A 68,157-nucleotide genomic window follows, 5' to 3' on the forward strand; every position below is an offset into this window, starting at 1 on the left:
TTTTCACTTTTAATTTTATTTTAATTATTTTTAAATTTAAAAAACATTCCAAGAAATATAAACAAAGCTAAGCATGCTTTTATACATGCTTTTATACATGTCTAAGAATAACATTGAGATTATAACCTTTTAAGTATATAATATGGTATTATTAATATTTTTTTTATCATCAAGAAACAACTAAATTAAATGAGTCAACTTAAGGGTGGTCCAACCCTCAAATAGAGTAAGAATGAACAAAATACCTTTCCACATACACATTTAAAATCATAAATATTTTCCTATTACCTTCCCCTGCACTATCATCTAAAGAAAGAACATTAAATCGAATACATACATATCAAGGGTTCTAGACACCAGTCAGAGAACGAAAAATTCATTGACGGTATCTTTGAAACAATCCAGGACCAACCTTAGTTAGGGAAAAAACTTTAGAATGATCAATCACACCACCTTTAAATAAATAGTTATTCCTGTGTTTCCAAATTTCACTAACCAATGCAATTCAAACATTGTCCATAACTTGAATTGCTCATAACAAGATTAACTAAAGTAAAGTAGATGCATCTAAGATTTTGAAATGTTAGTGTTTCGCAATGAAAATCTAAAAGCAATAACATAATTGTTTAAGCTCATAATTGGATAATTGGTGAATGCAGTGTGACAGAGTGGTCGAGTACCCTGAAGGTGGTCCTCTACGTACCTAGACAAGCTGTCATCAATACGATGAGGTAATTTTATGGCACAATGTTATTGTTGTCTTTTCTTCTCTAATTATTAACGTTATTTCTTGTATGAAAATCTTATACATTTTTTAATAACATTTAAACTTAGGGTTTATGGTGGACCCATTGATTACATTTTCTTTGAAGCAACTCAATTCGCCGATCTTGATCTCTACAGTTATCTCATGAGTGAAAAAATGGTTAGTCATATATATACATATGAGAAAATTTTATAAAACCTGGAAATCTTTTACATTTTAACGTCACTTCTTTGTGCATGCAGTATGCAAAAATTTCTCTCCCTTCGCATACTTTAATATTATTTACAACTGAAAACAAGCACTGCTTCTTAGGATCGGTTTTCAAAGGGGTGAGTGTGATGTCAATACCACTTCTTCTTCATCATCATCATCATAATATTATTCATTAGTTTCAAGTTGTCTTTGATAAAAAGTTTGGGTATTTGTCTGTAACAGGATACGGTAATTGTTGAACATCTTTAAGTATGCATTTGAGTCTGAAGAAGAGATAGATGTAGCAGCTTTGCAGAAGTAATTTCTATTGGGAGGCTTGTGGCTCTAAGAAACTATGTAATTTATCAATATTTGTTTCGACATTTTAGAAAATAGGTACTATGGATTATTACAATTTTTATCTAAACTTGGTTATTTTTCATTTGAGTTCTCTTCATTGGTTGTCACATACGGTCAATTTAAGAGAATGGACTTGGTGTGTTTTTTAAGTGGAGTTTCCGTTTCCGTTGTCATCGTTGAATTCTTGATTAAAGTACTTTTACCTTCTTTTGATTTTTGTATAGTTTTCAATTTAAATGTGTTTTTAATCATTATAATTGGTTTGCATTAGTTCAACAAAATATGAATCATGCTAGTTAATCATAATTCGTTTATATTTCATAGAAGTCATTGCAAAATTTTCTAAGAAACAACTACATCAATTACTTAGAACTTGGAGATCCCTCTAACTTTTAACTCTCATACTTTTAACTCTCATCCAGAACTTTAAATACTTGTAAATGAGGTATTTATATTTCTAATGAAATGAGAAAATTCCTCTTGTTTTCTCTCAATATTAGTGTTTCATGTGTGTTGTAATCATTCTAAATGAGTAAGTAGTGTGTTGTTTTTCAACAAAGTGTTACCTAGAGTTGTGGTTACGAGAATGTGGGTAAGTACTCTCTTGAAGCATTGTTGCGGGTGTGCTTCATGGTTTTTTTTTTATCGGCAAATAAATTAATAAATGTAAGTCACTTCAGGGGTGGTTCAACCCTTATACAAAAAAAAACAAGAGATACCAAACCAACTACTAGCTAAAATCTCCAAACTAACAAACACAAGCACTAACCGGACATAGACTTAAACTACATCAAGCAACCATTCTCATACACTCCAAAGGTACCATACACCAACTAGAAAATGGAAACGAAGCGGATCGAGATCTAACATTAATCCAAGAGCAAACATTTGCTTGCACCCGTGCACACACTTCAAACGCATCAGCCACTCCCCTGTTGAAGATAATAAAATTCCTGTGGATCCAAATTTCACCCACCACCCCAACCCAGATTGTGCGTCACACTTCATTAACCGATTCTGAAGACTGGCACATCCTAAACTGTGCAAAGTTTAACACCGAATCAATATGGGACACAAACGCCACCCCAACCACTCTAGGCAAAGGCACCAAACCCGCCAAGCAAATCTGCAATCGAAAAAAAAATGGTGGTAAGACTCTTCCTCCTTCCCACACAAACAACACAAAGGGCTACCAACCAACACACCTCGCCTTTCCAAATTGGCCCTAGTAGCGATCTTATTCTCCAACATCCTCTAGGCAGTGACTAAAGCATAAGGTACGACTTTACAACTCCATAACTTACTGCAAGTCGGAGAGGAAACCACCTCACCATCCCTCCTAAGAAGAGAATAAGCAGAACTAACTAAAAACGTCTGAAGACCCCCTGCCTTCCAAACCCATCTATCCGCTTCTCCCAGGACCAACCTAACCTCAAGTAAAGCCTGATATAACTGATCCACCAAAGGTTTCTCCCATTCAAACAAAGATCTACGCCATGCTAAATGCCAAACCCACACACCATCAGACCAGGAACCAATCTCAACCACCTTTGCATCTTTTATCGGACATAGGGAGACCAGTCTCGGAAATACTTTCTTCAGCGCATCTTGATCTAGCCAGCAGTCCTCCCAGAAAAGAACATCCTTTCCATCACCAACTTTCCAACTAATCTTGTCTTCAAAACTCCAACTAATCTTGTCTTCAAAACTACTACCCCACCCCTTCGAAACCGACACCTTTTTTAAGTCTTTCCACCAAAGAGAGCACCTACTACTTTTCTCTTCCTCTCTCAAACTTCTTCAACCACCATATTTGGAGACAAGAATCTCCTTCCAAAGACCATCCTTATCTGAACCTAACCTCCATATCCACTTGCCTAACAAAGCCACATTAAAAGTCTTTAGACCAATGATACCAAGGCCCCCAAGTTCGCGAGGTTTACAAACCTTTTCCCAGGAGGCCCAAGCGATCTTCCTTCCTTCAGATCCCCAACCCCAAAGAAAATCCCTTTGAATCTTGACCAACTTGTCTGCCACCCCGGAAGGCAATTTAAACAGTGACATAAAGAATAACAGGATGAAAGAAAGAACAGACTTGATCAAACACACTCTCCCTGTCAACGACAAACACTTACCTTTCCACCTGCTAAGCCTAGTCTTAACCTTCTCAATCACCCCATTCCAAAAGTCACCGTGCTTATGACTCCCACCAACAGGCAAACCCAAGTAAACAAAAGGAGAATCCATTACATCACACTTAAGGATATCTGCAAAACTCCGAAGCAAACCATGACTCAACCCCGTTCCGCCAATCCTACTTTTCACAAAATTAACCCTAAGCCCAGAGGCAAGTTCAAAGCATTGCAAAATTGCCTTAATATTGAAAATGCTTTTGGTGTTAGCTTCACAGAAAAACAAAGTATCATCAGAGTACTGTAACATATTAACCTTCACTCTATCCCTGCCAACCTCCAAACTGTCAATCAAATTCTTTTCTTCAGCCATCTTTGATACCCGGCCAACCTTTCTGCCACAATAAGAAAGAGAAACGGAGCTAGTGGATCACCTTGACGGAGACCCTTCATTGGAAAAAACTCCTTAGTTGGGCACCCATTCACAAGGACTGAAACAGACGCAGATTCTAAACAACCCTTAATCCAACGAACCCACAGATCACAAAAGCCCAACCTCCAAAGCATATAAAGAAACTCCCAACTGACCGAGTCATACGCCTTCTCATAGTCAACCTTAAAGAAAACACAACTCTTTCTCTTTCTTTTATACTCCTCCAAAACCTCATTAGCTACAAGCATAGTGTCCAGCAGACCCCTTCTTTCAAGGAAAGCCGATTGTCTAACATCTATAACCTTACCAATCACCTTTTTCAAGCGTAGGGAAAGCGCTTTAGAAATGATTTTGTACATGCAACCCACTAAAGAAATAGGTCTAAGATGGTTGTTACATGCTTCAAGAATTTTGTACATGCTTCATGGTTGTTACATGTATACCGAGAAATTTGTCCATATTTGATGAGAAGGATTATGAAGATTGATGTGTTAAGATGGATGCAATTCTTGGCTTTCAAGAAGTTCAAGAATTTGATGAAATTGTCAAGATTGGATTTCAAGAACATTCCAAGAATGTTGAAGAAGACACTACAAGAAAATCATTAAATAGAAACTAATTTTATGGACAAAAAGTAATTAGTTGCTATAGGGACTAAATTAGATACCATTTTAGAGACTAAAAAAAAATTTGGTTTCTAAATTAGTTTCTATTATTGTTATATGGTTTCTAAATTGGTATCTAATTAGCTACCAAGGTTTTTGCTATCAAATTTAGAATCTAAATAATTGGTAGTTAAAATCTTGGTAGCTAATTAGATACTAATTTAGAAACTATTTAACAATAATAAAAACTAATTTAGAAACCAAAATTTGTTTAGTCTCTAAAATGGTTTCTAATCTAGTCACTATAACAACTAATTATTTTTTGTTTCTAAAATTAGTTTCTATTTCTTGATTTTCTTGTAGTGAGAGCTATTTTTAAGGAAAATAAGAGGTTGGATAGTAAGGTTGGGATGTTGCTGCTTCAATGTATTTGTACAACCATTTTTCGCAAAATTTCAAAGGCTATAACATCCAAGCATACTTTGAAGAAAATTTATGCAATTTGGAAAAATAAAGAAGGTGAAATTGCAATCACTTAGAAAGCAATATGAACTTCTTTCTTTCAATGATCAAGAAACCATTTCAGATGATTTTAGGCTTCAATTTTGGTTGAATTCAATGCGGGCATGGGAGTATAAATGATTTTAAGGTTGTGGAAAAGTACTTCAAACTCTAACTCCTCAATTTGATCATATTGCAATACAAGAACATTGATTATTGATTAGTTGCCATAAATTATGGTGGACTAAAAATATGACTCTATTTATGTCGACTAAGAAGATGCTAATTAAATAAGAAAATATTAACATGGGCTAAACACACAATAATTGGACACAAATAATTAAAAAAATAATAATAAAACAAAAATGTGGACACTATATTTATATTATCAATTAAAAAATATCATCTTAACATTTATTTAACAAACACCATATTTATTATAAACTTTTTTTTATAATTTAAATAAAAGACATTACTTATGCGTCAGCTTAACAGACGCAAAGAAATACTTTTTAATGCGAGTAATATCGATTTGTGGGACGCAGTAGTGAATAAGATTATTGTGTTGACTTGGTCAACACACAATGGTTTAATGAAAAAAATAGCAAATGTGAAATAAGGTTCAAAAACCTTATTTTTCTCTACCCTAATTCTCGCGTACCCTTGTGCTCCCCAAACCCCTCGTCGTCCCCAAATGCCCTTCCCAAATTCGTTCTCCCCAATACCCCAAAACCACTTGTCAAAAACTTTTAGGAGAACTTTTTTGAGTTGTGAGACTATGCTTGTTAGTTAAGTCTGGTATGATAGATTGTTTTAAGGCTTTTCGCTATGTAATGAGGTATAATGATGAATTTCTTAAGAAGGTCTTTTGTATACGGATTGAGATATCTCTGAAATACCTCGTATTTATTCATTCATTTTTTACTGATAAAAAAACAATATTTATGTATTCACAATAGAAAGAATGTCCATAGTTTTTGAGAGTTTATCCATTAAAAGAGAAAAAGTGTTACAACTCTAAATTCTACGTGACTTACAATAAAATCATTAAATAATAACTAATTTAAAAATAAAAAATAATTAATTTCTATTTAACTAAATTAAATAATATTTTATAAACTAAAAAATTATTCATATGTAAAATAATTTCTATTGTTAATAAAAATTTATAAAATAATTTTTAAATTATATCTAAATTAATTATTAAGATTTTAGTTTTTTTTTATCGACAAAGTTTTAGTTATTAACTATTTTAAACTATAAATTAGTAACTAATATAATTAAATATTAATTTATAATATAAAGTTGTTAATAGTTAAAATTTAGGTAAAATATTATATATTAATTTAAAAATTATTTTATTTATTTTTATCAATAGGAATTATTTTAGATATCAATAAATTTTAAATTATAAAATAATTTTAACTTAATTAATATAATGACTAACTATTTTTTATTTTAAAACTAATTTATTATTTAATAATTATTTTTAGTGCTTGAAATATAAGTAATTTATAAATTTCAATATAAAAGTGAACATTGTAATATATAATTCGAGAGAAAACAATCTCTTAAATAGAAGTACATTTCAGTATTTTTCAACTTTAATTAAATCATATACTTAACAAAGTAGGGATTCATTCAAACTTTTGAAATACAAGATACGATTTAAGAAAAATATGAAATAAAAATTAGAGAAAATTAAACTGACTTTAATGGCCGATAAAAAAACAAGTGACTTTAATGCTTTTACGTTTGCAACGTCACACATTTGATTATTCTTTGGGTTTCAACTTTCTACCTCTTATCTTTGGTTATAGATAGAACATCAAGAAATTGCGTGTGAGTGTGTACTCCTGGATTCTTTTTTTAATTACAATGTTAGTTTTTAATTTTTTTTATTAGAAATAAACAAATAAATAAATGAGAATAACGTGTCACAGAAATCAACTTCTAACTAGAACGGTCTACTGAAAGTACTAACCAAACAAACAACTTAAAAACTTCAAAAAAACCATCATCATGCATGTCCAAGGTTCCAAACACCAATCAGAAATTATGTTGTGTTTTTAATAACAAGAAATCATAAATAAATATAAATTAAGTGATTCAATCTTATTATAATTGAAAATAATCAAGACTATTCCACTCAACCAAATTAAAGTTACTAAACATAGAAACATAATAACACTACACAAGCGTCCTATTCAAACTAAAAATTTATAAAATCAAGAATTTTTAATCATAAAGAAACACATCAATGGGTCTAGACACCAATTTGATTAAGAAAAAATAGTTTTAGATGTAATCCAAGACCACACATTTAATTAAATAAAAAAAAATTCATAATGTTCTATCACTTCACCTTTAAAAATAAATTTATTCTTATATCTTCAAATCTCAACAACAACTACAGTCCAAATCCTTTCTAAAAAAACATTAATATAAATTGAAACACTATTCAGTTTAAAATGATCGAAAATGCATAAATATTATTGAAGTAAACCACCAACATTACCAATAGTACTGTTTGGAAGTTGTCTTCAGTGTATACTTCTCTATATTGAATCTATTCTTAATTAATTTCATTTTTAATCTATACTCTTGCCTTTTTTCTGCTCTTTATTTTCTAACTATTTCTCTTGTATCCAATAGAGAGAGAGAAAATGAAATAATGGAGAAATGAAAAAATGTGAAGAAAGTTCCGGTTGCAGAGCATCTGAATCCGTAAAAGTAACTTTTAAAAGGAACAATTAAGTGTATGATGTCACTATTGAAAAATATCCCGAAGAATAGGGGAAAGCCAAACGCACCCTTCTCATGCATGTCCATAGTTTATATTGTGAAGAAATTCTGAAGAGGCACACAATTTCTTTCACAAAAAGGAACCAAGGATTCACCCTAAAAAAGAAGTGCAATTCCCATAGTTTTCACTGCAGTTCCTGAAGCTTCTCCCTTTCAATGTATGTTCCTCATCAACATTCTTTTCTTTTGAATATAACTCCCATTGCCTTTTTCTTTAGTTTCTATCTTTTGTGGCAAAAACATTCTTCTGTCAAAACTCATCAAAATTTTACATTTCATTTTATTTATTTATTTACGATTTATCAATATTGATGCTTATGGAATTCGTTTTACATTTCTGTTTCCCCTTATATCACATTAGTGATTACTCTCTTTTTTTCCCTTTTAATATTTTTTTTATTTGTAGAAACTCAGACAAATCATATAAACAAATCTATGACACAAAAAAAATTCTATCCTAAAAAAATGAAAATAACCTACTACAACAATCAAAAAGACTTATTTATTTTACCGATAAAAAAAATTAAAAAAGAAAAATTTATTTGCATTAAGAAAAAGTTATTAAATAACAATTAGTTTAGATAAAAATAATAATTAATTAATATATTAACTAAGTTAGATTTGTAAACTAAAAAATTATTGATATATAAATTAGTTTCTATTATTAAAAATAATTTTTAAATTGTTATCTAACATTAACTATCACTAAAAAAATCATTAAATAGAGACTAATTTCCGAGATAAAAAGTAATTAGTCACTATATTAACTAAATTAGATATTATTTTAGAGACTAAAAAAATTATTGGTATATAAAATAGTTTTTATTATTAATATATAGTTTCTAAATTGATATTTAGTTAGTTACCAAAGTTTTTATCAATTTATAAATTTTATATTAATAATAAAAATTAATTTATATACCAATAATTTTTTAGTCTCTAAAATAATATTTAATTTAGTTAATATAGTGACTAATTATTTTTTGTCTCTAAAATTAATCTTTATTTAATGATTTTATTCTTATAAAAAATTTAGCTACTAACTACTTGTTCTAAATTAGTCACCGTAAAGACTAATTTAGAATTTAAAATACTTAGTAATTAAAATATTGATAATTAATGTTAGATACAAATTTAGAAACTAGTTTATAATAGAATTAACTTTTAATATCAATAATTTTTTAGTTTATAAAATAATATCTAACTTACTTATTATAATAATAAATAATTATTTTTATTTCTAGAATTATTATTTGATATTTGATTTTTTATATTGTATCTTAATTTCTCCCCTAATTCATCCTATTATCTTCAGAAACTGTGAATCAAAAAGTTTAGTTTAGGTTTGAACTCCACTTTTTTTTCCAACAAATTATAAATAAATATATATAAAACAGGACATTCGAATGTCCAACTCTTTTATAAAAAGATCTAAGTTAAACGTTAGTTATTAGAATAGAAAACATGTTTGAACATCATATTAAACTTATACATAATCTAAGTATTTCAAAAAAAAAAAAAATCAGCTAGAATCTTTTGGCTATACAGAAAGTCTTTAGCTTTAGCTTAAAAGATGAGACAAGAAACCAAGTTCTATACTTAGAAAATAACACATTTAGTTAGTAGTGAGTCATTATAAAGTCACTTGTCAAAGAGATTGGCTTTCGTACTTAACAAAATTTGATTTCCTTAAGTCTCATTCCTATCTGTTTTTGATTATCTTTTTTGGTTTTATTTTTTCATTGTATTTTGTTGTCCTCTGTTGTCCTTGGTTAGTATTTTTTTATCGGCAATAACAATTAAATATAAAATACGAATAATTTCAAGAATAGTTCAACTCTTATATAAAAAAAACAATAACCAACGATTGGCTAAAAACACCAACCTAACACACCTTATCCCTAACCATACTAGAAAAACCTAACAGCACATCAAACAATCAAACTCATACATTACAAAGGTTCCAAACACCAACTGGAAAAGGAAAACGAAGTAGAACGTGATTTTACAAAAATTCAAGACCAAACCTTAACTTGCATCAAAACGCACACTTTAGACGCGTCAGCCACCCCTGTTGAAAGTTATAGAATTCCTGTGATTCTAAATTTCCTCCAACATCCCAATTGAGATAGAGCTCCACACATTTTTAATCGACTCTGAAGACATGATGCTTCCTTTGTTTAAACCCTTCCTTGCTTAGTGTCCTTCTATGCGTTCTAGAATTGAGCTGATGACAAGTTACATTGTTGTTCATATTTTCTTTTGTTTAATATTTTCAGAAGACCAATTCTCTGCTGCATGGCCATCGGAGAGCAAGACACGGAAGGTGTTCCAAATGATAGACATGTACGTATCATCCTTTCTAAATATTTAGAGTTTATTTGGTAAAATAATTGGAGTAATTCTTATCTATAAGGTTCGGTATCTTAAATGACGTGTCCGTGTTGAACATACATATCGATATTGACACTCGTACAACATTTATAGAACAATTATAAAGTGTTTAATTCAAAAAATATTTATTAGATTTATGATAATTTTAACACGGTTTTAAAATAATTTAGAAAATGATAAATACATAAATACAATAATTTTCTAAAAACTCAAATTTATTGTATAAATTTTTATTATGATTATAAAAATAGGAACAAATTCTTTTGAACCAGTCATGAAAAACATTGTTCTGCTCCCAAAAAAATCTGAAACATACTTATGCACATAAATATGTATTGTCAATTTATATAATTCATAATTATATAATATATAGATTTGTGTCCTCGTCCTACATTTTAAAGATTATACATATCTCTGTGTTCGTGTCGTGTCAATGTGCGTATCCATGTCTGTGCTACATAGATTCTTATCCTATTATCTTTATTTTTAAAAAAAATATTAAATAATAACTAAATTTAAAAAAAAAAAAAATTTATATTAAATAAATTAGATATTAATTTAGAGATTAAAAAATATTAGTATTTAAAGTGATTTTTATTATTAATAAAAATTTATAAAATAATTTTTAAATTGAAATTTAAATTAGTTATCTAACTTTAGTTACTAGTATTTTAGATTTTCAATTGATATCTAAGGATTAAATACCAATTTAAAAATTATTTTATACATTTTTATTAATAATAAAAATTATTTTAGATACTAATAATATTTTTAATTTATAAAATAGTTTCTAATTTAATTAAATAATTTTTAAAAATAATTTTATTCAATTATGTTTTAGTAATGTTTAAAGGAGTTTGATTTCTTTTACAGTGTATATATTCACATATTCACGTACCTTCTGTGTTTCAGGAGTCTGTAGGAACCCTATTCCCAGTTATCCAACAGCAAGCAACAACGGATGAGATGTATGATGATTTTATGGCAGAGCTATGCAATGACAATGATATTTTACCACTCACAGATGACACTTTCAAAAGCCTTTTTCAACTAGATGAGCCGATTTTAGAGTATTTTTCTTCGGAGGTCTTTAAAGAAGTGGAAGAACAAGTACCTACAGATATTCCAGCAGATAATGTGACAAAAGACACAACTTCAGTTATTCAGTTGACCCCAAATTCATCTGAGAGAGTGAACATTTCAATTTCACCAGGGTTAGTACTATCTAATGCATCCACTCCCACTGGAGAAGGGCCTTCAAATGTGGTAGCTCAGGAACTAGGAGCCAACATGGGTGTAGTGAACCCTATTCTCACCTCCAGAAACTGTTCCAGTTCGAGTTTTTCATTGCCTCAAATGAATCAAAACTTGTGGATTGCGGGACCAAATGCATGGAATCATGCAAACGGTGTGAATAGCACAACAGTAAGAGTAGGAACTATGGATCCTCCAGGAGTTGATGCTTTCTTTGGTAATCCCATGTACCCTAATATACCAGGAAACTCGATCACTCAATTTCAATCACCAAGTTTCCCGGTGCTTCTTTATGGTAGTAGCAGCAGCAGCAATATTCACCAACAATTTCCAAGGTCCCTTCCATTACAAATGATTGGAAGCAATGCACGAGGTACTTCTGTAATGGTGCATCGATTCAGTCATGGACCTTTCTGGCCTCGCCCACCATCTCTCAGGGATTTTGATAGCATGGTGTGTGCATGGAAGGTGAACTATCTTGACTATTTCTTTTTATAAATGGTCAATACATATATGCTATGGTAATTTCAAAACTTAATTGGATGATATATATATACTTGTCCTTCATATATGCACTAATATAACTACATATATATGTCAATTTGTTTGTTACCAATACAAAATGGCTTCCCACATTTCTTTAATCGAAGCCCTGTTTGAAATTATACTAAAGAAAACAAAAATTTGAGGTGTCCCAATTTTTTTTAAAAATCTAACCAACCTACTTACAAAAACAGAAACCTCACAAACTTGAACAAAAACTATGTTGTCTAGATAACAATATACAGATAATGTAAACATTAGTACATCCTTTTAATATATTCACTGGTGCAAAAATATTTACAATAGTGACTATTTTATATTTACAACGGCAATTAGTTAGCCACATCTGTTATCTGTTGTACACGTAATCTTGAATCGAAGAGATAAGAATGCGACTATTTAGTCGCATTTGTAAATGGAATTTATAAATGCGGTTATGGTAAATAGCCGCATTCTTATTTAAATTTGTTAAAACAAATTAAAACCCTAAACCCTAAGGCAGCAACGACAGCGACAATAATGACGGAGCAAATACAGCATAGCAAAAACCCAAACAGCAGGCAATGAAGCAATGATGACCTTCGCCAATACAAGAAAACCAACAGATAAGAGAAACGAAAAAATATTTATAAACCAATGGTGAAGAAGAAAGAGAACTCGAAACGAACTTACAATGACACAAAAAAAGATAATGAAAGCTCGCAGAAGACAAAAGGAAGTACGAGAACAGAAACAAAAGAGAAAATGAAACGCCAGAGAACCCTTTGTCAATGCAAGAAAACAAAGAAATAAATGAAACGAAAAAAAATTATAAACCATTGGTGAAGAAGAAGGAGAGCGGATCGAAACGAACTTACAATGACACGATAACACAATGAAACTCGCAAAAGAAGAGAGGAACACTAGAACATAAACATTTTGAAAACATAAAAGCTTAAGTGGCGCATTTCAGAATTAGGGTAAAAAATGATTTAAAAATGCGGCTATTACTAAGTTAATTTCAAAAATGCCACCGCGTTTTAAATGACAGCGACCGACCCAAAAACCTATTAAATAAATAGTCGTTGTTTATACATTTTGTTCTAAAGATTAGTGTTTATATATATATATATATATATATATATATATATATATATATATATATCTTCAAAATATATATTGGATTTTCACTCAACTAGTCTCTCTCCTAAGTTGCCTTATATTTTTCAACCCATATTAAGATATATCTAAGATGTATTTCGTAATAAATATTTGATCGATAATGTAGTAGTTGATGTTTTCATACTTTTATATTATCACCAACGGTTACGTAAATTTTACATATTAAATATTTTTTGATAGTTTAGCAGTGAAGAAACATGTTTACGATGTGCTTTAAGTTCCAGATAAATTAATTTTGGATTTTGTTGTGTTGGTCCTATATAGTATGTGCACTATTTATTAATAGCAAATATCTGATACATATATTCGAAATATGCAATAATCTAATCTTAAATTTGTTACGTAATACTATAGCTTATACTTTATATAGATGTTCTTACATTAAATATATTTTGTTGTGCATCTAGGGATGTTTGGTTGGAAAAGTTCACGCGTGTCGCGAATCCCTTAATGCTGCAAAGGTATGAACTACTTAATTAGTTGTAAAAGAAATCATTTTATAGACATATAATTAATGTCTAATTTTTTAATGAAATATATCAAAAGTGGACTAACATTGTAAAATTTATCTGAATTTTACTCTGTTTTTTCCATGTGAAACAGGCAGTGAGGAAACCTACATCACCTGTCACGTAAGTGGATTTATGTTCCATTCCTATAGTTTCTTAATTGTCTTGTCATCGCTTTCAAAAATAAAAATTTCTCAAATGCTAGGGAAACCCCTTCTAGATAACTTTGCTTGAATCGTAATTTAGAATAAAAATCAAACACATATAATTGTTTAAATCCACAATTTATTCGAAGAATACATCAATTTCTTAAACAAATATGGTATTGAAAATTCAAGAGAGGCATGAAATGTATCTTACTTAAATAACTCAAAGTGTATAATGAAAGAGTGAATGCATAAATGAGACAATTAATGTTTAATAGGTCCCATTTACCTATAGAGTCGTGAACATTTTATACTTAACTTGTATCATTGAAATATATCTGGTATTTGTAGAAGAGTTCAAACATTCTTAAAATATTTTTTTTTATTCTTTAATAAAAAAAATATCTAAGATCTTGTGTAAAATAAAGGAATAATAAAATAAAAATAGTGAGTAAGTGGTTACTTGTTGTGAGAGTTCCATCAATGAAAATATAATATCATTTTTTTCTTTTTTTATTAGAAAAAAAATTAATGGAGGTATTTCAAGGATACATCAACTCTTGTACAAGAAACTAAAAAGTATTGCCACGCCTAAAACACTATGAAAACTAAGTTTCAATTGCGGACTACCAAGCATAGAGCTGCAAAACCATTACATCTACCTTCGCACCGTAGTTACAAAACACTCGACTACACCACCTTCTCTAAAGAGACCGTGCTCTTCCAACCCTACCTCTGTTTTGCCACTCGCACATCTAACCTTTATTAATTTTGATAGACCTCATATAGACAAGAGATTCGAGACACCAATCGTAGTAAGAAAAACATGTTAAACGTACATTTGCAGTTACCCATGACCAAACCTTCAATTGTGTCATCATGAAGATTTCAAGATGGTATATATTTCCATTTCTAAAAATCTTCTTATTCCTATATTTCCACAATTCTCCTACAACTGTTATCCACATGCAGAACCAAATTTGATTGACAGGTTCACTTTCCTTAATCATCCTAAACTGTGAGAAGTGCATTTTTGGCTCATAATGAACCGTAGATGCCAAATCCACCTACTCATAACATTTTGACTAAACCAACCAAGCTACCCTGTAGGTACAAAAAGTTGTGACGTTGTTTTCGCTTCCTCTCCACACATACTACAGACACAACTCTCCAAAGTTATTCCCCTGTTCACCAGATTTACTTTAGATGCTATTTTATCCTCCAGCACCCGCCATGCGTTCAAATGGGTTGATGGCAGGCCTTAATCCTCCAAAATCCCTCATAAATATCAGATCTTTCCCCATACTTTTCACCTTTTAAAATACTATACATAGATTTGACTGAAAACTGTGTTGTATTACTTTCTTTCCACACCCACAGATTCTCCTTTTCCATTTTGATATTCTTGCTTCCCATCAGCGTTACCAGCTCTTGCTTCTGATGCTTTTCCCAATCAAACAGACTCCTTCTCCATCCTATCTTCCATATCCACTCGATATTGTTGTTTCACTCCCCTCTTTGTCACAGCTTGTCATCCTCGCCAAAACAAATTGAAAAAAGCCTCAGAAAACTTATCTTTTAAAAACTCATTACCCAACCATTTGTCCTCACAAAGACTGATCTCTCTCCCATTGCCAACCTCCTAGAAAAATTTATCCTCACAATTTCCTTTCCAGTTCTCTAACCTCCAGATCTCCTTCAAGTCCCTCCACCACAAGGAGTCTGACCTGCTAATCCTTTGAGTCCTCAGGCTTCTCCAACCTCCGTACTTCGATTCCAACACCTCTTTCCACAAACCTTTTTTGTCGGTACCTAACCACCATATCCACTTTCCTAAAAGAGCAACATTGAACTTACTTATCTCTAACATTCCTAGCCCTCCCATCTCCTTTGATTCGCAAACTTTTTTCCACAAAGCCCACACTACCTTCCTTCCTTTTAAGCCTCATTCCCATAGGAAGTTCCTTTGTAATCTCTATACCTCCTTGGCCACAATATATGACTGGCATTTTATATAATGACAAATAGAATAAAGATACAAAAGATAACACTTATTTTATCAGGCACAAGCGACCCACCATAAAGATAAACTTGTCTTTCCATCTTCCTAGTCTTCTCCTCACACTCTTCACCACCCCTTTCCATTTCTTCTTTGATGACACCCCCGACGAGCAACCCCAGATACTTAAAAGGATTTTTCATTACCTCACAATTCAAGATAGTTGCACAACTTTGTAACAAGTACTAACTGCATCCCACCCCTCCCGTGCGACTCTTCATATAATTAACCTTTAGACCTTATGCCAATTCAAAACAGCTAAGCATGACTTTGATCGCAAACACTTTGAGGATTCGCTTTACAAAAAAATAGAGTGTCATCCACATACTGAAGCATATTCACCTTTACAAACTTATAGCCAACAGTCAAACTCTGTAGCAATTATTTCTCCACCGCTTTCCTTACCACACCAACTAATCCTTCTGCCACTATTAAGAAAAGAAACGATGATAATGCATCACCTTGTCTTAACCCCTTCCTCGGTTTGAACTCCTAAGTAGGGCTACCATTAACCATCACAGAGATTGACGAGGATTCGAGGCAAGTTCTTATCCAATCGATCCACTTCCCACAAAAACCAAGCCTCTGTAACATATAATAGATGAAATCCAAATCAATTGAGTTGTTCGCCTTGTTGTACTCAACCTTGAAGAAAATACAACTACTTTTTCTCCTCAATCTTCTTCTAAAACTTCATTGACCACTAAAACATTGTCCATTTCCAAGAACGCAGACTGTCTGACATCTATAACTTTGTGCAAAACCTTCTTCAACCTCAAGGGCATGATTTTAGCAACAATTTTGTACAAGCAACCAACCAAAGAAATAGGTCTAAAATCATTTAAAAGTTGGGGATTATCCACTTTAGGTATAAGGAATATGAAATAGGCATTCGTCCCCCTTGGCCATCTACCACTCTCCCCAAATTTGTTCAAAGTTCTTATAACATCCATCTTAATCTCTTCCCAACAAAACTTTATGAATCCAAAACTAAAATTGTCAGGTCCCAAACTTTTTGAACTTTCACAACTCCACATCGCATTCTTTATTTCCTCTTTTGTAATTCTATCTACCAGCATACCATTGCCTTCGTTTGAGATACTAGTGAAAACTGCATTATCAAGCTTGGCTTGAGACCTAGCACCTCCACTAAACTTGTCCTTAAAGAAATCCCTAACCTTCCTTTTTACCACCATTTGATCTTCATACCATTGACCGTTTTCTCTCAGCTCGTTGATTTCGTTTCTTGACCTTCTCCACTTAATAACTGAATGCAAATACCTAGTATTCAAATCTCCTTGCTTCAACCATCTCTAACAAGCCTTCTGTTGTAGTAGTAGTTCTTGATTGTGCTTGGTTCTTCTTTGTTCTACCAAAAGCATCCTCCTTTCTTCCATCCCTTTCTTATCTAACTCGCTTTCATCGTCCCTTACGTCTAGATCTTGAATTCTCCTTTAAACTTCTTCCCCCGCCAGATTTATATTCCCAAAGCTTTCTATGTTCCACACCTTTAGATCTTCTTTCAACTTCTTCAGCTTTTCTTTGAAGACAAAAATCCCACAGCCTTGCACCTCATAACTCTCCCACTTGGTTCTGACAAAGTCCTTAAACCTTCCATCTTTTTTCCAAACATCTAAACTCCTGAAAGGTTTGGGGCCTCAGTCTGTGGAGTCACCAAAGCACAATGATCAGACATCGATCTACTAAGAACAACTTGCTTGCTATCTGGCCATTTATCCAACCATTCCCTTGAGACTAAAATCTGATTTATTCTGCTTTTCACCATCCCATTCGGTTTATACCACGTGAACTTTCTCCCCATCATTAAGATATCGAATAATTTTTTTTTTCAATGAAATCATTTAACCTTCTCATCTCCCTACTATAATCCATGCTGGTGTTCACACTTCTCCTATCACCTAATCTCCTAATATAATTGAAGTCACCAACCACACACCAGGTCGTAGAGATTTGCATCCTTCTTCTCTCCCATACCTCCTCCCATATAGCACTCTTCTCTATAAGAGATCCGAAATTGTAAATATTCACAATAGTAATCCGACTAGCCTCCCCTAAACTCCACTCCCCTTGAATAATACAGTAATTCTCACCAGTGATGACATTAGCCAGATGAAAGCAGCTTCTCATCCATATTGTTATCATCCCACTAGCATTATTTTTTACACCCCTCTCAATCCAGTCAATTTCATTAGTTCCCCACATCTTAATTAAAGATGCATTCCTTCCCCATCTGCTTGAATTTGGTCTCTTGTAAGCAAACCACGTCCGCCTTTTCTGTCTTGATCAATTCTTCTAGATATTTCTTTTTAAGATTACCCCCTGCTCCCCTGATATTCATCCTAATTATCTTCATCATCAGAAACTATGGTCTCCCTGTTTGTACTCGCCTTCCTATTTGTGTCATTGTCCCTAGCTTGAAGATGGCCTATAACCACATCATCCTCTCCTGTATACGAAACCCTATTTCCTTTCCCATCTTCCAAATTCTTATTGCTTCCACATGTTCATTTTTCAATCAAAAAAATCCTATTGCAATTCCTAACAGCATTATCAAACATACAATTGTTAAAACTATGGTTGTCTAACCTTAACTCCTGGTATATAGTGTTGTTCCTTGAGACACATCTCCCACCGTGCCTCCCATTCCCACCTTGCTTCCCGAACCTTTATCTCTTCCAAATTCTCTTTCACCTGTCTTGCACATGTTACCGCTACCATCAATAAATGCCCACATCATACGAGGATGCAGAGTTCTTTCTTCCGGAGCACCTTTCACTTCTGCGATTTCTTTATCACTGCACCTGGTTGGAGGTGTTTGCGCTTCCACTGACTAACAACACCTTTCAGTTAATTCATACGGGTTCTCTACACTAGATCCTAAGGCAAAGAACTTAGAGTCGCACCCATTGACAGGCAAAGTACTGCTGCATTTCCTCTTCCTCAATATAGACCCTGCCAACATCTCTTTTCCCTGTACAACCATTGTGTCCCTCCATTTCGGTGTAACCTTCCACTTTTTTCAAATTCCTAACACCAAAATCGAGGCAATACACGCGCCACCCACGTAAGGAAACTCCTTCTTTGGACATTGCACCGACGACTCTTCTATGGCTTTCACACCAACCTCCTTCTCTTCACCATAATCCGAACATTCAGATTCATAGAACTCTGCTCCTTCCTTCTACTCTGTTCTAACCTCCGAGTACTCCTCCCCCCCATCTAAGATGAAAACTTAGAGAATCCGAAGAGAAGGACTCCTCCTCCATGTAAATCCAACACTGAACACCATTTACACTAAGATGCTTGACCATCTTTGCCTCACAACCTACTGACATCCTTACACATAACCTTGCAAACTTTAGCACTTCTTTTTTGGAGGTTGCTTCATCTACTTCTACCAGAGAACCAACCAGGGTTGTTATCTTCTCAAAGCACTACCTACTCCACACATGGAACCACTGATTCAAAAACCGAACCAAACCATTCCTTGTTCTCTTCATAAGTCTTCTTTACTATTCCTTCTGATTCCCTAGACAACAACACATACTTCTCCCCTAGGTACCTTACTATGATAAAGTTTAGCCCTTCCATGATAAAGCTCTCCTTCACAGCCTGCACCTTTCTCGCCTCAAACATTCTTCCTACAAAGCAACCTTCCAGCCATTTAGAGCACTCCTCTCTAGCTGTAATGTGAATAACATTTACGTATATGCCTCTCTGCTCCCTTTGACTTGTGCACAAGTTTGACGTTGGTCCTTCATTCTCCATTCCTTCCTCTGATTTATGACTGTTGTTCAACTCCTTCCTGGTTTCCCCATACCTCCTATACCTTGGTCTATTAACCCTCAGTTTCCACGTTCCTATACATATTAGATTTAACCTTCTTTTCAGCACTTCTTCATTAACGACTCCTTAAAATTTAACGAACCCAAACCTTTGTTTTTTAACCTTTAATCTCTTTGAAATGAAAACATATTTGATTCTTTACCTAAAATATTTTCCACATATCTCTTTCATCGTGATAGTAAGAAAAATTGGAGAAGAAGAAACTGACCTCCATGACCTCTAATTCGAGATGGTTAAAAAAAGCTTACCTACATCTAACTACAATTATAAGTAACATGTAACACTTACAAGTGAGTACTTAGGTTTGTCGAATGATACACAATTTAGAATGAGATTGGTGAAATACTTTTGAAGAGATTTTGTGGAGATAATCAAAGTGTTAAACTATACGTTAATAATTGTTTGCTCCATCAAAATCTTTTGGACGTGTGAGTGATTTTTGTTTTCATTTTCAGGCTGGCTGCTGATTGGTCGAGCAGGCTGCAGATCGTCCACTTCTTACCCACAAGGATTGTCAACTATACAATGAAGTAATTTTATGGCATATAATGTTATATATTATCGCTGTCTTTTAATTAACATTGCTCTTTCTGAGAAATCTTATTACGTTTAAACTTAGGATATGTGGTGGACCTATTGATTATGTGCTCTTTCACATAACTAAATTCAACAATCTGGACTTGTATAGCCATATGAAGAGTGAAAAGTTGGTACGTCATATCTAAATAGGAATCAATTCTTTCATGTTGAATTCTATTAAGAAAATTTGTCTCCTGTCAGACCTACATGAACTTTTTAGCATAGAAGAATCATGACATTTGAACATTACATCTTTATGCAGTGTGCAAAAATTGAACTCTATTCACAGACTATAATCTTGTCTACAACCGAAAGCAAATATCACTTCTTAGGAGCAGTTTTTCCAAGGGTAAGTGTGATTTAGTTCTCCTTAATTTCAAGTTGTGTTTTGGTTGAGCATTTAACTAGACATGGGGGAACTAATTTCCTGTCCTTTTTCCAATATTTGCAATTTGGCTAATCAGTGAATGTCACAGGATACAGTCTTTGTTAAACCTCTGTGATATGCATTAATTTTGGCTTTCAAAAGCGAAAGAGACCACAAGCCATGAACAGAAGGTTGAAAGAGCTAAGAGAAAGACACTGATAAGAAGATCATGCTGCAACTACATTGTATCAGAAAACTAATAGACATACCTATCAATTCTTGTTTATTTGAATAATAGTAAATGAATGCAACTGATTAGAATAATAAGGGATACAATGATAATGAACAAAAAAACTATTTACAAATATCATTTCTAATTTCTATGGAGTTAATTACTCTAAACACTCTGCTTCTTTCGTTCATTGTCCTCAGCATTAGTTGCAATGAAATGAAACACATTCACCAAAGGGGCATCTACTAAAGTGATGTTGAGGAAAATTGAACAAGTGTCTTTTGGTGAGAGCATGCAAAATGACATACGTCTCTCTTTTGGTTGTTTATTTTTAATGTTATTCTCTTACCATTTATTTTATATATATATATATATAAAATAATTAGTTACTATATTAATTAAATTAAATATTATTTTATAGACTAAAAAATTATTGTTATTTAAATTAATTTTTATTATTAATAAAAAATTATAAACTAGTTTTTAAATTAACATATAATTAGTTACCATAGTTTTATCTACTTTAAATAATAGAAACTACTTTAAAAATCAATAGTTTTTTAGTTTATAAAATAATATCTAAATTAATCAATATAGAAACTAATTATTTTTTTTAACTAAAATTGTCAAAGTTCTCTCTATGGTTGTCTTCTTGCTAGACTAGACAAATTTCTAGACTCTTCCTAATAATGTTGGTTCAACCTCACTCTAGAAACTAGTGTGTTGGCCTAACCTCACCTAGAATCAAACTCATAATTTTCATCTCTTCTTCAAATTGTGACTCTACATTTCTTATATGTTTCCACTATCCTTCATCATTCATAAAAGAAATTCAAATTAAAATATTGAAGAAGAAGAGCTACACATGCGCATGGAAGTGTTTTTCCATCATATGGTATTAGAGCTTAGGTTTAACAAGTAGTTTCTTCTTTTAAAAAAGTTTCTATTTTCCGTGTTGTTCATATATTTCTTTATTTTCTTAAATGTTTATCGTTTGAAATTGTGTTTGTCTTTTTATTCGGTTCAAATCATCTAGTTTATCTTGAACTTCCATGTATATGCATATACGATTGAGGATCATCTTGCTAAAGCCACATTTTCTCTCAACTAAGAGCAAAGGATCACTTGAAGATTATAGTAAAAATATCCCCTTCAGTCTTGTATAAATTTTGTAAATAATAGATTAGTACTTTTGGGCTTTCTATTATGGGCCAAGATAGTGTAGGATTTTGGGTCTGGCTTCTTCTTCCTGCACCCCCACGTTTTTCTTCCTGCACCCCCATAATTTTAAATATTCCAACATTAACCTTGAGCAAAAATTTGAAAAGGGCAACGTTCAACACTTCCACAGTCACTGCTCATCTTCATCCTTGGATTTCAACTGTTGTAGAGGTTCTTCTTAATTGTTGGAAGCAAGGCGGAGGAGTAGACAACGTTGTCGAAGTGTTGTCTGGGTTATAGAGGTAAGAGTTAAGGTTTTTTTTAAGAAACACGGTGGTTATGGAAATTTCGGGATTACCGGATATCGGGATCCGGTAATACATTCCAGATTCATGAATCCAGAATAAATTAAATTATGTGTTCTGGATGAGGGGGTGTTCCGGAAGGTAAAATGCCATAATATGTTGTTCTCCAGATTTCTGAATCCGGAAGCTTAAATTTCATTACGGATGGGTTGATCCGGTACTGTATTTTGTGTTATGGATTCATGAATCCGGAATGCGTTACTTGCATTATGGATTTATGAATCCGGAATTGTATTTTGTGTTATGGTGCATTCCGGATTCATGAATCCGGAATGGTTTTTTTGTGTTATGGTGCATTCTGGATTCATGAATCCAGAATTTTTTTTTTTGTGTTATGGATTCCTGAATCCGGAATAGTCTTTTTGAATTATGGATTGTTGGATCCGGAATGATTTTTTTAACTTATGGATTCATGGATCTGGAATGCAATAATTTTGTTTCATTTTTTTTATTTGTAGAAGCATGGACAGTAGTGAAGAATTTCAACAACAATTATATGATGGTGTGAATGTGTGGGATGATGATGATATTGAGAAGTCATTATCTAAATCGAAGGGATATGAATGTGCATATGCGTTTACTACAGATGAGGTAAAGTTAAGTTTGTAAAGTATGTTTAAGTTGTTTGTTAATTAGTAAATAAGTTGTTATGATAACTTTTGTAGCTATTTCGTACTCGGGATGAGCTCCTAAAGTGGGTTAGAAAAGTTGCGTTTGACATTGGTTTTTGTATTGTGATATTGAGATCAGATACTTCAACTGGCAACGAGGAAGGAAAACATTTGTGTTATTAGGTTGTGAGAGAGGAGGTCAATACAGACGATATAAGAAGGATTTACAGGTTATTGAGAGTGGAACTAGGAAATGTGGTTGTCCTTTCAAATTACGAGGGTATCCAGTAAAGAGTGGTGAAGGGTGGATATTGAAATTAATTTGTGGATCTCATAATCATGAGTTGGCAAATACATTGGTTGGTCATCCATATGCTGGTAGGTTCACATGTAGTGAGAAGTCAATGCTTATGGACATGACAGATAGTTCGGTGAAGCCTAGAAATATTTTGCTAACAAAGAAAGAGCATAATGAGAAAAATGTGAGCACAATAAAGCAAGTTTATAATGCACGATATATGTACAAAAAATCAGTACGAGGTGATAGAACTGAAATGCAACAATTGATGATGTTACTTGAGTGTGATATGTATGTCCACTGGTCTAGGTTTGAAGAAGGGACGAATGTTGTGCAAGATTTATTTTGGACACACCCTGATTCAGTGAAGCTATTGAATGCCTTTAACATTGTATTGATGATGGACAGTACCTATAAAACTAATAGGTATAGGATGCCCTTGTTTGAAGTTGTTGGTGTAACCTCAACGGATTGACCTTCAGTGCTGCATTTATGTTACTCGCATCAGAACGTCATCATAACTTTGTATGGGCCCTTGAAAAGCTGAAAGGTTTGTTTTTGAGATTTGATTCATACCCGAAGGTTGTGGTTAGTGATAGAGATATTACTCTAATGAAAGCAATAAATGTTGTGTTTCCCGAAGCTACTAATTTGTTATGTCGTTTTCACATTGATAAAAATGTTAAAGCTAAATGTAAAATGATTGTTCATCCAAAAGAGGCATGGGATCAAGTGATGGAATCTTGGGGAGCAATTGTTGATTGTGAAAATGTAGAGTCCTATGAACATCGTGTTGAGGCATTTAATGTTGTTTGTTCACCATGGTCTATATTTACTGAATATGTGATTAGTACTTGGTTACATCAACATAAAGAAAAGTTTGTTAAGGCTTGGACGGATAAAGTCATGCACTTAGGCAACACGACAAGTAACAGGGTTGAGGCTGCACATTGGAGTTTAAAGAGGATCCTTGAGACGTCAATGGGGGACTTATGCTTTTGTTGGGAATCCATTAATAAGATGATCATCTTGCAACATAATGCAATTAAATCTTCATTTGAAAAGATTTTGCATGTAGTGAGTCATGTCTTCAATGTAACAAGATATAAGAAATTGCTTGGCTTCGTATCGAAATATGCCTTGCAGTATATTGTAGAAGAGAGTGACCGAGTTCAATATGTTGGTTTAGATAAATCTCGTTGTGGGTGCACCATTAGATCTACTCATGGCCTTCCTTGTGCTTGTGAATTGGCTTCCTTTGGTGTGGGTAGCATACCATTGCAGTCAGTGCATCTCATTTGGACACGATTAAGCTTTTTAGATATTTCAAGTGATGATACTTCAACAGAGTTGTCCATCCAACAAGAGTGGGTTGTCATCATGAATGGGTTCAAGGAGGTTGACATGGCTGGTAAGATTAACATCAAAGCCAAATTACGTGAGATTGCCTATCCAGATAACACATCTTTATGTCCACCAAGGGAGAAAGTCAAAACAAAAGGTGCACTAAAAGGGCGTCAGAGTAAATTTTGGTAGATCAATGAAGCGAATTCCTTCTTACTTTGAACATGTTGATGCCATTCTTTCACAACATGATAGTTCATCTAGTTTGAAATGTAGCAAGGGATTTATTTCAGAGACTCCTCCGACCAAATCAATACCAATGCTACAACAATTTCCGGTGGAAATTCATCCTTACATTGTTGATATTGTTGATGTTAAGGCTGACGGTCATTGTGGCTATCGTGCGGTTGGTGCATTATTGGGTATGGGAGAGGAGTCATGGGTTATTGTACGCATGAACTTGCATAAAGAACTTTGTCAATGGCGTCAAGAATATATTGATTTGTTTGGCGGGGATGAACGATTTGAATTTTTGAAAAAATTCACTTCTAGTTGACCACATGGTAATTGTATTCATTCTAAATGATGTTATTAATTGTAAAAAGGTGTATGAGTGGATTAACTTGTTACATTTTCTTCTGTTTGCAGATAAGTACAGATCAGTGGATGACAATACCAGATATGGGATACGTTATTGCAAATCGATATAATGTGATTGTTGTGTGCTTATCTCTTAAACAATCATTGACTATTTTTCCATTAAGATCCCAACCTCCAACAGATTTTAATCATCACCACATCATCTGTATTGGACATGTTCATGGAAATCATTTTGTTCATGTTTGTTAAACTTCATTATCAATGAATTTTAGGAATCATAGAAAAACATAATTAATGACATTGCTTACAATTTTTAACAGGTTCAGTTGCAAGAAGGTTGCCCGATTCCACCAACAGATATTTATGGTCTACTCATTGTTATCCAATTGCCAAAACATGGTGTTCATATTATGCTAGTCGGATGCAAATGTTTACACAAATTATGTCCATTAGACGACATTTATAGTTGTAATTGCATTGATAAATGAATATGTTAACATTCTGACTATTATAAATGCGGAAGAAGAATTGTCTAATTTCATAACCAAAGTGTTCATTCATCAAATTCAGAAATAATTGTAAACTAAGTCTTTCTTCACGAAATTACAAAACATAACAACAACTAAAATGATGATGATCATCATCGTCCGTTTCGTCGTCTGCGGACATACACAAACATGTCCTCAGTGGCTGATCGGGCTAGCATCAAGGTTGTCTGTGTCCCTTCCCATGCAAGTGAATCCTCGGTTAGATGACCATCACCTATAATCAACTGCAAGGTGGATGCTATTCTTCTACAAAGACCCTACAATTATAAACAAATTACATTAATTGTAATTGAGCATGTATTATTTAAATAAGCAAGTAATAAGTTCTTACCACTGCGGGATGCTCAGAGATAGTATCTTTCCCGCCATGACGTCGTCCATAATGGGTAATCACCGGAGGTCGATCATCCTCAGCCATCTGGATGATATATGGGTGTGATATAGACCGGAACCACTCCAAATATGCAGGAACACAGGTTCCAACATCAGTTGCTAATACTACACCCTGTACGAGGTTAGCATTATAATCTAACCATCGATGGTCGATATCAGATGTGGATGGATCGCCATGATGAACGGTGGTTGGGTGACTAGGGATACACTGTATATATCCAAACTGTCTGAGTATACATTCAGGCAAATGCATTTGCCTACAACCGCTCAACCGAATGTACCCTGAAAATAATGAAATCCACTCAAAAGGACGCACCGCTCTATGCTCTTCATAGGGCATCCATTGAACAACACCAACACAAAGGCTATCTAATTGCATCTGAACTGAGGCAAGTGTGGACAACCTACTCCCGACCACATATTTCATACACAGTGGCTGATCCTCAACATAGTCATCCCGAAGCTGTCGGTGTCCAATACTCGGAAAGTGCTCATATATCCATGATGAAAATAACGTGACATACCCAGCTAACTGTTTAGTATTTGCATAGGAACCATCTCCCAACTGCTTAAACATGTGGTCAAAGTAGCTGCTGCCCACGAGTATCCTCCGGTGTGCCTTAAATCTACAAATAATCCCAAGTAGGATACACTAACCGACGTAGCAGTCTTATCTGCAAAGATGGTGCAACCTACTAGGTGTAGCAAATATGTCCAGCAACAGTCCATTGTCTCCTGGTACATGCGTCCTCATACATCTCCCTCAACCAGCTTAGACGCACATGTCCACCTCGACAATGACGAGTCTCAGCAGTTGCTACTCCCCGATCTATACGAAGTGAATCAACAAACAAATTGGTCATCGTAGCTGTATCCAAGCTCAGATACGTGTAGAATTGCCCCATAATTGGGAGGTGCAACAAATTCGACACATCATCCAATGTGATGGTCAACTCACCTACAGGCAGATGAAATGAATTTGTCTCTGGGTGCCACCTTTCTACAAAGGCACACAACAGTCCTTTGTCTATCGTGTCATAGCTTGCCCTAACAAGTGCAGCTAAACCTGACAACTCCACTGCAGGTAGTATCCGAGGATGAGGAGCACCTATCTTACTCATTTTTCGGCCATGAGACACCAATTTTAACTCTCCTCGATCCTAATTTAACCAACCAAAATCATATACAATTTAATGAACGAAAGTCATATCAAATTAACAATGAACAAGTATCATATTACAACATATTTACTTACCACACCATTCCATAATTGCATGGCCACATGGTCTTCATAACCTGTCAATAGTGTCCCATCCCGTGGACCTCCAGGATAACCTTCACCTTCTATTTCAGGTGCGTCTTTATCCTCCACCTCCATTTGGGGTTCAGCTTCTTCAAGCTCAACATCAACATCTTCTGCATCTTCATGTTCAACATGTTCTTCATCTAACATGTCTTCTTCTTCTTCTAACAGAGGCTGTGGGACGTAGACGATCACCTTGTGAACCTCCTCCCCTAGTCTTCACCATTTCTGTTCAATTACACCATTCAAGTTAGATTCAGCTTATATTGATAAACCTGCAGAAATTTGCATGTGGTACCCTGCACTAACAGTGTACATGTCATCTAATTCTAATCTTTTATAAAGTATACATGAACATTTGATGAACCTTTCCTTGGCTGCCGAAAATGCTTAGCTATTTTTAAAGGTAAAGGAGAAGTTCCAAGCAAAAAAAACGAAGCAAAAAAAAATAGAGGAATAGTAGACAAAGGTCTAATGGTTTTCCTACTTCAATACCCATCTACGAATTAAAGCTTTTGCTACATAAAAGTATAAACACTATCGGATTCCTAAATCCGGAATACTACCGGATCAACAAATCCTGACTACTACCGGATCAAAAAATCCGGAAAGGTGACGGATCCTCACATCCAGGAAAGTACCGAATCCACAAATCCAGGAAAGTATCGGATCCCCAAATTCGAAAATCTACCGGATTCTGTGATTTGGAATGTGAAATAACAGTTACGGAAACAACAATCCATGAAAAAAACGGATCTCAAAGTCTGAAACACATGAATGAAACGTTACTTACCTTTATGAATGAGATTTGGAAATCACAAGAGAGATGGATGAGACTTGGAAGGAGATTCAATGTGTGTTGCGTCGCTGCTATCAAAGAAGACGCTGCCTCCACGCACAAATGGCAACCATTTCCAGTTTTTAGGGTTTTATTAGATTAAGGGTAATTTTGGAATTTTAAAAATTAAAAAGGGTAATTTTGTCTTTGCACAAGAGTGTGGGGGTGCAGGAAGAAAAATGTGGGGGTGCAGGAAGAAACTTCCTTTGGGTCTTGAGAGACCAAGAAGAAGGCAACCACATGGTGCCACTTCAAATGCCTCTTTAATCTCCTTGTGTGCCACTTGTCTTGTCACTAAGGGTGTGTTTGGATTAGAGGGTGTGGGGGAGTGGAAAGTTGAGGGTGAGTGGGAGTGGAAGTGTGAAGAAAGTTGAGGTTGTTTGGATTGAGGTATGTTAGAGTGGATGTGTGAGGAAAGTTTATTGGAAATTGTGAGTGATGTGATAGCTGTAAGAATATTATAAATTATTTTGAATAGTAAAGTTTGTGAGATTACAATTTTACCCTTGTATATAAAAAAAGAATAAATAATGATCAATCCTATTTCATATTTTAGTTAATTATAATTTAAAATTAAAGTATAATTATATTATTTAACATTTTATTACTTAAGAATTATTTTTTATTTAAGTTAATTTATTTACATTATTTTAATATTATAAATGATTTTATAAATTATGTTATGTTATATATATACAAATATATATATATAAAATTAATTTTAATAATAATTTCCATTATTATGAATAGCAAAATGAATATATTTTAAAAAGAAAATAGAAATTTAGAATATAACATGAATATTAAGTAGGTGGCAAAATATATAATATAAAGTCATTACATGAAGAACATAATAATGTTAATTAGAATGACAATAACATAATAATAACACACTCAATGGCCTTGATGACGTCGAATGTCAGCCAGAGTAATCTCCATTCTGTCCATTCGGTATTCATTTTTTCTATGCCGGACAAAATTTGATTTAACAATTCCCTTTGAGTGAGGTTTTCCTCTTCAGGTTGACCACCTTCAACATCTTGTGGTGGCAATTCATCCTCATCGTCTTCTTCGTTTGCATGTTGGGGTCTACCAAGTTGCCATATGCCATTGACCTGGAATATATTTAATTTTGTCATACTTTTTTTGCCAAAGTAATGATTCCAGCCTAGCATTATTGCTTGTTCATTGGACAAGTCAAAGTCATACACCTGCAAGATCCTCGTTATCAAATTTGCATATGGGAGAGACATCTTGTTATCCCGGCATTTGATGATCTGTTGCATTATGTAATGAGGCCAATTAATGCGTACATTATTCTTGATTAACCACATCAAGAAAATATCTTCATTCAGCAGTTGTGCATAGTTGCTTCCTCGAGGGCACAAGATATGCACCCATGTGTAATGCAAAAGTCGGTCATTCATTTTCAGACTACCGACATTTTTCAGATTTTGACCTTCAACATCTTCACGAATCATGGACGATAATGCTAGACCTCGATCAAAATTCAGTTCCTCAGGTATCGTCCCAGGGGTTAACTTAAGACCGTCATACTGTAGATGAGCAATGATCATCCAATCTATTTCTTTAATGTGTATCATTTTTCCGCAAATCTCAATGACAAGGTGACCAGCAGGTGTGAATTTTGCATTTGTATAAAAAAACCCTTACCAAATCCTCATAATACGGAAGATTAATTCCAAGGAAAGGTTGTAAACCTTGCCAATTCAGAAGATTTTGGAATTCAAATCCTGGACCAGCAAAAAATGGAGTATGCATCACTTTTGGTGGTAATACTGCTCTTGCGTGAAAGTTCTTTTCAAAAACCACCATTTGACGCCTGGTACTGAAGTATCTTGAATAATCAAGAACTTCTGGAATCCTCGTTGGTGGAGGAGGAACGTCAACATAGATTTATTTATCCTTATGAGTTCTGTTACGTTTGTGGGATGATGATGCCATCTATAATGCAATTACAACAATAAATAACTAAACAGAAGTTAACATAATATCATACCGAACGCAGTTACCGTATCGGTGTAAAAGTACACCAATACAGTTACCCTAAAACGTACTTTTAATTAATTTTAATAAAAAAATTAATCAAAATTACTATATCATTCAATAACATAATTTAATCAAACAACAAATAAATATAAACAAATAAAATAAAAATAAAACCTAAAATTTTTATTTCTACTTCTAAAAATACTCATTTTAAATACATTTATTTTTTATGTTTGTAATAATTTATGTACAATCTAAAATAATATTAACTACAGATTATTAATTTTTATTTGGATTCTGTAAACTTATTTATCTTTGTAATAATTTATTATCAATCCTAAAATAAACTTTTTCTGACTTTTTAAATTACTATAACATTTTTTTTTAACATTGAATTCTAACTCAAAATGATATTTCTACTTTAAACTTTTACTGTTATTTTTAATTAATACAACATTTTTATAATGTTTTTTATTATAACATTAATAAATTATGTTTAATCTACAGAAATGAAAACCCTATCAAAATATTTTTAAAATTTTGAATTCCATTCTGTCAAAATAAATTTTTTTAAATCTGTTTCATAAACAATTCATTTTGAATTTTATTCTGTCTAAAATAAATTTTGTAAATCTTTTTTATAAACAATTCATTTTTAAATAAATAATAACTTTGTACATTTCATACAAAAATTTAAAAATTCACTTCTCTTTAATCACCTAAACTTTAAAAATTTTTGTTTCCATTCTGAAAATCATTCATTTCATACAAATAAATATTTTTTTAAAATCTTACAAAAATTATAACTATCTACAAAAATTAAAACAATAAATCAAATAATAACATTAATTTACTAACTCCTTAACATAATTAACTAAACTAAAGTCTAAACAAATTATATTACAACCAACATTAATTTACTAACTCCTTAACATAATTAACTAAAATAAATTCTAAACAAATTATATTACAAAACCATAATCATCCAATCATAAATATAAAACAAAAATAAAAAAAATAACTTCATAAAAAAAATTAAAAACCTGAAGATAAGCAACAACAGCAGCACAATAGGATGACTTAGGATGAAGAACACTGCCTGAAATCACATAAAAAAAATTAAGAAACATAGAATTCCAAAAAAATATAGAACATAATCGATTATGCTCTCAGTTATACACAGAGGATAATCAATTATCCTGGGATAATCGATTATGTTGGTAGGCAAAAATACAACATAATCGATTATGACACACAATAATCGATTATGGCCCTTTTTCAACACTCCAGATAATCGATTATGCCTGTAAATTTTTACAGATAATCGATTATGTTCTTTGAAAAATCGATTATCTGCCCCATAATCGATTATCTGACTGGTTCTAATTGAGGCATAATCGATTATGCACCATTACAGAGAAAAAGCTCTCACCTCAGACAAACCCAGATGAATCACAAGAACAACCCAGGACGTGAGATGAACAAGGTATCCTAACAGAAACGAAGATGGCTTATAGGAATCTCTCCAACCACACTACAATGCACTCTCTGATGGCTCGGTTTCTTTGGTTTTCTGTGAATGGAGGAAGGAACTTCATGCTGTTATATAGCCAGCTTCACGCCCACCTACCTTACCCACTCACCCACTGCATTCACTCTCCTTTCACATATTCACAGAGTCAAACGATTCCTGAGCCAAGTCAGGAATCTCATGGCTTCATGTGGCATGCATGCAGGGGGCGCAGGGGGCAATGTTTCTCTTGATTCCAGCAAAAGCAAGGGTAACTTTGTAACTTGCTTCAGATGACTTGGCACTCCCACTCTACAGTGCAACTTTCTCTTCATCTTTGCGCAGATAAACAATTCACTCAAATTGATCCTTCCTTCCACACTCACCCGCAAGCATGCATGGATCCAAACGGGGTGCTGTTGTGACTTCCGTCGTCGCCAACAGTGGCACCCCTGGATCCAAACGAAGCCTAATGGAGAGTTTTCTAAGCCATGGATTGACACATGACAACTCATCATTGGAGAGTACTATGTGCCACATGTCATCTTATGAATGAAGAGTTTTGTAGAACTTGGATAGTCATTTCTAAGAGCCTCCTTAGTCTATAAATAAAAAGTTTTTCTCTTTTAATTTCTTAGACTTGAATGATATATGAATTTGTGTTTGTGAATTTCTCAGCACATTTATCCAAGTCTCTCTTCTATGATGCTTTTTTGTATTTTAGAAACTCAAGGAAGTTGGCCTAATCTCTTTCTTAGTCCTTGCACCCAAGAACTCGCATCCAAACCACTTTTCCTCCATGGCCATTTGGTGCTTTCTTCCATTTGATTTCAACAAGTCTTCCATTGCCTTCCATTAAATTTTCCTACACTCAAGGACAATTGATCAAGTGGATCATAGTTAGGCTTCACATCCAGTCTTGTCATGTTCTTCATTTTTTTTGTAATTTTCCAGCGTTTATTTGTGTTTCCACCGTTTATTTTGAGTTTCCATAATTTATTTTCAATTTCCACAGATTATTTTCATTGTTTTTTTATCTTTCTTGATTTGTCATGGGTTGTTCTTCATGTTCTTCTTGTTTGGTAGGATTCTTGTCATTTTAATTGTTGTAGAGTTATATGTTTTCAAGTTTTGATGTAATTTTTTTTATAATGAATGAATTAAAGTAAAAGAAGTATTTAAGGGATGCTCCGACCCGTATACAAAAGATAGGCTAATAGCCTTTGATCCTATAAAAATGAGGGTTGATTTCAGGTCAAATCATCCCTTGCAATCACGATTTGCATACAGTTTTCAGGTGCTTTCATTGAGATTTTGAAGTGAGTTTTAGTTTTTGAAAGTTTTTCTTAAAAACTTCAAGTACTCTTGTGCTGGTGCCTTTGGCTTCAGATTCAAGGTTTTATCAAGAGCTGCAACTGTGAGGGTTCTGGTTTGAACTCTTGTATCTGCTATCCAGGTGTTTTCCTTCCTAAACTTTCTTTTTGTAAAGGTGTATTTGTGTATGCTTCTTGATAGTGTTTCTTGAAGTAGAGAGTCCTGAAATAGGGTTTTTCAACTTGTTTTCTTAGTCTTTGTAGGGTTCAAGAACTGACTTGTTTGTAATCTTTGTAAAGATTGTGTTGTTTTTAGTGGAATCCATCTTAGTGTAAGATGGGACTGGATGTAGCTCAATGATTGAGTGAACCAATATAAATTCTTGTGTATTTTTCTATCTTCATCATTGTTCTTAAAATATGGAAAACTGATATAAATTGAATCTGTTGTTTTGGGAATAAATCTGTTGTTTTTTGTTGCATAACTACTTTTGTTGTATTCTGTTTTTAAGTTTCTAAATACTTAATCAGTTTTTTTTTTTAAACTGCAAACTATGTTGATTTTTGAACCTTTCATATTAAAAATCAAGTAACCAGATTGTCATCAAAGATTAAAGAACTATTTCTTGATGCTTTTGGTTTAAATAAGATCTTAAAGAACTTATTTGGTTTTAATTTCAAGATCTTGTTTATCAAACTAAAAGTGAACCTTTGATATCTCATTGTGTTCAAAACATTTATCCTTGTTTTTATTCATAATAGTTCATTGTATAAAGATCAGAATTAATAAGTCAGAAATAAAATCTATTGATTCTAAAACCAGTCTGTTATATTTCTGAAATTGCTTCCTGGAACAAAGAAATAAATCTGTTTTTCTTTAAATCAATATGTTCTTTTTTTTGTCAGGATTTATAAAATAGTAGTTTTGCGAAAATATAAGTTAAATAATTAGAAAATTAAATATGCAATATCTCAAAAAAAAAATTAGAACCAAATACAGGGATATTCTCTCGAATTTTCGAAATTATAAATCCCCTGTTAAATGCACTAATAGAGCAAATTTCCTTCGAAGCTATTGTTCAAGTAAATATTCTTCAAATATCTCTCAACAGTGTTGAGTTAAATTATAATCAATGTGAAAATATGAAAGGAGTTTGGATACAAAAGTTTTTGGAAGAGAAACGAGAACAAGATCTGAAACTAATTTAGAAAGAAGATATTTACTTTATAATTAAAAACAAATAAAGGAAACATTTGATAATTGTAAAACAATATCTTGAGGCCGATTTTGATTTTGATTTTGTGCAAAGAAAAAAAAATTATAAAAGTAACTTTTGATGAAGAACAGGGATCACGTTTCAGTGTGTTTCATCACATTTGTGTTGAGTTTTCATAGTCAAATAACATTCTTAGACCTAATTTTATTTTTTCTTTTGCTTTCATGTTCCGCATGGAAGGCTAAACATGCTGGGTTGATTCCCTTATAATTCCCCCATTGAGTTATGAGGTTTTGATCAATAAAAGTTTCATTTTTTAATTCTCTATAGCATTTTGTTTTAACCTTTTAATCTTTTTCAAATCTGGTTTTTGTAAAAGGTTGTTCTTGAAAGCATGTTGAGGGCTCAATTCTTTTCTCTAATTTGGATTTCTTAGTTAGTTCACATTGTTTTAATTAATCTCTTGTGCACATGATTCAAGAGGTAAAAGAGAAACATCTTTTATGTAGACACATGGATACAAGGGGGTATTGAATACATCAATAGATGCAAGAGTCACCTATGTTTCATTCATCTTACAATTCTATTATATTTTCCTTCTGAACAATCACAAATCCCCCTTTACTTTATTGTTATTGTTAACTTTCATTGATTGCAAATAAGTTTGAATACTGATTTCACAAGTTGGTGTAAAAGATCTTGTATAGTTCAAGATCTTATGCAATGTTGTGTATTTCTTATTTTTCTCGTAGAGTGCTTGCAAAATCCAAAGTTAGTGGATCATCTTAATCGAGGTGATTAAATAATTGAATGTAACATTTTTATGAAGGTGGAGCAATATAAATATTTTTTATTTTCTTCTTTCTCTTTATCTCTCATTTTCGACTATGCTAATTTATCTTAAATATAAAGTGATGGAAACCGTCTAACCACAACATCCACAGAATAAGGAGGATAAATACTTAGAGCTTTGTTAATAGACTTATTAATGTAAGAGGACCTAATTGAGATTTTGGCTATCTTTTTTAGGTCCAATAAATAGGATAGTTCTAAGAGAAAGGAATATACAAAGCACATCAGAGAAGACCTCCACACCATGAAAGAGTACTAGAGCCTTAGTCAGAATACTACAAGAACACTAGAACTCAGTTGGCTTTAGCAAGACCAAGTCACTTTTAAGGTTAGACTTAGTTTGAATAATTGTAAAAATTAGTGTAGCATTTAATTTGGGCCTTGATTTAATTTTGGGCCTTGTATTTAGGCTAATAGAATAGTGGGTGTGGATAGTAATAGAGTGGGTATGTATTGTAAAGTGACTCACTACTTAGCATGGGAAGCATAGGCGTGGCATGGGAAGCATGGGCGTGGCATGGGAAACATGGGCGTGACATGAACGTCCACATGACTCTTTTTCATTGGAGAGGATCTTCACCAATTAAGAGGTGACATTTGTCAACCTCTATTTTTGAGAGGAATTTCTCAAATGAGAGGAAGACACTTGTCACCTTCTCATTTGAGACGATAATGAGCATAGAACATGTGATGCCACTTGTCACCTTGCCAATGGAGAGCCTTTATGTTAAAATTCCTTTTAGACATCCAAGTCCTCTATAAATAGGAGTACAACTCTCTTGTAGTTTTTAACTTGGAATTAGTAATAAAATGTTACCATTTTTTTCCATTCTACTTGTTCCTAAGTTCTCCCTACGTTAGTCTCCTTCAAGACTTCGCTTATACTCTTTCCTAGTGTGTTGACATCACCTCTCACTCTCACAAATTCCTAACTCCACTTCAATCTATGGAAACTCCTCTTAAGTTTCTTTAATGCTTTCCCTATTCAAATCTCCTTCATCATCCATTCAATGAAGAAATTATAGAGATCACTGGTAGAATAAGAGTGTTTTCTATCATAAAAAATATTGAATATAACATCTCAAAGATACAAAATCAAGTTATTTTTTTGATTTAATTTATTCAAAGAAATTTGAGTATTATTTTTAAATATTTCAAAGTTTCTGTAAAAGTTTGGTCACCCCTTGAACTTAGTTTATTTTTTTAACAACTTCTACGTGGTCAACAATGTCTTATGCATGCTCACTCATGCCTTCATTTGACTTAGGTGACGAGTAATCCAATCCATATTATCATCAATAGGTGGAAGGTTGTACCTGCGATGATACAATCCTCCTTCATATTCAAACAACAAATTTGGATATCTTCCATGGCATGCGACTACATGAAACATATCTTCCATGACACACAACTACATGAAACATATCAGGGAATCAAGTGTCCATATATAGTGGAACCATTTTGTTTTAAAATATACTAAAATTTTCTAGAACTTTCTAAAAAGAATATTTCTTTAGAATAATTTATTAGAAAATTCAAAAGAATATTTTGAAAATATTCTTTTTGAATATTTGAGAAAAATTGAAAAAAATATAATTCCAACATATTTTAAAACAAAGAAGATGTTTTTGTTTTACAAAAATAAAATTCATTTTTTATATTATGCTTTGGAGTCTAGTTCTCTAGTTTTCTTAATCTTGTCTTGTCATTGCTAGATTTTTCTTCCATTTTTTGTTTCTCTTTTGTTTAGATCATGTTTTCTGCAGAGTGAAAGAAAGTGAAAGAATAAACTTTAAGATGAAGAGTGTATAATAGATTAATCTAAATCTCTTAGTAATGGTAGTTATGTGAGTATATATATTCTAATATTTAAATTTTGAGAAATACAATTTATTGGTTTATGTATTTTTTAAAGATTTCTTTCATACATTGTGTAATTGTTTTTACTGTTTATAAATATATATTTGTTAGACAATCCAAAAATATATATTTAGAATCTATTAAAAGCTTTTGAATCATACATTTCGAATAACAAATAAAAGAGGCTAAGAGTGTTCCAAAATGAATAATTTAAAATTTTGTAAAACACATTGCAAAACATGACTAACCCTTATATAATAACCATTACGAAATAGTAGTAAAAAGTATTTCAAAATTAATATTATAAAATGACGTAAAATAAACACCATTTACGTAATTTAGGATAAGAAATTTAAAAAAAAAATAGAATTTATAATCCAAATTATATTTCACTAATTTGAACATATTAAAAAAAGGAAAGAATTTTTTTTTTGAAATTTTAAAATATGAAAGTGCATAAATCAAAAGCATAGGGGTAGAAGGAAGAAAACAAAAGCCATTTTCCCTTGCTTTAAAATCTATGTATATATCCAGGACTATTTCTTCCTGCACCTCCATATGTTCTTCTCTCATCTCTATAAATTTTTTATATTTCAAAAATATCCCTATGTAATATTTCGTATTACGTAATCCATAAGTCTTTTTTTAAATTCATAATTAGCTTCTGGATTATGTAATCCAGAAGCTCTTTTTTAGATGTATGATTAGTTTCTGGATTACATAATCCGAAAGTTTAAATTAACTTCTGGATTATGTAATCGGAAGTCTTTTTTCAAATGCGTGTCCAGATTACATATTCTAGAAACTACCCTCAAATCTAGACTTATGGATTATATATCCGAAATACCATTTTTAAAAATATATTCCATATTACATAATCCGTAAGCTATTTCCAAATTCAAGATTAACTTCTGGATTATTTAATCCGAAATATGAGAGTGACACAAGAAGGATGAAAAGGTATTTTCATATTTTGTATGGAGTGGCAGAAGAACACATGAGGGTGCAGGAAAAAACAGTCTATATCCAGCCCTTAAAGAAGACTCTTTCTTTCTACACCTCCATACCTTCTTGTGCCACCCCATACTAAATGTGAAAATACCGTTTTATCATTTTTTTTTCTCATATTTAGAAAAGACTTCTGGATTATGTAATCCGTAAGCTAATCACACATCTGAAAAAAAAAAACTTTCAGATTACATAATCCGCAAGGTAATCTTATGTATAGAAAAGACTTCCAGATTATGTAATTCGGAAGCTAATCACAAAAACTTCCAGATTACATAATCCGAAAGCTAATTCTGGATTTAAAAAAAACTTCCAGATTATGTAATCCGGAATATTAAAAAGGGTATTTTTGGAATACAATAAACTTATGGGGTGGAACAAGCAAGTATGGAAGTGCAGGAAGAAGCAGCCCTTAAAGAACGATGCCCATCGGATCTTAAATAAAGTTAAGGCCCAACATGTAGTTTCTGCATCTGAATGGAAAGGAGAACGATAAAAGAGGAACCAACGAAGCAAACAAAGAAACAAAAGAAGGCAGAGAAGGAGGTTCAAGATTTGGAAATTGAATCCCTAATTTGGAGAAACCTGGTCCAACTCCCGTGGAGGATTGGTGCTTCAATCTGCATGATCTCATAGTGAATTCAGTTCTGTTCAATCCGCAGAGTAACAATGGGGAAAAACCAAGCCTACAAAGCCATGCAGAGAGCCAGGTTGGGCGGTGCTTCCGCCGGCCCCGACGAGATTGAAGACGGCATGGTTTGTACCCTTCCATGCTAACCCTAACCCTAATATAATCGCTATCTTCTTCTGCCGTTACCCTTTCCACATCACGGATCTCTCTTTGTGCTACGAAACCCCTAAAACATTTCTAATCTAGTTCACCAGATGATTATGAATGTCTTTGTGCTGGATTTAACACTGTTGGACTCAGTTTGCCCCGCAATTTACCGTATTCATCAATTAATATGTTGCAATCTCAAATGCTATTTCATCCCGAATACTAATTTTAAAACATTTACGACCCTTTTTCAATCGGGAGCACCTTGGTTTCAAAGCGTCGGTCCTCGAAGTTTAGAACTTGCTCTTTTAGACTAGGATTTACTCATTTAGACTCTCTTTCTGGGATCATTTCCAGTTTCCTTACAAATTATTGTTGAAATAAATTGTGGTGGAAGAGTTGTCCGATGCTTTAAGTTTGCTCGGAAAATATAACTTATGCAGTGATACTTTAAACCCCTGCTTGAATCACAAATTGTAACATTTTTTCTTCTGTAGTTTAATATAATTTCTAGAAATTTTAGTTGTTAGTGGAATTAAACATTTTCAATACTAAGTTCAAGGTTTTAAACTGTGGTCGCAGTAGGGAGGTCATTGCATTCCATTATATTGCAGAAGTTGTGAATAAATACAGCTCGTGTAGTTACAGTTGTGGTCGCATTGTACTTAATACACCTAAAAGCCTTGCCCTTGAGGTAGAAATCATGATCGCAGTCCGTTTTTCAAAACCTTGATATTAAGTGAACAAATGAATTAGCAATTGATGAGCAAGGATCTTTTATCCAAGAATCTTGCATAACAATTCTGGATTTCCTTTTCTTTTTTTGGTTGATATGTGGTCTGGTGGAAATTTTCTTTAAGGTATATAAATTTTTTTGAAGGGAACACTTCCTATGATAGTCTTCCTTTTTCTTGTGTATTATTATGCTACAGGATAAAATGCTTTATAATGCATGAATGTTGGATCACTTTCTATATTTCTTTTACCCTGGAGCAATATTGATGAGGACAGTCGCAGGTGGATGGTTCATTTCATTCACCAGAATGGCATGCAGCACGTTTGGCTAGCCTTAACACCTCTCACACCATTACCTGGGAAGAGTACAAAAAGAAGCAAAAGGTAATCTTCTGAAAACCTTGAGTCAGAATGAATTGATTTAAAAAACATCAATTGATTTTTCTTGCTGATCAATCTTATCCAAGCTACATACTCTAACTTTTTTATTATTTCAATCCATATCATTTATAGTCTAAATTTTGCTTCAATTATAGCCTTGTTTTTAGCATCTAATGCATTACTATCCCGGTATTCAATTTGAGGGTTGTTTTTATCTCATCACTCCAATTACTCTTGACATCATATATCAGACAGTCGTAAATTGTGTCTGATGTTTGGCCCATTTTCCTAGACAAATTTGTTTATTTTTCATTTCCTTCTCATTTTCATATCATCATGATTTCATCATAAATCTTGTTTCATTTTGTTACTAATATAATTGCATTTTGTTGAAAACCCCATCATTGTTTGTCATTAGGCATTTGTACAAGTATTAATTTTTTCTGTTACTGTCATTCCTCATTGTAGTGAAATGGTTATATTCTGCTCAAGTTCTTTTATAAAAATTAACCATTGCTTCATTGGGGAAGGCTGAATAGAATTCTTTTAATACTAAATTACATTTCATTACCCTAAGATTTGTAAATGACTGCCAAGCCCAAACATAACCAAAACCCGTCCCCCAAATCCCTTAACACTTGACTGGAGTGTTAAATATTTACAGAACTCAAAGACTTTCAAATGAGTGCTTGACACCAATAATGATAATTAGAGGTTTCAAAATGGACCGACTAACCCAGTATACATAGGCTAGTCCAGGCCAGGACAAAAAAGTGTAGCCTGAGAGCCAAAATGACCTATTGCGGCCTATTTTGGAATATGGGTCAGGCAACCCAACAGATTTTTCTACATGGTTGATTAGTCAAGGCTGCCTGTTTTTTTTATACCTTTAGCGATTGTCACATTATTGTGAGAGAGATTTTTCTCTGTCCAATGGATTGGGAGAAACCGAAGACAATAAAACTTAAAAACTACATTGCATCTTTTTAGGCTTTCTTTATTACTTAGGTGTATTTGTGCTTGTCTCAATCACTCATTTTGAAATTATTCATTTTTAACATTCACATAATTTACCTTTTGGGTTTAATCTCGTTCAATCATCATAATGTTTAATTATTGAAGATGACTCATAATAGTCAACTGCACCTAGTTTCTTCTACATTAAATGTTATTGTTACCTTAGTCCTTCTAAATAAATTGTTTTTTAAGTTTAGTCCCTACAAATATTTATTTTTTCTTAGTTCACACAAATGTTTTTTTTTTCTTATTTTGGTCCCTATTTGTCAAGGATGAAAAGCTTAATTAAGCCTTCTCTCTCTGTAGATATAGTATAATGACTAAAGGATTTACAGAGTATGATCTTACGAATTTTTCTTTCAGGAACTAAATTTTAACATAAAATTAAAATTTGTATAACCTGAAAACATTTTAAAGAAAATATTGTTCATTATTGTATTTATTGAACTCCTTTAGAAAAAATATACTATATATTTATTGTTATATTTTTGTTTGCTATTTGTATTCATTAATTTAACTAATTAAAGTGCTAAAATATTATCTGTTCTCTTGTTTATGAAACATGTTTTTATCTTTATATGACCAAATGTTTTTATAGTGTAGTTGCCTGTTATGCATCTATTTGGACTACTTCTTCGTAATGATTTCTAGAAAAAAAAATAAGAAGAAAAAAAGGAAATTGACTTCTGTATAAGTTAAAAATTAGCTTATGTGCATAAGTTAATTTCTAGAAGCTCTCTCGTATTAACTTCTCCATAATTTTATTTGTTAACTTGTACATTAGCCAAGTTTAGCTTATGGAGAAGTTAATTTCTTTTTTTTTTTCTCACCTAGAAATCCTTCTGAAGAAACTCGTTCAAACATGCCCTTTACTATTTATTAGTACATTATACTAGTCCTGTTATTATGAATCCCTCGTCAAATTTTACTAACCTCCCAAAAGTGTCACATGACACTCCTCTGCCGTTTAATTTCGCATGACTATGGATATCCCCTTCAGTTTAGTTGGATCTGAGTTTGCCTGTAACAGAAAATGTTGAGATTAGTTGTAGGTAATTGAAGTAGTTTTGCTTAAAAGTTTTCTGTGGAAATTAGATTCCAGTCTCTTTGTGTATTATCTATCCTTTTTTTCTCAAGGCACTACTTCCATCATAAATGTACAAGTTGTGTCTAAGTTAACTGCCTTAATGATTGGGAGGTCATTGTCATTTGTTGATAAACAGTACAGAAAGGTGACTGTAATATTGAATAAAAGAGGGACTTCTTTGTCATTTGGCCACTCCATAACTAAGAGCAAGCCTTGTAAGCTAGCTTTACTATAGCCACTTTGAAAGCAAGCCATTAAGGACACTTGCAGTCTGGCAGCTAAGAAACTTTATCTTTCTCATTAGCTAATTGAGGGACCATCAGGTACAATCTTATATGCTTTTTTTTGGCATATGATTGTTTAAGTCACTCCCTTGTCCCCCCAAAAGCCATATTTGATCTTGCTCATTCTCAAGGACATATTTGCCAAAGACTTGCCACACTAGGTTATTTTATAGCTTCTTTGTGGTGTGTGGCTAATATATTCTGGATTCATTATTTCCCCTACTTTACTAGTTATTTTCTATATATCAATGCTTAATACTTCATGTTTCAATTTTCTAGGGCAATAAACAGTGTTTTAACTTGTGTTTGTTCACTATATTGTATATTTGACTTTATTTGTATTTTACTTTCTAGGAAGAGGAAATAAAAAAAGGGGAATTGGAAGCAGATGCAGATAGGATGATGAGAGAGTACAGAGCTCAACTAGATGCTGAAAGGGCTCGTAAGCTTTCCCAAGGAAGAAATCACTCTAGTAGCAAGTCTAGACATTCTAAAGGTTTGTGTGGTAAAGTTATCATGTGTTGTGGTAGTACTTTTCCTGATCCCGGTTTCTAATTTGGACCTGCATATTCTAATTGGCAGATAAGAAGGACAAAATTTCCAAGAAGCACAGCAGCAGAAAGAGAAAGGTGCTTTTTAATTTCGAAGACATTTATGTTTTCCGTATGAAATGAAAACTTGTTAAATTTCGTGTTTTTGTTTGCAAATTGAATAATGGTTTAACTATCTACTAAGAGATAGCTAGTAATTGTCTTTGCTTTTAGTTTTCATTGACCATGTGACTAAATACATTGAAGGTATAAGTTGTTTGCATTAATGTTAGAAATTTTTGGAGGCTTGTGTCTTCTCTTCAAAAATTTTAAAAGGATAAATACAAAAAATACCTAGATATTTCAGTCATTTTCAACTTTCATGTATTAATTTTGTTTTTGTAGAACGCACGCTTCAAGAGGTTGTGTTACAAAATAAACTTCAATGAAAATTGAGAATGGCTGAAACATCAAGGGGGTTTGTTGCAATATACCCTGTAATTCTTGAGATTTGGACTGAAGGTTATGATGAAAATTGTTTGGTTAAAATAAATTGTGTTTCATTGTTGCATGTCTATGTGCTGCTTGTTTTTCAATTATTTTGACGATAATAAAAAATTGTAATTAAAAAATTAATTATTATAACTATTATCAAAATGTAAAGCGGTTGCTAAAATTTATATTAAAGTTAGAAAAAATGTGTGCATAAAAAACACTTATTGAAATGAATCTTTTTTATTAATTTTGTAATGTTATAATTACAAAATAGGAGCATTTATAATTTTTCAATTCAGTCATTACTAATTGTGAGTAGTTTCTTACATATCATTGAATCAATCAAGTTGGTGGTAAAAGAATGTTCACACAAAAGCGGTTACAAAAGAGTATCCACATTATTCATTGTTATAGATGTCTATGCTTATCATTAACATTAACTTGTGTAAATGTGCGGCTGACTGAAATCATTGGTTAAAATTAAGATGTAGCTTCTCTTGGATTGTTATTTGCATAAATAAAACAGCCTTATCTTAAATTAGTACTCTTTTTTTTCTTGAACTGTTGGATGAAAGATGCCAATGAACCAAACAAATGTTGATGGGCACTTGATGTATCCATTTGTTATGAATATAAGTTTTTTTTGTGTATCCTCATTACCTCTACTCTTGTAGCATTCAAGAAGATCTTCTGCATCTAGCTCCTCTTCATCATCTTCATACTCTTCCAGTAGTGATGAAGAAGAAAGAGGGTCAAGGAGGTCCAAGTCCAGGTCTAAGAGGTCAAAGAAGGAAAAGAAGCCCAAGTCAAGAAGCAAGGATACTGGAACGGATAGCGAGGATAATGGTCCAGTTCGTCTTTCAAGATTCTTTGGGAACGTCAAGAGTTAATAGTGCCTGAATACTTGGTCATGTATCATAAAAATTATTTTATGCAAATAGTACACTGTGGCCAGCTTCACTATTATTCTTTTCTCTACAGATTTGTAATCTTGTATGCCATTTTGTCTTTTTAGAAAGGATTATTGTCTTGGATTAATGTGAGATGGAGGGGCTCTTTGAGTTTCGACGACTATAAACTGAATTATAGCCTCATGTTTAACGGAACATACATCCAGACTCAAGAGGGAATGGCAATGTTAACCATATAGCACTATTATTGTGTACTCAATGAAAAATGAGGGAGTATAGCTCTAATTTGCGATTGTTTATTGTTGTATACGTGTTTATATTTTTTTTTTCATTCTTAAATTGATTTTAATGGTTATATATCTACAGTTTTTCATTTGTCGTATAATCACGTATCACCAATGTTACTTTTAACAAGATAGTTTTTGTAATAATATTTGTCACCGGGTTAAAAGTTTAAAATATCCTGGAAATTAGGAAAAATGATAGTTGGTAAACTAGTTGTCAAACTGGTAAAGAACTGGTCAAACTTGATATAAGAATCAACTGTTTAAATTTTTTAACAAATTTGATCCTAAAATATTTAGTAAATTTGATCCTGGAAATTACGTATGTATTATTTTTAAATTTTTATTAAGATGTATAAGATATTTGCCAATTTTACATTATACTATTTTCTTTTATTTGTAAGAAGTTCACTAAAAAGAATCATAAAACACAGTATCGAAATATTGGTATCCAAAACTTTTTTTTTTAAACCCAAACTGTCCTTGTCATATTCATTTCAAAAAAACCTGTGGAGGAACGGTGGAATTGTGTTTTCAAGTAAGTATTTTCGTTTTCAAAAAAACAGTATTTTCGTTTTCGTTTTTGTCTTCCTTTTCATTTTCGTTTTTTTGAAAATTAGAAATTCAAAATAAAAAATCCAGAATATAAATAATACAAAAAAATTAAAAAACATTCTAAAAAGGAAAAATTTAGAAAACAAAAATCCATAAACATTTCTGAAAAGAAAAAGTTATTCCAGAAGACAAAATCTAAAAATATTTTTTAATAACAAAATCTAGAAAAATATTTTTATTTAAAAACTAAAAATGTATTTTAGTCATTTTGCATCAGTGATAAGATGCAGGTTCAAATTTATTAATTACAGGAAGCAAAAACCATAGTAAAAACGAATGTCCATGAACCTTCATTGTAAGATGGCAGTGGGTAAAAATGGAACTGAATTTGACGAAGTCAATTTAGGCGATTTAATGATTCAACACAAAAAGTTAATCTCTGCATCTTCAAGCTTCTTCTATTCTAAGGGTGTTCTCAGTAAGTTTATATTTTTCTTCTCCGTAAGTATATGTCATTGACGGTAAAAGAGCGAACGTTTGTTACACTACAATCAACCACTTCAAATCAGGGAACTAAAACAAGCAACCCAGTTCATCTAAAGAATAAAGTTACACATATACTGTTCTTTCACTTCACCAATTACACATCATTTACTAGTTGAACCATAAACTACCGTTCTTTCACTTCACCAATTAAACTTATTTTTAATTTAATGAGGAAGATGAATGTGTAAATAAATTTATAAATGTAAGCAGCACAAATAACCTTTACCATGGAAAAAAGAGAATTTCAAAACCCACAAGTTCATAAATTTGAGGCCGAGAAAGATTTATCAGTTGGCTCAAGCCAATGAATTGGGACAATAATATGAAGCAAATAAGCCAATACAAACACCTTATGATTGTTCCAGTCAACCAATCATGCCTCTGAAGGAAACAATTCAACTCCAATATCATCTGGTTTCAGATGATAGATATATACAGACATCCCTTGATCTATGGACACAGACATCACACGATCCAAATCCAATGACAACACCACTATCACTACTGCTGATATTCAGGATTAAATGCTAAAGCCTCTCGGTATATCAGTTCTTTCATCTGTTCCTCAGTCAAAGCATGTTGTTCAAAGTCAAAGCTAAAGGGAGTCATGCATACAGGTTCATCACTGATGTCATGCAGAGACGTTAAGTACGGGTGTGCCAGGGCATCTTCAACTGCAAAACCAGGTAAATGAAAGAATGTAAGCACAAAGATAAATATTTGAATTTTTAATGCCGATGGTGATGCTTAGACTAGTATAAAGTAAAGCAACATACTGAATTCTGCTAACCCTGTTTTCTTATCAATTAACAATATTTGGCTTCTCAATTACAGGTTAAAGCTGACATTTTCTACTTGCAGTTATAATTGGAAATTTACAATATCATTGTCTTGAGTCTTGATTTGTTTACTAATAAATATGGCCTTCCTGAGTTTACATTTGGCCAAGTGTTCAGTGTGGTGTTACCGTAATTCTATGGGTTAGTTCTTGTTGAGGTAGCTTGGCTTTGTCTTTGGGTGTATTTTCTTGTAGTATGGGTTTTAGTGTGGTCCCCCCAATGTTTTTTTAATTCCTTTTTCTTTGTTTTCGTTAGGGATTTTCCTGTAATGGCATAATTGAGCTTTGGGGTGTCAACTAGTTGGGATTTTAAAGTCTCATAATAGTGATGTCTAGCATGTGTTTTTATAAATAAATAAAAAAAGATATAGCAAGGATGGGGAGAGACTTTAAATCCATCAGACTGGGTGAAGTGCTGGGTAGAAATTGACATGATCAAGAGCCAACATTTAAGTTTTGTTAGATATTGGATTCCACAAAGGGATTGTCATCCACCTCCCCTGCACTTCAGCTCAGCTTGATTGACAATTGTAGATATTGATTGATTGACAAAAAGACGGCTTTACAGGGGGCATTTGGTTTGTGAAATACTTTAAATTTTCCTTAATAATTACAAAATGCTACATTGTTTTCAATCTGTATCTTGTTTCAAACATTTATAAATGGTATGGTGAAAATAGCAAACAACAAAATGTTTTCACCATCTCCTATACAAATCAAGAAAACAGGAGATATAGTAAAATAAGGTGGTAGTTTCCTATTTATTAGTGAAAAAGAATATTAAAACAGAACACTCTCACAACCAAGCTGGCCCCATGATGGCAATTTCTAAAACACTTATTGAAGCAACAAAGCTGCTGCTACTTGTTAAAAATAGATATCACGAGATGAAAATGTAAGTTGTAAGAACACAGACCAGTATACAAAGCCTACCCAACTAAACAGAAGCTTACACCACATTATTTGATAAGCTTAGCCAAATGTAAGAAAAGTAATAGAAACGTGACACATTGATAGAATAATTTAAACAGATTAAATCATGCACAAACAATTTCTGAAGGGTATATAGTATATGACCCAAAAATAATTATATGGCATCTCCAAAGCTAAACAGAAAGCATTTATGGAAAAGTAGATTCAAATTCTCAACCAATTACTAATTATTTGAATAGACTTTTAACAAGTACTTGAGTCAGAAAACATAAATCTTTCATATTGATAATCTTTAACCATAGAATCTGAGACGCAAGCAATGAAAAATTGAAACTTACCAGTAATCCTTTTTCTAGGGTCAAAAGTTAACATTTTTTCAACAAGATCTATAGCTTCAGGGTGGACATGTGGAAACTTTTCTTGGAGAGATTGACGGAGGTAAAGAGGCAGTTGCCTAATGTATCTCTTAGCATTTTCATTCAGAAACCCCAAATCAGCTTCTGAAGGGGTGCCAATCAGCTGTAAATTAAGAGAATGTCTGTTATACACTGATTTCAAAGCAGTCAGTCATCAAATTTAAACTATATATACCATAAGGTTAGAAAAAGTGAACATAACAAAGCATGTGTAGATTTCGTAAGAATTTCATCATTTTGGTTTAATGGTCTGACTTTACTCAAGTATGGACGTAATATAATAAAACTTAACCTGAATATTACTCCAGAATGACTGCCATAGAATTTCAATTCACTTTAATAATATGTTAGTTCCAAGTCTGGCAGATTAATCATTTCAACCATGAAAACAAAGGTGAATCAATAATTCTTGGATGTTCTTAATATAATGAAGATTGGTGAATAAGTTACCTCCATAAGCAGACGCAACTGATGCACGTGATCTCTGCCAGGAAACAAAGGCTTTCGATCCATCAGTTCCATGAAAATACAACCAACAGACCATACATCAATTGCTGCTGTGTAATCAGAAGAGTTCAACAGAAGCTCTGGTGCACGGTACCATCTTGTAACAACATATTCAGTCATAAAATCAGTTTCAGAGGTGACTCGAGCCAATCCAAAATCACAAATTTTTAAGTCACAGTTGGCATTCAGGAGAAGGTTGCTAGGCTTTAAGTCCCTGTGCAGAACATTTGCAGAATGTATATACTTCAACCCGCGGAGAATTTGATACAGAAAATACTGTGCCAAGAAAAATTAGTATTCAGGCATCAAGGATAAGATAAAACAAACTACGCAAACAATGTAAAAGTATATATAAGCATGTACCTGACAATGCTCCTCTGATAATGCTTGATTTGAACGAATGATTTGGTGAAGGTCAGTATCCATCAATTCATAAGCAATGTAAACATCATTGAACACCTCCCTTTGAGGTGGTGGCACTATATCCCTGATTGCAACCACCTAGACAATAATTACAATAGGCAAACCCATGTAAGAAATATTATTACTGCTCTAAGTTGTAGCATATAACGTCACAAAGTTATTTGCCCCACAATGTATAAGAAATATCACTACAGCCTTTTAAATGTCCTAATGATAAGCACATATTGTCTGTTATCAGAACTACAACAAGACAAAAAGTAGCAGTCCAGATGTAAATGCAACATTTTAACAGAATACGTATAGATGCCATGTTTGTCAGTTCATTTCAATGGGGAATCCACAGGAAGCTAATAAAATAAGCATGTTTGTCAATTTGTTTAACTGGAGACTCCACAGGAAGCAAATAAAATGAGCTGTCTAACATATATCAGCCAGTATCAACAATCAAATGTCAAAAATAATTTAAGAAAAGAAAACATAGAAACACAGACGCATTAATGCTGAAGAGAATGGCAAACAAGTACATCAAGATTAAGGATAAGACAACAGAATTGTCAGGGTATCAAACAAAAACAGTTTCTATCATCAATTTTTCCTTTGGACACAAGTTCATCTTTCCCTTAAAAGATTATGAATTACCATCCCACAACTTGGCACTTACAATACTCATTATAATCATCAATAGCTAGGTTCACTGCAAGTAGGTTAACGTATGTATTTATGTCAACATGAAAATAACAGGTGCATTTAGGTCTCGATGGCTCCAGCAATGTTTATGCACCCCATCATTAAGCATTCATTATTCCTTCAATTCAAAGCAGAAATTGTTTGACAGAAAAAAAGGAAATTCGTACTGACAAAATGATCATTGAATTTGAATCCTTCACACAAAAAATCAGGATCTAAAGTGAAACAGACATTTAACACCACACAACAGAAAAGGTTCAGCTCAACCAACAAGACTAAGACAAGAAAGCAAGCAAACAAACACACAACACTAAGAGACAATCTCAATCATTACTCACTAACGTTTTCATGATCCATGTGACGAAGCAGCTTGATTTCTCGAAGGGTCCTCTTGGCATCAATCTTGTTGTCAAAAGCATTTGCAATCTTCTTGATGGCAACATGCTCTTTCGTCTCCGAGTTCAAAGCCGAGCTATTCACACACAACAAAACAAAAAGCAAACAAAAAATTTCCATCTTCCGTTCCCAACCAAATAAAAAAGAATCCATTTTTTCTTACATTCAAGAAACATAAGAAAGAATAGAACAAAAAAAAAGAACATTCAAAAAGAAACTAACTTGGGTCTGATTTGATTTGCAAACAAAGAAAAGAAAGAAGGGTAAGTGAATACCAAACGATGCCGTATGCGCCTTTTCCTATGGGCATGATGGGTGGCTTGTATTTGGCGGTGACTTCGAATATGTTGCCAAATATGTTGTATTGGATGAACCTGCCACCGTGGCTGAGAGTGGCCGGAATATTCTCGATCCCCATGGCCGCGGGCGGCTGATGGGGGTCTGGATGCGGCACCGCGTCGGACATGACTGTGTCTGCCGGTGGAGCAGCTCCTCCTCCTTCCATTGGCGGTGTTCTCTTATTTCTTGCCGCTAGAATTGAAAGAAAGAAAGAGAGAAGAGAGAAGAGAGAGGATAATAGATGGTTAATGAAGTTTGAGTTGGTGGTGGAAAGAATATATTTATAATATGTATGTGGGAAAATGTTGTTGATGTTGATGATGATGATGTTTATGATGGTGGTGGCGGTGATGATGCTATCGGTGTTATTATGAATAATAGGATTAGAAGAAGAAGAAGAAGATGAAGCAGAATGTAACCTGATTTGTGAGGGGTTTTGGTCAAACAGATCTGTACTCTCTCTCTCAACTTCTGTAAAAACTGTCATCTCTTTCATCTGTCAACCTTTTCTTGTTTTATTCATTTGTTTTTTTTTTTCCTCATTTTTTTTCTTCTATTTTTCCTTTTTTATGTATACATTATTCAAGGTAGAGTTAAACATTAATTATCAACATATTTTCTGTTGTTGTTTAAGGAAACAATAAAATTTGAATTTAATAAATTATATAAACATACAATTTTGTTTAATAAATATTTAATCTTATTTCATACTTTTCTGGAGTCTAACATAGATATCTTTTTACTCTCTTTTTTTGTGTGCATATTTTTTATGACTCCTTATTTAGACTGAGCTTTTATGATAAACTTATCTGATAAGATGAGGGAAGTGTTGAGTAATATTTAAAGGAATAAAAAGTTTACTAAAGATGTAGTGACTAGTTAATGTTTATTTTTAATTATTAGGAGTGTTCAATAGAGTGCACTAATGCTCTTTAGTTAATGATTTTTTAAACACTCATTAGCAAGATTTACATGCAATTTTTATTAAACTCTTGTACATGGTAACATTCTTTTGGTACATAAGTTCTATTAATTTACTTATTAATTGTTTTTCTAATTTAAAGATACCATGCTTCTATAATTTTTAAATATTAAATGAATTATGAATTTAAGTTTAATAAAAAATTAAACTTTAAATTATTAAATTTTTTAAATTAAAATGTATTCAATTTTTTTCTAAGTTTAGAATGATTAAATATTTTTAGGCTTTAAATTATTAATTTTTTCTAAATTTAAAACTATTAAATGTAAGAACATTTAAATTTTGAACCTTTTTAAAAGTTAAAACTATTTAAACATTGTGTTTTAAAAATTAAATGATTTTATTTGTATTAAAATTTGTTTTAATTCCATAATGAATTTTACTAAATGAGATTTTTGTTTTAATTCTTTAATTAAATAATTCTGCAGCAGTTAATAAATGTTTTACTGATACCATTTTAGAGCAAAAATTGACCTACACGGGATATTTCAACTGCATGCATCTCATCTTGTTTATAATTTGTTTCAACTTAGGAAAAAATAATTTATTTATTTTATTAATATTTTCTTTCTCATTCACACATATTTCGGACTGTCCTTTATGATATCCTAAAAAATTAATTATTTCAAATTTTATGGTTAATCTTCTATTTTAGATAACAAATTTTAATTAGTATGAGATTTAAAAATGATTTTATTTTTATTGGGTTCTGTTTATTAATAATGAATTCTAGAACCGGCAATAAATAGTTTTGGGTAGTTTTCTAGAAAAATATAATCAACACATTGTTGGGTATTTCTATAATATACAACAACTTTCAATTTATATATGAAATTTGAATAAATAAAACAACACTGAAAGTTTATGGATATAATATTATTTTACTAGGTAACTTCCTTTTAAAATAAAAATATAAATACTTTTATTTCAAAATTAATTGTACAAAACATAATGTTGCAAAAGTTAATCAAACATATATATAATGAAAAAAAAATATTAACTTATTAATATACTTTTTATTTGTAATTAATATTTATTATGAATCATTAAAAAAATTATATTTGGTCATTGAATAATGTTACATGATTTTCTATATTAAAATTCAGAAATAAGTTGATAAAATAATATTTTTATAAATATTTATAAATTATCATTATATTGTCATCGAATTGGAATAAAACATTTCCTTTACTTCCACAGTGTCACTCCAATATAAAAGATTTGATTTCATTTTTTGGAGTTATGGCAAGAATCAGGCTATAATATAAAAATAAAATTCTTGATAAAAATATACAATTATAATATTAATAATATTTTCCTTTAATTTTTTGATAAATTAGTATTGTAACCCTTCACCTATATAATCCAACCTTATTTTTTTTTTAGTTTAACATGGTCTAACACATTAAGAAGAAATCTGAACTGATGATTAATTGAAAGCTGTTGGATGAATATTTTTAGAAAAAGCTTGACAACAGATAAAAAATGAAAATGTTTTTTAAAAATAATAAAATAGCTTAGAGTTAGAATTTTAAAACTTATCTGTTAAAACATTGTTTTTCTTATTGAGTTTAATTATAGGGTTATTTATATTTATATTTTTAAATTTTCTAAAAGATCATTAAATTTTAATTATTTGTAGTTTTTCTTTTTTCTTTTATTTTTCACAATTTTTTATTTTTTAGTTATTAATTATACGTAATTTTATTAGTTACAAAAAAATACTTAATTGTGTTTTATTAATTTTTATTTTTTTTTAAATATCTACTCAAACAATAATTTTGTATGGCAAGCAATTTGTTAGTGGACTTTTATTCTTTATTTCTTTTTATGAAATGTGATAAACATAACTTTATAACGGAATGGACTTACTTGTTTAAAGTGTTTTAAAAATATTCTCTCAATAGTCCTTCATATGTTAGTGTAGATAATAATAATAATATATTATGTAAAGGAGATATGGAGAAAGAGATACACAAGATATTTTTATACCGGTTTATATGATAAAGCAATCTATGTCTAGTTCTCAATCAATAAATTGATTTCCACCAAGGAGACTAATGTTGTGAAGTTATAAACAAGTATTGTTTCATATCATAGTCACTCAAGTTAATCTGTTGTGTATTCTTTGGGTTCGTAGTCACTCCTACCAAACATCTTCTAGTATCCTTTGGGAATTGATAAGTGTCAAATGTTCCTAAATTTTATATAAAAATTTAAGCATGCATAATGGATGAATTGCATGAAAAACACCATGAAAAGAATGTCTTTACCCCTTAATTTGTTCATGACCCAAAAGAAAATGAAGAAATACAGAAATTTGTGGAAACTAAAAGAAGAAGGATGGAAACAACAACAAAACAAAGGATCAACAAAATAATCAATTCGCTTAGTGCATGTACCCAATGCTAAGCAAATTGGCATCAAATAGCAATGAACAGAAAACCTTAAAAGCGTTGAGTGCCAAGAAATGCGTTGAGCGAATCAAAGTTAGAGATGGATCAGATTTACAAAGTTTAGGAAGTTGAGCAAATTTAGGAGGCTCTGAGAGAAAAATAGTCCTTCATGGTGAAGAAAACTCAAATTCACTTGGATTAAGCTTGGAGCTGATACAGAGCCAAAAATGTTTCTACAAGGTTAAGAAAGTCCAAATTGGCTTGGGGTTGGCTTGGAGATAAAAGAGGTTGCTTTAAGGTTAAGAGAACCAAAATTGTCTGGGGCTTGGCTTGGAGCGGATTCAGAGCCGAAGGAATTCTTCATGCTTAAGAAAGTTAAATTTGCTGGGTTAGGCTTAGAGTGAAGCCAAAAAGAAAACTTCAAGTTTAAGAAACCTATGATTTTGTTGGGCTCGAAATGGACTTTGAGCCAAAAGGTTCCTTCATGGTGAAGGAAATTAATCCTCTAAGAAGATTGGTTTGGTATGCCAAATTTGAAGAAGCTCCTCACTAAACTCTATAAATAGATAGGTCTTTGTACTTCAAAAGCAGATTGAAATGGAGGTACACTAAAGGCAAAAGAACACAACCTCAATTGGCATACAACATTCAAGGATCCATATTTCTTGTTGTTAGCCACTCATCTTTGAGATTCTTTGTAAGATTTATCATGAATAGCTAAATTTATCTTGTTGGGATTGGAGAGTAAATTAATATTTTGTAAGTTGTTGTTATTTATGAATAATTGTTCTTAAAATTCAGTTCATTTTATTTGATTTAATGTTTAATGCTTGATGTGTGACGCAATTCATGCTTTTAGAACTTCAATGATGTCGAGAGACACATTCATTTTCTAAACTCTTTCAAATAAACCAAATATGTTCATGTTTGGGAATGAAATTGAGTATTTGTCTTGAACTGTTCAATCTTAATGCAAAAGCAAGGTATTATAACAAACTAGGGAAAATCATGCAAATAACCCTCCAATTCTAGTTGCACATAAACACAAAGAGGAAAAGAAAGAATTTGCAAAATTCTTGTAGAAAACCAAACAAATAAGGATAGTGCAAAAGCTGTCAACACATGAAGATAGCTCAGTGAATTGAGTCTAGAGAGCAAGCTCCACAAAAAAACACTCAAAATGTTGAGCGCATATGCTGAGTGGATTAAGGCCAAAACAATCAAAGGAATCTAGAGATCAAAGGGCTAACATTGAGAATTCTTGGAAAATCTCTGACATTGTGAATCCCAAGAAACCCAATGTTGCTTAAGGATGAATAAAATCAATCCACTGAGCGGATTGGCCAACACTGAGCAAATGACAAATATCATGAATCCCATTCAAAAATTCTATAAATAGGAACCTTGGGGTAATATACAAAGCATCGAGAGGCATTAAGAGATATTGAAGGATATTGAGAAACATAAAGATTAACAGGATAAAGTGAGATCTAGAAAGAAGTTTAGATATAAAGGTTATATTTGCTTAGGCTCAAAAAGTTTGAACTTCAGAATCAATTAGGCTATCAGGCCAAACCTCAAAAGAAATGAAGACTAATATCTGGAGAAGGAAATCGTTAAACATAATCTGGCCTACAATACTCATGGATCCGTGTTTGTTGTAGTTTAGCTTCTCATACTTGAACTCTCATTGTAAGATCTTATTATGAGTTGCTAAAACTATTTTGTTGCGATTGAATGACAATGTGATATTTTCAGAGGTATTGTTGTTTATAGATGCATGTTTTTATTTGAAATTCAAATTCCTTGGGTCTAGTAGTATACTTAATTCTCCATGGTGAGAAACAGCTGTAAGAATTAATGGCTTAAACAAGAGGGGGGTGAATTTTTATCAAATATTTTCGCAAAGATTGAATAAGAATTAAGCTTTAACACAATTCACAGATAAAGCAATCAAGGAAAACAATCAAACAATGATAAAGAAAGTGTTTGCGAAATTTCAATCGATTGAAACTTTGTTTTAACCAGTTGTTTATAGCAGCAACATAAGCAGAATTAAAACAAACAAGTATAAGGAGTGAGAGAGAGAGAGAGATTTACTCAGCCAATTTTATACTGGTTCACTCAACCTTGAGCTAGATCCAGTTCCCAGAACAACCATTGGATTCCACTAGTAATCACTCACAAATTACAACATACACAACCACAAAGAGGTGATCTTAAAACCACAAGAACCACTCACCCTCTTTGCAAACACAAACCTCTAGCCAGAACAACCTTTGACTTTACAGGATTTCACACACACTTACAAGTTTATGAAAGATCAAATACAAGAATCATGAAAGGAAGAAATTACACTTAAGTTTAGAGGAATTAGAAAGCTCCTATGATCAGACCTTGAACCAGTGCACAACAATCTTGCAAAACTTTTGAAAAAACTTCTATATTTTGTTTTGAAAGAAATGTTATATTTATAGCACACAAAACTAGCCGTTCTAGGCAGCATTTATTAGCCAAAACAATTTTGATTCACATCTAAAACGGATTAATAGGTTTTCAAAAAGCTGTTATGAAATGTCACAATCAATCGGTTGAAAAGTCGTTTTAACCAATTGAATTGGTTAGGCAATTACTTAACCAAGTTAAAAACAGTTTTAAAACCTTTAAACAAGCCAAGTGACAAACAACCAATTATTTCGATAATTCAACCGGTTGTTTTTCTCTTTGCTTAGAAAAACACTTTTCTTATACAAAACATATTTGAGCAAGCTAGTGCAAGGAACTAGGAAAGATCTTACAAAGATTCTAAACACCCTAGACTAAACCCAAAACAAAGAGCAACACAACTTCAAGCTTCATCATGGATTTGAAACATCAAAGCTCCCATGTTCAACAATCTCCCCATTTGATTGTCCACAGAGCATGAATAGCCCGAAAGGCGAGTTCATGTATCTAAGCCTTATTCATCCAGTCATAGGATTCAATGGTTGTAGAGCACAAAACTAGGACTATGGTTAACTGTTCCATCTTAATGCAGAAGTAAGCCATAATAGTGACTTACTATTCTAGATAGCCTTGCGTTAGAAATCGGTTTGGTTTGACCATAACGAACAAAGAGTTTGAATGAACATTGTATTTATAAATAACAATAACAAAGGAAATTCACAAAGCTATTTCAATAGTGTGCTATGTTGTTACTTCCTTGTTTTAGTTATTTGTCCAAACTTCGCCTATCAATCTAAATACTTTGTATTATTATTATTATTATTTAGTTATTTACAAAAATTATATGTAAACCATCGCACATCTCTGTGTCACTTCATCTAGAAAGATAAGTCTACTGTGGTAACATTAATTTTCTGTGGATTCAATAACCCTTAACTGTACTACAGTTGACTCGATCCGCTTGCCGAGTAAAAGAAGCGGGACTTAAATAATCCCGCCACCAAGTTTCCAGGCATCTTTGATGGGGAATTAATTGTTTATCAGGTAGTTTTATTTTTCAATTTGAAGAAGTATATACTATAATTTTTATGAATAACTACTAACTATAAATTTAGACTTGAGATTTATTTTTATTAAATTAGACTAACTTTTCTAACTAACTAACCTATTTTAATTTGTTTTATTTTTCATTTCTAAAAATAAATATCCTTGTGTATACACTTGTATGGTAACAAGAGGGAAGTCCTCTTTAGAAGATGTTTGTTTGAGCAAAATAATAAAAAATTGTTGAGATCTAAAAGAAAAAAGTTGAAGCAAAACCAAGTAGATTTAGAAAAGGGATCAAATTCATCGTCACCCAACTCGCAATCTCACACAACCCAAGCTGAAAAGATGGTTAATAACAATAATAATGAGGGAGGAAGAATTTTTACTCCTCCAAGAAGAACATTGAGAGACTATGATATTCAATAAGGACCAAGATATTTTTCAAGCATAGTAATTGATGAGCATAATTTTATTCACACTTAATAACTTTAATCATAGATTCTTAGACGGTAATCATGAATAAATTCACTATTTTAATTAATATTCTTCTAATTGGGTTTATTTGACCTTAATTAATATTTATGTTAATTATGTGTTTTAACCCAAGTTGCTTCTTTTCAATCAAAACAGGAAACAAGATTTGAGATAAAGAATTAGAGAATTAAATATGCTTCAATATCTCTCACGAAAGTGTTGGAATCAATTACAATCAATTCGTAAATCTTAAGCAAAATTAGAAACAATATACCTGGAAGAGAATCAAGAATAATATGAGACTATTTGGGAATGAAGATATATGTTTAATAATTTAAAATAGGAAAGGAAACTTCTAATAATTGTAAAACAATATCATGAGGCAGATTTTTAATCCGATTTTGTGCAAGGAAATAAAGATTATAAAAGAGACTTCAGAAGAAGGAAGATGAGACCTTTTGGATCGCGTTTCATAGAAGCAAACACATTCTAAACCTAATTATCTTTTATTTTTTGTAGTATTCTTGTTTTGTCTCCGCATAGAAGGCTAAACCTTTTAGGTAGAATCTTTTGTAATTTCCCATTGAGTTTTGATCAATAAAACTTTCATTTTTTAATTCTATGTAGCAGTTGTTTTAATCTTCTAATGTCCTAAAAAGTTAGTTTTTGTGAGAGGTTGTACTTGAATGCATGATTGAGAGTCTTCCTTATCTTAAACTTTGATTTCTTAGCTAGTTCACAATATTCTAATTAATTTCTTGGGCGCATGATTCAAGAGAGAGGAAATATGCATTCCCACAGAGTATATGCATGGAACAAAGTGGGTACTGATTAAACCAGTAAACACATGATTTACTAGTAAGTTTCAAGTTGAATTAGATTGGCGAATGTTCAATTTGATTTATCTCTTTTTGAGGATTGGGAAATGACTAATCTTTAGAGAACCTGTGGAAAATTCAATGACGAAAGAAATTGGGGATAAACCATTTTTTATTTTTTGTTTTAATCATTTATTTTATGTTTACTATCAAACAAATTAAAAAAACTCTTTTATCTTATTTTGTTATTGTTAACTTTTATTGGTTTTAAATAGATTTTGAACACTATTTTACTAATTTCACTATTGGATTCGTTGGGAGACGATTTGGGGTCATTTGACCACAAATATGTTAGATTGTATGGTTGAAACAAGAGGGGTGAATTGTTTTTGCAAAGATTGGATTGAAAACATCAGTTAAATCATTCAATTGATTTATTTGTTCAATTGTTATTTAACAGATTAATAGTTATGTGAAAAATATAAACCGGTTGTTTTTTCGAATCAAATGATTGTTTAATGCAAAACACACAAAACAGTATTTAAAACAATTTAACAGAGTAAGGGAAGAGAGATTCACACAGAGAGATTTGTATTGGTTCACTCTTAACCAAGAGCTACATTTAGTCTTCAACACACCACTGAGAATTCACTACGTAATAAAAAACAAACTACAACACAACCAAGAGTGTTGATCTTGAACCCTTCAAGAACACGCAACACTTTCAAAAAAATCACAGTTTCTAGAAACACTATTTGAAACTATTTTACTCACAACACAAAATTGAAAAAAGGAATTAGAATACACCTAGGCTTTACAAAGTTGAAGAACAACAGAAAACTCATATTCCTACTTCATACAAAAGCAATGATCTAAGACTTCAAGAATAATTACAAGCTTGTTGACCTTATCTTGAAAATGTTTTTAACAAAACTTTCTTCTTCTTCTTTTGAAATGATCATAAACCAGTCTTTACATAGACTTTAAAAGATGGTTAAAATAGTTTGATCATTAAATGAAATATGTTAAAAACATTTTAAAACATTTTGAAAATCATAACAGAATTCTGTTAAAAACACTTGATTGATTTTTAAAACAAATTGATTGTGTTTCATTTTTTGTTAAAAACTAAACATAAAAATTTAGTTCATTTATCGAAATAACCGACTGTTTTTGCTTTACAGACAAGACAACATAAAACAAATAATCTTTAAATCCTTTTAAAAATTGTAAGTGTAATTCAATTGGTTGTCGTGATAAATCAACCTGTTGTAGTCACCAAACTTGAACAAAAGCTTTTTCAACTGATTTAAAACACGAAACAACTAACTAAAAATAACACAAACTTGAAAGACAAAACTTTCAAAATAGACTTCAAATCATATGAACTTGGATCATAACTAAGTGCAAATTAACAACTCTAAATCTACCTAACTACACACAACAACAAATTGTTCAAGTCTTCAAGATGAATTTTGAAATCATGAAAGCATCTTGTTCAACAATCTCCTCCTATTTGATGAAGACGAATCTCTAGTTGTTTGTGTTGTAGATTTTGAATTTAAGAAGATTCTAAAAAAAAAAACAGAAAACAAAGACCACAAGAGAAGAGATGGATAGTACACCTTTAGAAGAAAAAGATAAAAATAATTTTGTTTCTTCTTCCAAAAACTAAACAAGTCCAATGTTTTAAGTGTATTGCTAAAGGTCATTATTCTTCAGAGTGTCCTCAAAAGAGAACATGGTTTTAAAGGAGCAAGATAATGAAGAAGAAGTTGTGACTTCTAAAGAGGAGATTAAAAGATGTATATGTGAGTTATTAGTAGTACAACGAATTTTACAAAGTCGTCTTGTTGATAAATCTGTTACAAAGAGAGAACTTATTCCACACAAGATTTAAAGTTTTGGATAACATTTTTTCTTTAATTGTGGATAGTGGCTCTTGTTGTAATTGTTGTAGCTACATGTTAGTAAATAAATTGGCTTTGCAAATCATCCCACATCCTTAACCCTATAAACTATCTTGAATTAGTCAATAGGGTGGTGTGGTAGTTGAGAACCACATGAGTGTACCTATAGCCATAGAAAAATATGAAGAGAATATTTTGTTTGATATTGTTCCAAAGGAGATAGGACACATCATTTTTGGGAGACCTTGACAATTTGATCATAATACCTATCATGAGAGTTATAAAAATAAAATCAAATTTTCTTTTCAAGACCATAAATTTATTTTGTGTCCTCTTACACCTCACCAAGTGAGGGAGGATGAAATAAAACTAAAATAAAAAATAAATAGTGAAAAAAAAATCTTGAAAAAAAAAACAAATTGTTCTGTCATCTTCAAAGCCACTTTGCTTGCTGAAATCTTCATTTGAGAGAGGTAATTCTTCTTCGACTCTTGATTCTTCTTTTACTTTCAAAAAAGAATTTCAAACTAGAAACAAAAACAAGAAAAAAAAATTTTTTCCACCATCTTTTTATACCATTTTTCTTTTCTTCTTTCGCATTCTTCTAATGTTTGCTATTTTCTTCAGATGGATACGCGAACCTAGTGGATTATGCTGACAATTTGGCTTAAGGTGGCTAAACTACAGTAGATCTAAGGACAAATCCTTTTAAAGGGGGGCCCTGATGCAAGACCCATTTCCCTTTCAAGCCACCATACACTAAGAGAAGATCAACCATAGAAATAGTAGAATAGTCTTTCTTTGGGCTTTGTATTTTTGAGCCAATTTTTGGAATAGGTTGAAAATAAATCAAAGGCACTTCAGAAACCTTCACTTAACATTTAAGCAAAGGTTTCTAAAGCACCTAAAGAGCTTGGACGGTCATGGCTTGCCTTTAACCTTCACCATAGTTAAGTTGGACTTAACTAAGGTGAAGGCATCCAAGAGGCACAATTTAGAGCTTGTCTAGCCTATAAATAAGAGGCTCTTCTAATGTAATCTTTAGACTTGGATGAAATAAAATGTGTTTTTGATAAGTTCCATAATTTAGTGATATTTTACGCAAAAAGATAGGCATTTATGGATTTTAATTGTTGATAAGTTATAATTCAACCTTTAATTTAGGAATTTGAACCTTTTTACATATTTTTGGATTATGAGATGAATAAGGACTATTTATTCCCAAGTTTGTGCTAATTTCAGGAATCTAGGCAGAGATGGAGATAAGAGGCTCAAGAAGGAATGCAAAAGTTAAAGACAAGCAGAAAAGACAAAGTTAGAACATTCAAAACTCTCCCAAGAACTCGCCGAAAGAACATCACTCTAGAGAAAAACTTGCTCTCTAGAGCAAACTTGACCAAAAACTCGCCCAAACTTGTCCAAGCAAGATCACTCTAGAGGAAAACTTGCTCTTAGGAGCAAACTTGCCCAAGAACTTGCTCAGGCTCGCTTAAGTGAGTTTATAGTGAAGTTGTCTTTTATTCTCGTGAAACTCGCTTGAACAAGCAATATCTCACTTGAGCAAGATGTCATTTAACCTACATTAAAGTAGGTTAAATAAGGGCGTGAGGTAGATCCGTAAAAGAAGAAGGGAGGATAGTCAAAGATAGGAAACCCAAAAGGAGGCAGTCGTCAAGGAGAAACAATGTGGATCTTCTTTTCTTGCTTTCAATGCTTGTAATGGCCAATATGAGTGGCTAAGTCTTCCCTTTGGGATTGGGGGTAATTTGTTCAAACTCTTGTGTATTGAAGTGATATTTATTTATAATATTATGTTCTTGATTGATATTGGTATTATAATTTTATTCTTAAAGTTTAAATCTTTATTCATGATTTTGATCTTTAGATTTGACTGGAAAGTACTTCTAAGTATCTGACCTAAATGATAATGCTTAACATATTTGAATGCTAGAAATAGATTTGAAATGTTAATTGTTTTATAACATTTGTTCGTAATGATAAGAACGTTTTTATAAATATGTGAGGAATCAATATTTATGAGACAATCTTAAAAATTTTAGATACCAAAAATCAATATGAATGATTTTTATATGTGCATCAATGTCAATTAAGTTGGAATGTTATATGTTTTTATTCATTGAAAATACAGACGAGTGAGAATGATTACCCAAATCCTAATTTTCTCAATTGAAATATCTAAATCGTTTACTTTGTTTTTCTTTTCAATTTCTTAGATAAATTTCTGTTACCAACAACCTTTCAATCAAACTTTTGCACATTTTTTAATATTTAGTGAATATTATGCCTTCAGATTGTTGAACCAAGTGGTGTTCAAGCTTTGAAGAATCCAAACCCCTTTGAAGGATGTTGAAGGCTAGGCTGTGCTTGTTGTTGTTGAGCTGTCTTAGATAGGATCTGGGGTAGATTGTATATGTAATCCACTCTTGATTGAATCCAAAGCATAGGTATTCTCAATTTTTTAAAAGAAAAGTGTTTTCAAGCTAAGTGAAAAACAACCTGTTGTTTTTGTCGAAACAACCGATTGTTTTATACTTAGGTGTTTTTAGAAAAGGTTGAAAACTGTTTTTATGGTTGACTTGCTGTCAAAACCAAAACAACCGATTGATTCGTGGAAACAACCGATTGTTTGTTTTGTACCATAACAAAAAAACAGTTTTATGCTTTGACTGAGCATTAAATGATTTTCCAACTGTTTACTCTCCAGTTTTTAATGCTTTGACCAATCTTTAAATGCAATGAATAGTTTGTTAAGATTTGATAACAAAAAACTTTGTTTTACAAATTGAAAAACAGATTTGGGTTTTTCTAAGATTTTGAGAACTCACTGATTTTGAAAGTGTTGAGATTGCTTAGAGATTGAGTTTGATCAAAGAGCGTGAGATAGGATTTTCTCTTGTATTGATTTCAGATGTGTTTCTGTAACAAGTGTAATCCTTGTATCTGTTGAAAGAAACTTTGTGTATTTGCTGAGAAGTGTTGTGTGTTCTTGAGGGGATCAAGATCAACATTCTTAGTGTTGGTGTGTTGACCAAGAGAAGTGTGTGTCTTGAGGGGATCAAGGTCACTTTCTTGGTTGTGGTGTAAGTGATATAGGTTTGATTGCTTAGTGGAATTCCTCAGTGGTTTCTGAGAAGACTGGATGTAGCTCTGGGTTTAGAGTGAACCAGTATAAACATCTGTGTGCATTCTCTCTATCCTTAATCTCTTTAAATTCAGTTTTGATATTTGCAAACTGGTATAAACAACCGATTGTTTTTCAGGTGCTGTTGTTTTTGCTTTGTGTTTTGGCAAACTGAATTCCTTATCAATTGTTTCTCGAAGTAATTTCATTCTTGGCTTAAAAGTTTGCGAAAACCCTCTTTAAACAATTCACCCCCTCTAGTTTAAAGTCATCCATTCTAATAGAGATTTTAGAATTGTTCCTTGTGGGTTCGATATTCGTCCTTGGGAACAATTTATTACTTCTGACTCGGTACACTTGTCGAAAAATGTCATTAGTTTTCTGAATTTTCTGTAAAACTTTCTCCAATTCACTCTTTACTAGATGCTTTCTAGCCTAGTGAAAATTCAACGAAGTTAGCCTAACTTATTCCTTGGCCCTTACACCTAAAACACCACACATATTCCCATTCTCCTCCAACTCATTTCGGTGCAAACTTCATCTTTTCCCAAGACTGTTGTTGCCTTCACCACCATCCTCCAAAACACAAGAACATGAGTACATCACCTTTACTCATGTAAGTACTGAAAAACTTGTTAGAATAGATGGCTTTAAACTAGAGGGGGGGTGAATTGTTTAAAGAGGGTTTTCGCAAACTTTTCTAACAAGAATGAAATTATCTCAAGAAACAATTGATTCAGAAATTCAGTTCGCCAAAACAGCAAGCAAAAGCTGCAGTACCAGAAAAACAATCGGTTGTTTCGCAGAAACAATCGGTTGTTTATACCAGCAAACAACAAAATAAAACTGAATTTAAAGAGTTAGAGATAGAGAGATTGTACACAGTTGTTTATACTGGTTCACTCCAAACCCAGAGCTACATCCAGTCTTCTCAGAAACCCTGAGGAAATCCACTAAGCAATCACACCTTGATCACTTACACAACAACAAAGAGAATGCCCTTGAACACCTCAAGACACACACTCTTCTTGGCCAACACACCAACACTAAGATTGCTGATCTTGATCCCCTCAAGAACACACAGCCAATCTCAGCAAACACAGAAACGAAACTTGTTTAACAGAGTACAAGGATTACACTTGTTACAGAAGATAATCTGAAATCAATACAAGCATAATCCTATTCCACAACTTTGATCAATCACAAACTCTTAGCAATCTCAACTCTTTGAAAAACTCAAAAACTCTTTTCAAAAACTTGTTACAGATTGTTTCTCAAATCTGTTATTTGAATTTATTCAAAGATGTAGTTTGTTATCAAATCTTAACAAACTCTTAAATTGCATTCAAAGATTGGTCAAAACATTTAATGACTGGAGCGTAAGCAGTTAAATCATTTAAAGCTCAGTCAAAGATAAAACAGTTTTTCTGTTATGGTCCCAAAACAAACAATCGGTTGTTTCCTCGAATCAATCGGTTGTTTTGGTTCTTAACAGTTCAACCATTTTAAAAACAGTTTGCAATCTTTTTCTCAAAACACCTAAGTATAAACAATCGGTTGTTTCGACAAAACAATCGGTTGTTTTAACTTAGTTTGAAAACATTTTACTTTCACAAAGATTGAGAATGCCTATGCTTTAGATTTAATCAAAGGGTGGATTATAACATTCAAACTACCCCAGAGCTAAGCTAAACCAGCACAGCAACATCAAGCACAGCCAAGGCTTCAACATCCTTCAAAGGGTTTGGATTCTTCAAAACTTGAACACCACTTGGTTCAACAAAACTAACCACAAACTAATTTCCTCTATGAGTGAAAGTGCTTTTATTATAACGACCATCGGAAACAATGTTATTTTTCCATGTCGTTCTAAAGAAATATCACAAACTTCTAAGGACACAATGTTATTTAAAACATTTTTAGCATACTATCATATAGAGAACTTGACTTTCACTTGTTGATCCACAACTAGATCCCATCTTTTTTAATTCATGAAAATTTAGAAAATTGGGAATGGGCTTCTTTGTTGAGTTTCAACATTTTAACCATCCAAATGTTATTAAGGTTAAAACATGACTTACTATCCCTGGGAGATAAATTTTTAAAGGTTTGACAATTTGTTTGAGAAACATTTCTCTTTGTGGGTAGTATCAGAGTAAGTGGACACAACGTGTGGATAACTGTGTCTATACTTTTCTTCTTTAGAGGTAGCAGAAAAAAAAAGCTAGATTAATCTTGTCTCTACCTAACCATGAATTTTTTTTTTGTTTAATTAAGGTAGGAGACTTGCCTTGTTCTTTTGCTTTTAATTTATTTTTGTGAGCCTTTAATGGTTGTTTTCTATAATGTAAAATATCTTTTTGTAAATTTTCTTTTGAATACAATATTTATTTTTCAATAGTTGAAGTTATAGTATTATTCAATCTTTTGTCATCATGTTTAGATAGAAGCAAGTTTTCTTTTGGATACTCAGAAATGCAGTTTCCATGGTCATGATCATGAGAGTTTGAAAAATACTCTATTTTTGTTTTATTTGAAATACAAAATTTATTTTCTTTTGAACCCGTAGATAATGGTTTGGAGGGGTACCCTCCCTCCTGTATTCCTTCTTAGGATAATCTAAACTAGGGTAATCTGAATTGGGGTAATCATCCATATTATGGTGGTTAGTGAATATCTCTTCACTTGGAGAATAGACTTTCCTATAAGATTCTTTGCTTTTATAATACTCTACCCCATGTTTGCTACTAAATCTATCTTGATTTTCCAAAAAGTTGAGTAAACATACTCTTAAGGTCAGAAACTCTCTCCTAGTGTCTTGTAATTCCCTCTTGAGTTCTTTACCCCTTTTATTTCTAAATGTATGGGGCTCAAAATATATATGGATATGATTACTCACTGTTGACTTAAACTTCAAAGATTTTCACAAAACTTTATAGTTCAACAAAAGTAATAGAGTTTTCACAAATATTTTCTTTTGGTGAAAATTAGTCAAAGGTTCAAAGGTAAGACTAACTCTGAGTTCACTCCTAGGAAAGAGGGGTGAATCATTGGATTGCTTAAGTACCAAGTCTTTCCTAGCAAAAGCTTATTGGTGCGTGGGATATATAAATATAATTCTAGTTCAAGCAAATCTCACTTTTTTTACTCGGCAAGCATACTGAGTCAACTGTAGTACAATTCATGGTTGTCGTATTCACAAGGAATTAATGATATCAAAATATGATTATCCTTTATAATGAAGTGATGCGTGTTTAAAAGTGGTTTTCATGTAATATATGTAAATGACAATAATAATAATACCACTAAATATTTAGATCGAGAGGTGAAGTAGTAGACAATCACTGAAGTAGAGAGATAACAATATAGCACGGATGTTGGAATTGGAATAACCTTGTGAATCTCCTTTGTTATTGTTATTTATAAATGCAATGTTTTATTCAAAATCTTTGTTCTTGTTTTGGCCAAACCAAGTTGATTCCTCGCACAAGGTTATCTAGAGCAATAAGCCACTGTTATGACTTACCTTTGCATTAAGATGAAAAAGTTCACCATAGTCTCAATTTCACGCTCTACAACCATTGAATCCTATGACTAGCTGAATAGGGTTCAGAAACATGAAATCACTTTCTAATCTCATTCATGTCCCGTGGACAATCAATGGACGATCCTCACCATTGAGCATTAAACACACTACCAGACCCAAGTGGATTGAATATAAAAGAGAAACATGCATGTAATCTCTGAACAATCTTATTTTCTATTTTTCTTTAGTCATAAGATTAATTAGTTCTTTGTCTAGCAGTGATTTATATAGTATTTTATAATTTGTCTTGTTTGTGGAATATTTTTTAAATGCCTTTTTTACAAAAAAAAATGTGAAAAAGTTTCTATTTAACTATGTTGTTACCAAGAAATATAGGATTTATAAGATAAGTAAAATATACGAACTTCTAATATTAACACTTACAGTTTTTATAATTATGTTTCCCCGCTTTTATTCATATTTTTATTACATGTATCTTTTGAAGAAAGAGAGCGTGGAACTATGTATTTTAATAAATGAGGAAGTTAATTTAATTTTTTTAAAAATAAAAGTATCTCATTAAAAAATAACACAAAATCACATAAATTAACTGACAGATTTATTTATTATGATCATCTCAGCTGTCATTCAACATTTTAAAAAACTGATTAATAAACTAAAAAAATCCGGCTTCTGATGATTTCTAGTGCTGATTTGAGATAGTTTTATAATGAAATATAATCCAATCATTATTTATACCTTTGTTTTAATCACAAACTAAGCAAGTTAATAAAAGAAAGACATAAAGAAAGAACACGGCAATAAAGTCCTTCCAAATAAGGTGACTAAGCCAATTGAAAGAGTCTATGAATTCTGAAACATGAAATCCAATGTTCTTGGAGTTGCAAAAAATCGCCACCACTTGATTTCTTTCATGATATCATAAGGTCAAGTTTTCTCGCAACTTTGTCGGCAGGATATAAAAAATTCAGACCAACTTTTAATAAACAAGGCTTTGTTTGCTTATATAAAAGTAACATCTCGTTAGATTTCTATAAATAAAAAATGTAAGACAATAAAACTTCAAATTATATGGAGTAATTGGATTTCAAATTTTACCATTTAAATAAACATTTCTT

General features: G+C 32.2%; 5 protein-coding genes and 1 pseudogene across 8 annotated transcripts; 2 read left to right on the forward strand and 4 right to left on the reverse strand.

Annotated features, from left to right (window-relative positions):
- Positions 1 to 17,314: 17,314 nt before the first annotated feature.
- On the reverse strand, positions 17,315 to 18,083 carry LOC137839052 (uncharacterized). Its single transcript, XM_068648180.1, has 2 exons — positions 17,728 to 18,083; positions 17,315 to 17,501 (listed from the first exon to the last, which is right to left on the reverse strand). The coding sequence occupies exons 1-2, from the start codon at positions 18,081 to 18,083 to the stop codon at positions 17,315 to 17,317; spliced, it is 543 nt and encodes a 180-aa protein (XP_068504281.1).
- A 4,541-nt stretch (positions 18,084 to 22,624) lies between these two features.
- Positions 22,625 to 25,763, forward strand: LOC137839053 (uncharacterized; annotated as a pseudogene).
- A 28-nt stretch (positions 25,764 to 25,791) lies between these two features.
- Positions 25,792 to 26,802, reverse strand: LOC137805798 (protein MAIN-LIKE 1-like). The gene is made up of 2 exons (XM_068605719.1): positions 26,164 to 26,802; positions 25,792 to 26,089 (listed from the first exon to the last, which is right to left on the reverse strand). Exons 1-2 carry the CDS (start codon positions 26,800 to 26,802, stop codon positions 25,925 to 25,927), a joined length of 804 nt encoding a protein of 267 aa, XP_068461820.1. The 3' UTR covers positions 25,792 to 25,924.
- Positions 26,803 to 26,920: 118 nt separating this feature from the next.
- Positions 26,921 to 28,421, reverse strand: LOC137805799 (protein MAIN-LIKE 2-like). 2 transcript variants are annotated; one of them, XM_068605722.1, is made up of 4 exons: positions 28,322 to 28,421; positions 27,481 to 27,756; positions 27,184 to 27,385; positions 26,921 to 27,054 (listed from the first exon to the last, which is right to left on the reverse strand). In XM_068605722.1, the coding sequence occupies exons 2-4, from the start codon at positions 27,676 to 27,678 to the stop codon at positions 26,921 to 26,923; spliced, it is 534 nt and encodes a 177-aa protein (XP_068461823.1). In that variant the 5' UTR covers positions 27,679 to 27,756; positions 28,322 to 28,421. The 2 variants fall into 2 exon arrangements, with proteins under 2 accessions (XP_068461823.1, XP_068461821.1); XM_068605720.1 differs by having other exon boundaries at positions 26,921 to 27,385.
- Positions 28,422 to 38,376: 9,955 nt separating this feature from the next.
- On the forward strand, positions 38,377 to 44,651 carry LOC137806534 (uncharacterized). Of its 2 annotated transcripts, none has more exons than XM_068606725.1 (5): positions 38,377 to 38,892; positions 39,932 to 40,033; positions 42,773 to 42,914; positions 43,001 to 43,047; positions 44,118 to 44,651. In XM_068606725.1, the coding sequence occupies exons 1-5, from the start codon at positions 38,806 to 38,808 to the stop codon at positions 44,331 to 44,333; spliced, it is 594 nt and encodes a 197-aa protein (XP_068462826.1). In that variant the 5' UTR covers positions 38,377 to 38,805; the 3' UTR covers positions 44,334 to 44,651. The 2 variants fall into 2 exon arrangements, with proteins under 2 accessions (XP_068462826.1, XP_068462827.1); XM_068606726.1 differs by having other exon boundaries at positions 38,608 to 38,892; positions 43,354 to 44,651.
- Positions 44,652 to 45,981: 1,330 nt separating this feature from the next.
- On the reverse strand, positions 45,982 to 50,810 carry LOC137806535 (mitogen-activated protein kinase homolog MMK1). 2 transcript variants are annotated; one of them, XM_068606727.1, is made up of 7 exons: positions 50,698 to 50,810; positions 50,215 to 50,470; positions 49,886 to 50,015; positions 48,797 to 48,934; positions 48,377 to 48,709; positions 47,849 to 48,029; positions 45,982 to 46,413 (listed from the first exon to the last, which is right to left on the reverse strand). In XM_068606727.1, the coding sequence occupies exons 2-7, from the start codon at positions 50,442 to 50,444 to the stop codon at positions 46,241 to 46,243; spliced, it is 1,185 nt and encodes a 394-aa protein (XP_068462828.1). In that variant the 5' UTR covers positions 50,445 to 50,470; positions 50,698 to 50,810; the 3' UTR covers positions 45,982 to 46,240. The 2 variants fall into 2 exon arrangements, with proteins under 2 accessions (XP_068462828.1, XP_068462829.1); XM_068606728.1 differs by lacking the exon at positions 50,698 to 50,810 and having other exon boundaries at positions 50,215 to 50,688.
- Between the last annotated feature and the right edge of the window lie 17,347 nt (positions 50,811 to 68,157).

This window comes from Phaseolus vulgaris, chromosome 3, assembly GCF_000499845.2.
Source record: "Phaseolus vulgaris cultivar G19833 chromosome 3, P. vulgaris v2.0, whole genome shotgun sequence".
Classification (NCBI taxonomy): domain Eukaryota; kingdom Viridiplantae; phylum Streptophyta; class Magnoliopsida; order Fabales; family Fabaceae; genus Phaseolus; species Phaseolus vulgaris.

Excerpts from the sequence above, each read along its gene's own strand:
- LOC137839052 (XM_068648180.1), bottom strand. The coding sequence starts at position 18,083 with ATGTGGGGAACTAATGAAATTGACTGGATTGAGAGGGGTGTAAAAAAT. Across the intron at positions 17,502-17,727 it reads TATAGTAGGGAGATGAGAAG|GAGTTTAGATGTTTGGAAAA; the intron begins GTTAAATGATTT and ends CAAACCTTTCAG.
- LOC137806535 (XM_068606727.1), bottom strand. The coding sequence starts at position 50,444 with ATGGAAGGAGGAGGAGCTGCTCCACCGGCAGACACAGTCATGTCCGAC. Across the intron at positions 48,935-49,885 it reads GTCACATGGATCATGAAAAC|GTGGTTGCAATCAGGGATAT; the intron begins GTTAGTGAGTAA and ends ATTATTGTCTAG. Across the intron at positions 46,414-47,848 it reads CCCTAGAAAAAGGATTACTG|TTGAAGATGCCCTGGCACAC; the intron begins GTAAGTTTCAAT and ends CTGGTTTTGCAG.
- LOC137806534 (XM_068606725.1), top strand. The coding sequence starts at position 38,806 with ATGGGGAAAAACCAAGCCTACAAAGCCATGCAGAGAGCCAGGTTGGGC. Across the intron at positions 40,034-42,772 it reads AGTACAAAAAGAAGCAAAAG|GAAGAGGAAATAAAAAAAGG; the intron begins GTAATCTTCTGA and ends TTTACTTTCTAG. Across the intron at positions 42,915-43,000 it reads CAAGTCTAGACATTCTAAAG|ATAAGAAGGACAAAATTTCC; the intron begins GTTTGTGTGGTA and ends TCTAATTGGCAG.
- LOC137805799 (XM_068605720.1), bottom strand. The coding sequence starts at position 27,678 with ATGTTAGATGAAGAACATGTTGAACATGAAGATGCAGAAGATGTTGAT. Across the intron at positions 27,386-27,480 it reads TGCAATTATGGAATGGTGTG|GATCGAGGAGAGTTAAAATT; the intron begins GTAAGTAAATAT and ends TGGTTAAATTAG.
- LOC137805798 (XM_068605719.1), bottom strand. The coding sequence starts at position 26,802 with ATGTTTAAGCAGTTGGGAGATGGTTCCTATGCAAATACTAAACAGTTA. Across the intron at positions 26,090-26,163 it reads TCTCTGAGCATCCCGCAGTG|GGTCTTTGTAGAAGAATAGC; the intron begins GTAAGAACTTAT and ends TTATAATTGTAG.